A 70,794-nucleotide genomic window follows, 5' to 3' on the forward strand; every position below is an offset into this window, starting at 1 on the left:
TGAATTTAAATCCATTTTAAGGGACGGAGAAACGCGTTCTCTGGACGCATGTAGCCACTCTAACTGAGTTTTAGTTAGTGACGTGTTTGTTTGTGTTGTGGTTTTCTGTGTCGTTTTTGTCTCTCTGTTACATATATATACATATATTTTTAAATAGAAATATGAAAAATAAAATAATTACATTGCAATATAATTGTATTTAATTTCAGCCCTGGTGTGTGTGTGTGTGTGATCCTGTTTGGGTGATCATGACTGGAATCAGTGTGTTGGTCACTCATGTCACAGGTTATAATGGCCTGTCATGGCCCTAGTGTGTGTGTGTGTGTGTGTGTGTGTGTGTGTCCTGAGTTTATTTATTCAGTTACATCACAGTTGTATTTGTGACTTTAAAAGCCGACTGCTGACCTGAGGTCACATGCTGTCGGAAGAGGCTTTGAGCACAAACTCTGCATGCGCTGCTTTCACATGGAAAAAGTCACTTATTTAAATTGTGATCCCCCCCCCCCCGGCTCGGCATTGTTTCCTCTGCTCAAATCAAGGGTGAAATAGCTTCCCTGTTGTTGACGGCACAGTGGGTGAAACAGCAGAGGACAATGAAGGCTGAGGTGTCAGGTACCTGACCGGGTTTTACCAAACACTGAGCGGTCACATGGGGCACAGAGAGAGAACGTACCATCACAGTACCCGCACAACGAAGTGACTCCTCAGAGTCAGTGAACACAAAAACATGTTTTTATTTTATTTAGTTAACTGAATGAAAGAAGGTGACCTTAGGCAGTAGATATTTTTTCACTCACATGACTCAAAACGCGCCAATTTCACGGCTTCCTTTGGTCGCATCCGTCTCAGTTTTGCCGTCATCTAATTCCTTTATGGTTTTTGTTATGTTGTTGTTGTTGTTGTGTACTGCGCTGTTTATGCTGGAGCTGCAGCGAGCGGTCAACTTATCAGTGTGTGGATGGACAGGACAGTCAATAAATAGGCACAAGGTGAACTTTGGCTGTTTAGAAACGCCGTGGTGTTGTTGCCTGTTGTTTTGGAAATCACTTTTTTGCCTTTTCTAAAGGCATTGACAACGAGTAAATAAGTGGCAGAAAGTGTTTAGACGCACGTTTAAATAGTTAAAGGTCCAGTATGTAACATTTTGGTGAAATTGTGAAATTAAAGTGAATTAATTTTTGTTTCTTTTTTCCCCAGAATGAACCTTTTATATTTATATCAGGAGTACAATCAGCTCTACAGATGCCTCCATTTTGGACCTGCATGTTTTTACAATAGCCTTTTGAGTTTTTATGCTACTGTACCTTTAAATAATAATTAAAAAAAATGTTGATGATGATTTTTATTTGATGTGCTCTGTTCTAACCTCCTCCGTCTCTTCTTCCTCACAGATTAGCAATGGCGCCCTCCCTGATCCAGGCCTACAGAAGGCGCTGGTGGATGGCGGTGACGGCGGTGATTGAAAACCTGCTGTGTTCAGCCGTGCTGTTGGGCTGGGGCTCTTTGCTCATCATGCTGAAGAGGGAAGGTTTCTACTCATACCTGTGCTCAGGTAAAAAAAAAATCAAGTGTCATAATAAGTAAACATGAGTGTCAGGTCGTCATATTGGTTAAAAATTAGTACTAGTTAAAGGCGTCATATGTGAGAATGTGGCCAAAAACGGTTACTACACTCAAATTCAAAATGCCGAGGTCTTTTAAGTTTCGTTTTCTCCGCCATTGTAGCTCAGACGTAACTGGCAACCCGTTTTTTGATTTGCGGTCTGCAAAATATTTTTTTAATGCTAATATTTTGGCTGTACTGTTGTTGTTGGTGAGTATCAGTATTTTATATGAATATTATTCCTAAGTCTCTGTGACATATTAGGAGGATTTTATGGCCAGTTGCTTTAGATGTATTACGTAATGCACCTTTAAGGAACAATAAAACATAAATCGCAGTTCATGTATTGATCTTTTGCAAAATGTAGCGTGTGCACTGTACATTTTCAATATTTATATATAGTTCTATACTTTATAAGAGGGATCTATCATCATATTTTATAATCTGAATATAATATGATCCGATCATACTTAAAACATTTTGTGCAGTAGAACTATGTTTTTTCCTCTTCATCATCTCAGATTCAAGCCCAATTTATACTCCTGCGTAAAGTGCTCTATACGGAGACCCCTCTGCGTCGTCTCTGGCTGCACAAAATATTTTTTAAGTGTCCGTCACTCCATCAAGGGACAACGGAGACGGCAAGGGCTGCGATTGGTCCTCAGGACAGGCCGAGATAACGCTGCTCTGTGCCGACCACTGTGCTCACCACGGAGGCAGAGCTGATCACCGCCGACAACGTCGCTGCCAAACTGTAAAAACGTCATATCTTAATACACACAGCACGTGTTTAGACTCTAAATCGCTAATTTCTTACGTGAAATTATTTTGAACCTGTGTTCCGGGACACAGAAAAATATTTATATCAGGTGAGAAACGGCCACTGTTTCAATGTTAATCAGATGTCAACAACAACAACAGTCTTTCGCTCTCAAACGCCATTGCTCACTGTAGCCAGAAGCACAACAAACTTGCGTAGCGACACTTACTGATCGGGCGGGAAATTGCAGTGCATATCCGTCACCACGACGGAGAAGTATGAAGGCTGGAGGGGTCTCCGTGGTTACGCAGTCGGATAACGCTTTGACTCAGTTGTGTGTTTTTGGTGCCTCTGTGTGTCTGTTTGTTTGTCTGTGCTTCCACACTTGCACTTGCCAACATGACCAACAGAGGCCGACAGAGGCTTGTTGCGTGAATGGGGTGAAGTCTACCATCTCTGATTGCCTTGTTTTTGTGTTTTTTTTTGCTTCGATTCCACAGAGAACGACTCAATTGTCATGACTTCGGGGAACTCCTCCACTGGTGAGGTGGAGGAGTGGACCACCTGCGTGGACCAGGAGGAGATGCTGAATCTGGGATTCACCATAGGCTCCTTTTTGCTCAGCGCCACCACCCTCCCCCTCGGCATCCTCATGGACAAATATGGGCCTCGCCCAATTCGTCTGGTGGGCAGGTAAAAACTGGAACATCTCTACAGATGCTATGTAAAAATAATAAAGTATATATTTAATAGTATATTTAATTCCAGGCACATAAGAACTTAAGACGGTCGCATACACAATGTTAGAAAATGTGACCAAGACCACTTAGTCACAGTCTGAATTGGCCTAGTATTGTCAGTCAAACATTCCTTCATCTTAACTGTTGCATTCCAGCGAAAAAAGAGAGAAGAATAAGAAAAGAAAAAAGCTGACTGATAACATTCCTATACAGGGAGGGTTGTGTGTTCTGTGTATGGGTCAATGAATGTAGGCGGGACTCTATACGTGGGTGTGTCTGCACGCTGTCTAAGTGTAGTAAGTAGTGAAATTCTTTGGTTTTGGGGTGTGACGACTACTGTTCTCACAAACTGTGCCACCTATCACACACATGTACACACACACACACACACACATTCACTGTGTGGAAGTCACAGTTTTGGCATCTTTGGTGTCAGTCATGTTGCTTCCTTTGACTAAAAAGACAAATTGATGTTGTTTCGTTACAGTTCGTGCTTTGGGCTGTCCTGTGGTATGATGGCTGTATCTGCCTACAACACAAATGGTGAATACACACACACACACGCATGCACGCACGCATGGAAGATATCAATTATTTTCTTCCCATCTGAAAAGCCATGAGTAAATAAAGATATTTGTACACTGCAACGGATGCAACCAATCCACCCTAAACACACACAATCGCTCCATTTCAGCAAATACACCTTTAACAAGCAGATGACTGTAGTGTACGAGTATGTGTATGTTCTGACATTTGGAAATATAGCACCCGAAGTCATAGTTTAGGCAAATGTTTCGTCTCAATGAGCAACATTCTGTCAACATACGAGGGTGAGACTTTTCTCGTTCTTGTTTTATGTCACACAGGAAAAAGTGCTAAAATTACACACTAAAATTAGCATGTATTGTATGCCTGGGATGAATCTGCTCCAAAAATATATATGCAAAAATGAGTCGATGAGAAGAAGAACGAGATTATCCAATGAAACGAAATAGAATACGTTTTGAAAAGCAAGGATGGCGCTACAAACATCAACCCTAACAGCTACGCTTATGACTGGAGGATGAATGTGAGACGATCAGAGCTGAAGCAGATAAAACGCCAATGTAACTCACTCCCAGTGGTAAAAACCCTTTAAAACCTGGCATTCAATGGGTGTTTTAACCACTGGTAATTGGGCATAAGAGAGTAAAACCTTGGATCTGCTGAGATGACTGAAGTTGCTGCAGACTCAATGAATCACAATCACATTTAACTGACAAATATAAAGTCAAAAAGAAAATGCTTCCAGTGCTGCTTTTCCTCTACTGGCAGAAAATAAATATACCACCAATATGTATGTTAAGTATTTAAGTGTATGCTAGAATAAGCCTTTTATATTTACTTAAGGCAAAGACCGTCCTTATGCAGGCCACCGTACAAACAGAGAGAAGCCACTGCTGTTTCCTGACATGGGTTACAATCTGTTCTCTCACCATTAGACATCATTAACACTCTCATACACACTGAAGCTTTTAAAGCGAGGCCACAGAAATACATGTGTGGTCATACTTCTCCTGGAAACCTTGTAAACATCGCTCTTAACTCCTCCTCTGTGTTGATCTGCAGCTCTGTCTGCGCTCATCTTCTTGGCTCTGTCCCTGAACGGCTTTGGAGGCATCTGCCTGACGTTCACCTCCATCACGGTAAGAAGAAGACACCGCCCATCAGTTATTAGCGCACGGGAAAATCCATTTGGATCTCTTCAATCTTTAAAAGTGTCTGTGACACTTCTTTTTTTTTTATTATGACTGTGACATTTGAAAACGAAACTTCTTCCTCTCTGAGTTACGTGATGGAAACAGTGTCGTGCCAAACACAAAGTGCTGAACCTGAAGTCATCCAAATCAATTCAAGTCACTGAATTCCAAAGTAATTGTCTTCACATTCACACTTTGTACCTTTGTACAAAGGAAAACACCTGCCCCAGTCACTTAACTAAGCACAGAAAACACCTAATACCTAAAACACCATGACAATCCTAGTAGAACAACCGACAACCATGCTCTAAATGCGTGGAGTTGCTGTCATGTGATTGGCTGATCGGGTACTTATGTCAACATGGCACTTGAACAGATGTGACTCATAAAGTGGCCAGTGAGTGTATAGAAGAAAGTAGGTTAAACGGGTATTTTTTTTCACCGTATGGTACCAAGCGTACCAAAAGTCTCAGCTGAAGTGAGAAATACTAATCTGAGGTCCCTGAGAGTCTCAGTGTGTCTGTGTCCACTATTTGTCCCAGCTGGGACAACAGTGAGTGTTGTGACAGGGAGCTGTGTTTGTGTTCAGTCACATCAGGTCACGCATGTGTATAAATTTACTTGTGTGAATTGTCTGCTGGTACAAATATTATGAAGTGTGTTTGTTTTTGCCACTGCCATCTTGTCCGCGGACAGGTATTTGGGTTTATGACGTGTGTCGGCTTGTGTTTGTGTTTGAGCTGCACATGACTTCCACACGATAGAGACTCCCATTTGTGTTTCCACCAATGACAGCGAGGCGTTGATCGCACGCCCTCCCCAAAGTCCAGCCCAGTCACCTCTATTCAAAAATAATCAAGGCCACTGGTTTTCCATCTCCCCCACTTCTTCCCGTCTTCCTCTGTTCTGCCCAGCAGCGGTCAGCAGAAAATCTGTTCTTTTTCAACTCCGCATGACTACGCACATGTGTGTGTGTTCGTGTGTGTGTGCGTTTGTGTGTGTGTGCGTATATACACACAGAGAACATGAAACAGATGTTTGCATAAGGAAACGTTTCATGCTGAGACACATGCTGCTCTCCTTTGTACAAGCGTTAAAAAACGACTAGAAGACACCTGTCCACGTCCCTCTGTGTTTATACTCTTGTGTTGAATCAACATCATAGCTATTATCATGTTATAAACACAAACTTATGATTAAAGCCTGATTAGAGGTCAACTAATATGGGTCTTTCTATGACCACAGCTGACGGCAGAACCTTTTTGTCCGTCCGATAAAACATACACTGCCGTTCAAAAGTTTGGGGTCACTTAGAAATGGCTTTATTTTTGAAGGAGAAGCACTGAATATAACATTAAATGAATCAGAAATACACTCTATATATTGTTAATGTGGTACATGTACATAGGTGTATAGAGGCCCATTCCCAGCAACCATCTCTCCAGTGTTCTAACGGTACATTGTGTTTGCTAGTCGCGTTAGAGGGCAATTGGATGATTTGAAAACCCAAAGTTTGGAGGGCAAAATTATTATTCTGAAGAAAAATCATTTATTTCAATGTCTTGACTATATTTTCTATTCATTTTGCAACTCCTTTGATGAATAAAAGTGTGACTTTTAATGGAAAACACAAACAAATTGTATAGATTACCATACACACACCAACATGATCAGATCATGTGACGTGGACCGGAGCTATAGGAACAGAAATGTTGAAATCATGTAAACATTACACGTGCCCTGCAGCTAAACCTACTTTGACTATATCCTCTTTCTTCCCCTTCAATTATTTAAAGAGGAAAAAAAAATATCGTTTGTCCAGACTGATCTACAGCAGGGTCGTACGGTGGAGTAGTGGTTAACGCTGTTGCCTTGCGGTAAGGATATCCGGGTTTTTTCCGGTCCAAAAAACATGCAAATAATAACTGGACTTCCAAAATGGACCATAGGTGTGAAGGTGAGACTTGTTCGTCTCTGTGTCTGTGACCTGTCCAGGGTGTCCCATAACAGCTTGGATCGTCTCCAGCTTCTAGGATAGAACTGCACACAATGAATTAATGAAGGATTTATAGCTCAATTATAACCTGTGTAAAGTTCAGTCAAGGACGTGGCTGTGACATACGGAGAATGGAATGAGGTTTCTGCCCCTTGCATTGACTGTCACAGGTGCAGGATTGTCCTTCAGCAGCACTGGCTGTGAGCGGGGGCTTGGTTTCAGGAGTTGTCACTCTCCACGTGCAGACGTCGGGTGTCAGGTAGCAGTGAGAGGCTGCTGAGCTGCTTTAAAAAGGAGTTGCTCAGCAAATCGAAGCCTCTATACGTTTAAGGTCACGTACTGAAGAAATCACTAAAGCAAGAGTCACGTGTGTCTGATATCACCTTCTTCACTTTGGACCACTTGTTGTGTCATGTAAGTTCAGCGCTGTGCTGATGATGTGAGGAAAACACACGGTCAACTGACAGTGTTTTAATTTAACTTGACAGAGACACTCTGTCCTGAAATGAAGAACAAGACAAAGCGTGTTATGTCGAGAGTGTTTGTGTTGAGAGTGTTCCTGCGTCAGTGTTTCCATTACAGCAGCAGTGCAGTGTAGTGGGAGGGTGACGATGATGGTAGCATGTCGCCACGCTAAAAACAACATTGGGTCAGGTGTTTTCTTACACAAGCGATATTAGAACCACAACTTTTCCACCATGTTCCACCAAGTGAAAATTTGACAAAACTTAAAATAGATATTAGAGTAAAGGGGACACAGCTTCTGTCCAAAATTGGGACGTGGAAGCAAAATTGAGGGAACAGGGTAGAGGTCATCTTCATTTTGATTCATCATGATTTGACTTGATGACGTTCTCATGGACACGTTTCTGTAGGTGACTCTAAAGCTGAGGTCAAAGTTAAATTCGATGAGAGTACACTTGAGCTTGAGCGTACAGTGTCAATGTCTCAGGCCTCCGAGAGTCTCCTGATCAGATGTGTCTCACACATGTTCCTGACGACTACTCTGTGTAGAAGATCAGCGGGAGCTGCTCTTCTTCCTGTGACGAGCCTTCTTCACAAATGTTGTTTTCGTCCAGGGCCCCACACTGACTTTCTGCCATTTCCTTATCTCCTTCTCCAGCACTTTATCCTCCACATGAGGGTCACAGGGTGTTGGAGACAATCACAGTTGTTGTAGGGTAAACCCTGGACAGGTCGCCAGTCCATCACAGGGTCAACACCTAGAGACAAACCACTATTCACTGACCCTGGGTTGAACCATTTCCTGTTCTCCTAATGAATGTAAATTCCTGTCAATATTGTCAATATTAGTTATGTAAATTATGTAAATAGAATTTGTCAAGAGTTTCAGGCAGCAGAGAGAGGTTGCTTTAACAATACAAAGAATCCTCAAAGGCAATATTTACCTGTCGTTTAACCTACATATTTTGATCACCTTGTTTGTGTAACTTGAGGTCAGCTGGATAAGAGAAAAAGGAAACAGCAGTTTGAGTGTCTCTGTGTTAAGAGAGGCCCAGAAAGTTGGGGTGGAGAGAAGTCACTTCTAATCAGCTGTGGTTTAGTGTGTCCTGCTGGGAGCTCCACAGAGAGGAGCTGCAGCTGTGGCTTTTGGACAAAAGAAGTTCCTCCCTCGTGCTTCGCTCATTCACCATCACTCATCAGTCATTATCGTCATCACTTTCCTTACATCTCTCCCGCGCTCATTAAGCCTTAATTATAAAGTCAGAGCCAGAGTCTGACAGCACACGTGTGAGCGAGCACAGCGCGAGTCAAGACCCAAACTGATCAGCTGTGACAAGTGAGCAGCCAGAGTCTTCCGTCTCTCTGTGTGACTTTCTGACCGTGTGCCTCCTCACAGTCACGTGTTTCCGTCCTCCATCCTCATCCCCCCCTCCCCCACGACAGAGTTAGCATGTTGGAACATGTGAAACTGTTTTATGAGCTTTTCCAAAACGCCGTGTTAGGGAATCTCACCTGCTGCTGCTGCTGCCACACGTGCGTTCACGCTGTCCCCCCCCCCCCCCCCTCCCGGCGCAACCCACATCTCGTGAGACGCACTCAGGTCGCTGCTACTTACAAAAGCAAACATCAGTGATCTGACATTTCACATGGCCGGAATATCTTTGCTTTAACATTAGCAAGAGATGCAAACTCCCCTGTGTGCACAGAGGGCCCATAGCTGCCATGCAACAATACTATCCCAGTCAGAGAGTTCGACCGCTGCAGGTCCCGTTGGCCACAGACGGCCTGTGAAGTCTTTGGATTCTCAGAAGCGCTGAATGAAGATGGGTGTTCTCGTGGCTGTTTTTCGCTCAGACAGTCAGGCTCTCCCCCCGAACATCCTCAGGAAAGCTTTTTTTTTCCTGTTTACCTACCAACCACATTGTTGTGTCAGCACTCCAAGTGACCTCAAACCTCCCGTAGTCCGTAGCGGGTGCAGATATGGTCGCGGTATGGCCGTATATATATATGTCATACGACATATTTAACAGTTTTCACTGAAAACGTCATTATTTCGCAACCGATGCCTGCAACACACTCAATAAACGAAGGGTCAGAGGGAAGTTAACCCCTGGGTCTCGTCATCTTTTCTTCCAGATATGAGCTGCATGCTCAACAGTCTGTGGTCGCCATACATTTTCAGTAGAAGACAGATCTAGACTGCAGACAGAAGTCATGCACAGTCTTTAACTTGTCCTGCTGAAACAGCCGTGGAGTTCCTGGGAAACGACGCTGTCGTTGGTGCCTTCACGTAAACAAATATGTGGATCACCCATGTCATGCTGGTATTTGCGCATTTAGATGATAATAGTCTGGATGATCTGTTTTAGTTTTTCACAGAAAACAAGCTGAAACTTGTTTGACCACAGAACGTGTTACCACCGTTTCTCGGCGCAGAGAAAATGAATGCGTGGCTTCCTCTTTGGCCAAAAAAAAAACGTTTAAGGTTGCATTTCTCGATGCACCGGCGGACTATGTTCATCACAGTCGTATCGAGACAGTTTCTCATCTAAAGACTGTCTGAGGGCGCTGTGTTCACGCACATTCAGCAGCGGTTCTAACCAGACAAAATTGTCCCCCCTCACAAGCAGGATTTTGCAAATCCAGAGTCTGTGTTGAGAGAAAACTGAGCTTGTCATGCAGCACACTTTAAAATCCCATACATGTGATTTTTTTTTTTTAACCATGACTGACCCATTTTTCAAAAACTCTAATCAAACACACAGCACAATAGGTCATTGTTATGTTTAAAGTAAGCTACTTACTACAGTAAATAGGTCGATTTTAATATATGATGTGTTACTGCCTGGTGCTGCCCTCTTGTCCCCCCTTTGCCTCGGTGCTGGGTTCAAAGCGCTCCCTGTGGAGTTTGTCAAAAGCTGCCTATATGTTGGTTTTTATATCTTAATCCTAATTCAAAGAATTTGCACACATTGCAGGGGGAAAAAAAGACCTTGAATGTGTTGTCCACAGACGGCTTAGTGTGTGTTTGAACTATGGGGTCAGGGCCCAAACTGGGTAATGACTTTCTTGTTTCCCATGCTGCTCTGCAAGCAGAAATATGTGTTAGTGAGTGCAAACAGTGTGGGCAGGAAGGGCTCATGTAGTCCTTGACTTAGACCAATTTTCCCAGTCTGGTTCGTTCTGGAGTTGTCTGCCCTCTGCTGGTCTCAATAACACACTACACCTCTACAGAAAAACATGTTTTGGACCTAGGATAGTGTGTCAACAAATGTTTTTTAGCTTTTTCCTGTTACAAGTATAGACTTTGACTAAATATGTTATTTTATATTTAACCTGGGTTTAACTCATTCATTTCTCCGTCCTTGCAGCTGCCCAACATGTTTGGCTCCCTGAGCTCCACCATCATGTCCCTGATGATCGGTTCCTATGCTTCGTCTGCTGTCACCTTCCCTGGAGTCAAGGTAACGGACTCAGAGTGTGGTGGCCTTTATGATGACAGTTTAGCTTCTTTATATTTCCACAAACCGCTGCTCTGTGTCTGGTGACAAGCCTCTCCGTCTCCCTCCTCTTTGTTCCCAGGTGATTTATGATGCAGGTGTCTCCTTCCATGTGATCATGTGGGTGTGGGCCGGCCTGGCAGGGTTTGTCTTTTTCAACTGTTTCTTAAACTGGCCGGCCGAAGGCTTCCCAACTCCAGAGGAGGTGGACTACAGGTCAGTTATCGTCACCTCACTCGTGTGACCATTATGAAGCAAAAGAAATACTGTATCTGGCCTTTCACAAAAACAACCGTCCAACGCTAATCATGTGTCTGTTCATGTTTGTGTTGAACAGCAAGATCCAAGATCTGAAAGACCTGCCTCCATCAGAGGAGAAGAAGAGACTTGGTCATAATAACGGAGATGTGCCTCACTCCACCGAGAAGCTTCCTACTGTTTCTGACGCTGCACCCAGTGAGTCAACAAACACAAACACAATCGCTTTACCAAAAGTCGGACAGACTCATCTTGTGTAGTAAAGTTTACATTATCATAAAGCCAACGTCTCCTTCTCGCCGTAGACGTCGTTCCTTTCCGCCGCTCTGTGTTCTCTCCCATCTTCCTGTGGAGTTTGGTGACCATGGGAATGTCCCAGCTGAGGATTATCTTCTTCATGGGCGCGATGAACAAGATGCTGGAGTTCATGGTCACGCACGGCGAAGCGCATCGTGAGTGCCTCAAGGATTCGTGTGCTTTTAAACATTGTACGTTGTTTAAACTCAGTACTGACAGAGTGCGTCTTCACCTGTATTACAGCAACTGATCAGATGGTGATTCTCGCTGGAGAAAAGGGTGAGTTGTGTTAACGATGTGGCTTCTCATTGCCGTACTTTTGTAATTCATCTTGACTTCATCTGTCAATTGTTTTTAAATTTCTCCTCCTCCTCCTTCCTTTGATTGAACATGTTTTTGCTCCAGTGGGCTTCTACTCCTCCATCTTCGGCACACTGCAGCTGCTGTGTCTGCTCACATGTCCTCTGATTGGATACATCATGGACTGGAAGATGAAGGAGTGTGAAGACGAGAAGCCTTCAGCAACAGAGATCAGGTATAGACAAGTGTGGCTGGACACACACGTATATGTGAGAAAAAAAAAGGTGGAACCCTGACCACAGTCTTGTCCACAATTTGACCACAACCTCTGCTTTTAACCCCAGCGGACAGAGCAACGGGCCCAAGAGAGACCGCAAGATCCAGAAAGTCACCAACGCCATGAGAGCCTTCATCTTAACCAACATGCTGCTTATCGCTTTCGGATGCTGCTGCCTCATCGACAACCTGCCTCTACAGGTAAGCACACAAACACACACTGGCCAAAACTTCTTCGAGTCATAATCATACATTAAATCAACATCTGTTCCCTACTTTTTGAGTCAAACGATTCACAATCGAGCAGTCCCAGCTCTCTTTGTAAACACCTTTCTTTCCTCCTCCAGATTTTGACCTTCATCCTGCACACCATGGTCCGAGGCTTCATCCACTCGTGCTGTGGAGGCCTTTACGCTGCTGTGTAAGTGCTCACAAAAGATCCATTTGAATATATTTTTAACTCATTGGTTTGCTGCCACTGATGTCTGATGAAAGATGAGAGTCTACTCTTTCTTCTGGTAGTTCCGGTGTTTACATGGTCATAGAACACACTGTTTTGTGGGTCTTAGAATATCAGTCAATGCTGTAAAACCCTTGGCAGTATGGGGCTCTCAGCCCAATGAGATGATTAATATTCAAGTTAACACTTCAACTGCTTTTAAAGTCAAAGGCGATCAAAATCGCCAACCTCCAGTGTTGCTTTCATTGCAACAACTTGTTCAGTTGTTCGGAAACTCCCTTTAACTGCCATTTTAAAGTTTGCTGTGAAGTTCTTATCAGACAACGAAACAGACAACTGATAACGCACTGTCATAGGATGGTGCGTGTGGTGGGGAAAGCGCTTGTAGGGTGTGTAAGATGAGTGATTTGTGTTCAAAATGTCACTTTCAGTTCCTCGGTCCAAAACCCCCTGGTAACAACTTAAGTGTCTCTCACCCACAGCTACCCGTCCAACCACTTTGGCACACTGACCGGCCTCCAGTCCATGATCAGCGCAGTGGTCGCTCTGCTGCAGCAGCCGCTCTTCATCACCATGGTGGGACCTCTGCACGGAAACGCATACTGGGTGAGGGCCTGCTCTGCTTTGCACACTATTCACACTGAGACACATGCACACTATTGTGGAGCCAGTCCCATAAAACTCAAGAACTGAAGATGACTTTGTTTCATTAACAATAATCTCCTGCTCAGCTTTACTTGTGTTCTCAATTATCTGCTCCATGAATACTCCATAAACTGATACCAAAACTATGGTAATACCATCTTATATTCTTTAGTTCAGTATGAAATGGTTTCTGTAAAGGTACATTTTGTGACTATTTATCCAACGAAATGATCACGTAACATTACATTTGCTGACAATCTACATCCAACTATCCTTCAGATCAACCTCGGCCTGCTCATCACTTCCCTGTCCGGCTTCCTATTGCCTGGATACCTGTTCTACCACCGCAGATGCCTGCTGAGGGAAAAGGAGGCCAGAGACAAGCAGGCCGGCGGTCCTGAGATGCAGGCGCTCAACCAGGCCAACGGCACCAAGCCCCACAGCAACGGCAACTCTGCCGTGGAGGCTTAAGACAACTCGACATTTTAGCGTCCAACAAACCAGAGCAGACACGTCGTCCACCACAAACTCAGAGCAGGACAGGAAAAGATGTATCATTATCATTTGTTGCTGTTAATTTATTTTAGCTTAGGTCAAGGAGCCAAATTATGAGTGATTTAAAGCCATCGGGTCACTCACGTTAACATGCAGAGTACTTGCACTCATGTCCACCGTGTGTCAGCCTACGGACAACGCGGTACTTGAAACATGACATGTGCGGTCACAGACGTCTGAAACAACAGCACAATCTTAACGCTAACACCAAAGAACGCCTTAAAGGTCCAGTGTGTAAAGAGGAAGTGACGTCTAATGGTGAGAGACTCCTCCCCCTCCCCCTCCCAGGGAACTACGGTGGCCTTTGCGCACCAAAAAGGATGTTGTTGCTTTCCGTTAACGCAGTAAACATCTGCTTCGAAACTTGAAAGGCAAACTTCCAGCTGCTCTGTCCTGTCGGGCTGTTGTAGGGACATATGTGTTTCCGCCCGGGTGGTACGGTTCGGTACGGAAAACATATTTTTTTGCGTTTCGATTAGGAATAGTACGGAAATAACTGGCCCCCGACAGTACTGTACCATTTTACTCTGGTTCCGCTAAGGGAAGGTTACTGAAAACTGGAAAGGTACAGTCCGGGAGGACTGATCGCTAGCTAGCTAGCTAGTCTGTTGTGTCTGTCGTCGCACTGGTACGACTGCACTCACTGACATCCCGACTACCAAGTAAAAGTACTGCTCTCAGTCGAAACGCAAGATTGACCCAGGGCTTAACCATACCAAACTCTACCGTACTGTACCAAACCGAATTGTACCATGACGGGAACGCGGCTATAGTGGCACAAGATGGCCCCCATGAAGCCAGGACCTTTCAGCAAGTACATACAAAAGCATTAACTCTACTAAACCAACATCCTAATAAACATATTCTATTTCTGCCAATAAACCCACCAATCATTTTACACACTGGACCTTACAAGATATTAGTTCAGTATTTTTTTTTTTATAAAGAGAAAATATGTCGTATATTGTGCCGTTTCTGCTGTAACCTATTGGGAAAAAGTTGAAAAATATATACTCAAACACTATTAAAAACACACAATTTAAAGCATCTGAATCGCGAGTAATCGAGCTTTGATATGTAGGAAGAAGGCTTAGGAGCAGTCACACAGACACACACACATGCAGGTAGACTGGTTGTAGAGACACACATATCTACCTCCTCTGTAAAAGATTTTGTACAGTCTCTCTGCAGCCGACTCCGATGTCCTTCCATCTTTTTTTGGTCAAAATAAGGAAGTATTAAGTATTAAATGTCAAACACCCTAAAATCAAAATGATCAGCGCATATTTTTATCCATGTGTATTTATGTCATGTTGATTCCGCCCTTGTGTTTCTGGAATTGTTTTTAGACAATTTAATGTAAAACAAAAAACAAAACAAAAAAAAAGAATGAAAATGAAGTAATTTTTAAAGATCGTTACGTAAACACTTTGTACTGCTTTATGCACAGGAATGAACTAGTGTGTGTATAAAATGTATTTAAGTGTCCTTTTATATTTTATACTCCGACATTAGCATTAAAAAGGGAAGAGTTTGTTTCTGTATTTTATTAGCGTGCTGATTACGTAATCTGCTTATTTTGTTGTTTTTCTTCATGTACTGGAGCAAACCTCCAAATATTTTGTAAATACAGCTAAAATGTGCCTTTTGTATCTCTCTCCATGTGTGTATACACGCATATATATATACACATATATGTATACATAATGCAGTGGCTGTGGCTAAACTTGATTTATAAGGCGATGTCTCAGCTTCAGTGCTGATTCAGCCTTAACCATTGACCCTCTTGTTTGAATCAAGACCAATTTGAACAGAAATGTTCTTGTTTCTTTCAAAAGTGACAACAAAATGTACTTCATCTATTCTGTAGATTCATGTAGATTTGTGAGATCAGTTGTAAATGTTTGATTTTTTTTTTCTTTCGACTCAGTCCATTTCAGAGGAAAGACCCGCTTTTTCATTGCATTTCTCTTTTTGGTTTTATAATTTCACGTTATATTCAACGTGTAGATCGGTCACACTGAGGACAAAGGACTCTTGTTTCAATTCTGTGCCTTTGTCTACGCTGCAAACCTAAGTTGGTATGATGAGATCAATGCCTCTGCCAAATGTAAATCAAAGCCATGACTAGGGTTTGCACAACAAGTCGTCATTTTTCCTCAGGACAACACACAAAGGCAAAAGAACAGAATGCCATACAACATAATGTAGAAGTCCAGCAGTAAACACTAGGTGGGTCATAATGTTTGGTTTTTAGTGACTGGCAGGTGTTGATCAGCTCAAAGGTCACATAAGATATCGTAGGATTTTGCTTTGTTTTGTTTTTTTTTTAATAAAAACTGTTAAGTACATTTCAACCAGTGTTGGAAAGGTTTGAGTAAGTCATTATTTCTTCTTTGGGGAATTTCGTCTTCCCCATTTCTGCCATTGTAACTGGGATTCCCAGTCATTGTTAAAGAGTGTAAAGTTAACCCAAAACCTTGTGAAATGTACACATTTCTATCCTAACTTTAATCGATATATTTGAAAAATAAATGCACAAATGTTATAACATTGTTAAACTGGCATCCATCACTGCAACAAGGTGTCTTTTCTAAAACATACCAAAACATTCCAAAATCCAAAAAAAAGATGTCTTAAAAGGAGACACCAATGTTTATTTGATATTGGCATTACAGTCAAAAGATATTACAACAAAATCAAAAAGGCGACATACACACAGCGCTTGCTCAGTCTTCCATAAAACCACTCGGCTCATCTGTGTCTTTCTGCCATTTACACTGTTCTGTAACATGTCTTCCTGTCGTCACAAATGTCCACCGTGTTGCAGCTCCTTTCACGCTCAATCTCGCACTCTTTAAACATGCTCTCAATAATACAATTATGTGTAAAACACACACACACACACGCACTCACTCACACACCCTTACAAAATGTACACCCACACATTCAAACACAGGCATGCACACAGTGCGCTGCCCTCTATCTGAGGCTGTTGCTGTTGGGTTGTGATCCAGCGAGGCCGGGGTGGTCCGGACTGTGGCGATTCTGGAGGGAGAAAAAGCATCAACAGTTATTGAAGCCTATTCCCGATGGATGGGTGAGGAATTCTCCAGAGTTTAGATGTTTTGGCATGATTAAAGATAAGGAGAAGCATCAGCAGCAGGGTGTACACGAGAAAGTATGACCCAAGCCTAAAAGCTTGTTTATATATATATATATATATATATATATATATATATATATATATATATATATATATATATATATATATATATATATATATATATATATATATATATATATATATACTGATGTCTTGAGGAGATTTATGCCGAAATTAGCAAGGTAAAATGATTAAGAAGTCACATGGAATCAGTATCGAACACTGTAATGGCGCTTCTCCATTATACAGTTTAAGCACTTTTCTCGACTCTACTCGTTTTTCGACTAGGAATATTAGCTGGTACCTGCTCTGGTGAGGTTCTAAACAAGCTCTGCCGATACTAAAACGTGACGTCCACAGACTGCCGGCCACTGAACGAGAGCGTCACTGCGAGCATACATGGCTGCAGTCTGCAGCTAAAATACACCATGGTCTGTCGACGAGGTGCAGAAGTTCCTGTGTTGGGAAGCTGACGAGAGGATCCAGTGCGTTTGTGTCATAATTAAAATGACATCGCAGCAGTTTCACGCAGCCGTGCTACGACGACCCCAGCCACGTTGAGGAGGTACTATGAAGTAATGGAAAACCACGTGCCTGACAAGTAGGGTCGAGTAATGCTCGAACCATTAAAGACAAATAGACTTTAAAAACTTCAATATGTCAATAAAACAAGGTTTACGGTGTTTGGAAAAAAAGTGATTTACTACATCTTTTACAGTTTGCCTTACGATTTGAATCATATTGACATTAAGTGTCACGCACTGACCATAAATGCCTTTTTTCCAGGACTGCACTAGGATCAATAACCACACCCAACTAGCAACTTAACATATGAACACATTTCTTACCTTCTTCTTTTTCTTGTCTTTCTTCTTTTTCTTGCGGTCGGGATCGTCGTCCCTTTTTTTCTTCTTCTTCTTAGGATCAGTGTCTGATGGAGTTTCTGTGAAATAAGGAGGACAACGTTTACATTCCCTTGTGTTATGAATACAGGTGTAATTTGTGTATGGGCATAATTAATGTCATACCTTGTGGTAGTGGGTCCTGTGTTCGATGATGTTTGTGCTTGTGTTTGCTTTTCTTCTTTGGAGGCTGTATGTGCATTAATCTGTACTGTTCTGGGAGCTGGGGAAAAAAATTAACATTCAAAAAGTTAGAGACGCATGTGTAAATACTAATCTGAACAGCTATTTAAGAAGTCAAAGATGTTGTTTCAAGCAGGACACAATATTATAAATAAAAGCAAAAATGGTAATCAAGATCAAATTCAATTCACAGAGCATAAACACTATATCTCTAATATCACAAATGTGCATACGTATGTGTGTGCATTAAATAAGTAGTGAGTACCGGTCCTGTATGTAGTCTGAAGCCTGTGAGTAGAGCGCCGGTCAGTGGGCTGAACGAGTTCCCACACACTGGAGGTTTATCAATCAGAGAGCGCAATGAGCTGCCGTCCTGAGTGCCCGGACAGTCGATCATACCTGCGGCACAATGATGAGACGGAAACAAATAAATATAGCATGTGTTATGAAAAGGCATATGGGCAGCAATGAAAACACAGCATTGAAGAGATTGGACAGCTGTTAAGGAAGAAAGATTGAGTCATGCAATGGTTTGTGGTCTTTGACTGGATCATCAATGTTTTGTTTTCCTCAAGGAGGCTATGAAGATGTACTGTTCTCATTACTGCAAGTTTCACAGGAGTTTTAAAACTTTGCAGTGACAGTTCCATTAGCAGAATGGGCTTATTAAAATGAGGTGCAACAGGAGAATGAACAGCAATCAAAGATATAGGGTAACTTTGAAACTGCTGTGCTGCTCTGAACACAAATCTCTGCATATGTGGTTTAATAAAGTGTGTGCAACATAAACCCACCTGGTAACTCCGGTAGAAAGTTGCTGAGCTTCTCCTTCACCTTCTTCCCACAGAATTTGTTGTAGGCGTGCTCCAGGTTGTAGTGTGTGATGAGGTTGGTGTTGCCCGTTAACTCTGTTCCCACTAATGACAGAAATGTATATCAATAAAGACATTTTTTACAATGAAACACTGTAAGTCAGTCAGTTACTCTCACTGAATTAAACATACATATATATTGCTTCCCAAAGTATAAGCTGCAGCTCACTGGTAGGCTTGAAGTGGGTTATAAAATGTGTCCCTTTTACCGGAATCAATGAAACATACACTCACCAGCATCTTTATTAGGTACATAGGTTGGTAGGTCAGTACTGAACTAGTGCTAGTTAACTTAGCATTTAGTTGAATAAATAGCAAATTAATGTATGTAGTCATGCAAGACGACCTGGTGAGTTTAGTGACAATGAACAACATAGATGATGATGATATGATATGATAACATGCCCTATCACAAAGCTCAAATCATTGCCAAATGGTATCTTGGACATGACAATGAGTTTGCAGTACTCCACATTCAACAGATCTCAATGGTGGTGGAAATGGAGTCTTGCATCGCAAATAGCAAACAAGCAACCGCATAATGCCAATCATGTCAAGTCAGGTCTCCCCTTTGCCACAATTCTTGGTGGAATAGGTCAAATAAGGAGATGGTAACATTCCTCAGAGATTTAATTGCAAAGTTTGATGATCTGGAATTACCATTACAGATATCTGTGATGTCATGTTCACTAGTAAAAAGTTTATTGTAGATATCTTAAAGTGTAGTTTTGACTAGTAAGAATGATGTCACATATCTACAACTACAATACATACTGGTCACAATGAAATTACAACAAGTCAAAATGATGTCAGTTATCTGTAATGGTAATGCGAGATTTTTATTTTTTTTCCAAATTTAATCTGCCACAAAAAAGCATGACATTGTTGAAGGCAAATTGGAGACCTACTCAATTCTAGCAAAGTGAGGAAAAAATAAATGAAAAGATATTAAAATGTGACAAATAAATTGTATTTTTTACAACTGACAATTGGATGATTTGTGATGCGTTTCTTTGTAAACAAAACATGGGCCTTCTTAGTTATATCCAAAACAATATTTATTAATATCCTGTTCAATATTGACACTAAGAGATGTATAATCACTAATAGCTTGTATTCAATGAGTTTACTTTTTGGTAATATAAGCTATAAGTGGAGCGACGGGCCTTGGAAGTTTAGCAATAATATTTAACTTGTGAAGTTTTGGAAGCAAAGCGCTTACTAAATGATCCATTCCAACGAGTGTTTGTTAGTCCAGGGATGCTCATTCCTGATATTACAGCAGGAATATAACGTCTAACCTAAAACACAAGCAAGTCTGAAGACATTTAATGACATGGTGAAAAGAAATACAGTTAACACTGGTAGTTAGCTTCGCAAACTCTTAACGTGTTAGCTAACGTTGCCTAGCATTGTTTACAAACTGCTCTGGAGCTTTTGCAAGGGGGTGAAATGTTTATTTTTTACATTATCTGACAAATAACAGACACATAAGCCAGTAGATATAAGAGTCCTGAAATACCTGGTAGTTCCCGCAGTAAATAGAACGGTTCATTCATGGCTCCAGGCTTCCGCAGGGGAGGGCCTTCATCCCCGAGCTGCGGTGGCATCTGCCCCGCCAAGGACACTTGATTCTGCGGCAGAGGCGGCGGAGGCTTCCCCGGTCCGAAACCCAGTGAGGAGCCGGGCGGTCCCTGAGCTTCATTTTGCCCGAACAAAGTTGAGAACATTTCCGCCATATCTTTCAAGAACAACGCATTGAAATGGAAAGAAAAAGCCGGTTCCTTCAGACTTAGTCCGATAATGGGCTTCGCGATGAATCCATCCGGGTGTCTGTCACGACTCTACACTTCTTTGTGGCATTCTCACAGCTCGCTTACCGTAATTTGACATACAGACACGCACATTACCGTAATTATTGTTGTACAAAATGTTTTTTTTTTTGTCAAACTAGTAATACTTGTAAACCACCTAAATGTAATTGCTACAGTCAACACATTTTATATTCAAAATTGCATGTTTATTTTTGCAGGAAAACAGGTCAGTAAACTAAATCCATATGTACAATTAACTTAGTTGATTTGTAGACAAATTTGAGGATCACACATCAAAGACATCAGTGGGACAGAGAGAGGATGCCAGCCTTTCAAATTCTGTGACTGCAGCCTAAAGGTGAGGGGGCAAAGCAAAAATAATGGTGCTCAGCAATCAGTATTCTTCAAAGTTCTCAGTCTAGAACCAATAAAGCTGCATACTTATTTTCTTAAAAAGGACAAGCAAAACAACTCAAAATAATTTAATAATTATGGGGGAAACTAAAGTTAAGAGTGACTTACAAAAAGGTATGAAACATCTAATCCTGATGATTGAAGGGTTAGGCTAAAGATACATAGTCTTATATAATCTGGCTCTTATAAATGATCTGCTGACTGTTGAATGATCAGTTTTCAGTCAGTGAATCAACTTGCCAAGAAAATGCAGCAGATGAGACATATAATACTGTTACACTTAAACAACTGGTCCATAGTCTAGGACCCTGGTAAAAATCATTTACATGTATTTTGAAATCTTCAGTTTTTAACCCTCTTACCTTCCACTCATCAACAGCTGCAGAAATGCGGTTCTCAGTCTGAGCAATACTCTCCCTCCCAGCCTGAACCTTCTGTGCAAGTGCAGCATTCTCTGCTTGGATCTTTTTCAGCTCAAGTCGCATAAAAGCCTCCTGCTTTTGATAGTATGGCATCAAGAACGTGCAGAAGTCCTGCTCTGGAACCCCACTGGGCCGCCTGATCAAACAAGTGAGATGTACACATTTAAAATGTTTCCTATTTTAATCATATTGCACAACAGAACTGGTTATTGTTAAAAAAATATTAGAACAAGTAAATGGGAGTGGATGAATGTCACAATTCAGCTGTTCAAAGACAGAAAACCATTGATGGAGTGTTTTCTAACGTGAAGAGCGATGATGCAGTTGACTAACCACGCAGGATCCGCATTGTTCTTTGCCGCACGCTCTAGTTTGTCCAGCTCTTTCAGTTTGACCTCTAAATGCCCTTCTTCAATCAATCTGCTGATGTCATCCTTTGAAAACACACAGAGATATACATTCATATAAACAAAGAAACGAGAGCAGTACAGCAGCCATTACAAATTACAAGGCAGTAAACCTTTCCACTCAATATTTTCAGTGTGACTGCAGTGACACTCACTTGTATGGCCCGCCTCATCTCCTCTATGAACTGCTTGTGAATGCTTTCCATCCTCTGAGGGTTCTTCTTATAAAGTGGACGAAAGGTGCTGGCAAATCTGTTAAAACTGACAGCCAAAAGTCATGTTAACCAAAAGTGCAATAAAGCTTTTCCCAGAACACGAGTGTAGTTGTAAAATGAGGCAGCGACAACGTCAAATTAACTGACAAATTAACTTTTATTATTCCATATGGATAATTTGGCTTGCTGCCAGAATAAGAGGGAAAAACACGTCTGATACAGAAAGTCCAATAAAATATTAAAAAGCACCCCATATGTTCTCCATATAACAAAGAAATAATTAAAATGTAATAATTTTGGTTTGCGAACAAAACAAGACATTTGAGAACATGATCATTTCCTGGTTTGACAAACACTGATCAACATTTTCTGAACTTGATGGACCCAATGATTACGCGATTAATCGAGAAAATGATCGACAGATGAATCAATTATGAAAATAATCGTCAGTGGCAGTCATACACAAATCAACACAATGGTTAAAAATAGACTGAAACATTCCAAACTTATTGGGCAAGGTCACAGATACAATATTAAAAAAGCTAACAGTCACAGTCCAAGTGCAAATTAAGCATCATTATTGCACTGCATAATGCACTATAATACTAAAACAATATTAACGTAGCTATAAATATAAAAATATATATAATATAGAAATATAAAAGGTCACATCAGCAAATGTAGCAGGACTGTTGCAGAGGGGACAAATTCGTTTTTATTAAACTATGTAATATGATTAACTGTAAAACTGTCAAACACTGCTATTCCTTTGTCACTTTAAGACATTTCATTTATAGTTAAACAAGGTTGTAGGTGGTGTCTCTCTCGTGTTAGTTGTAATGGACATGGCTCGCTGTTTCTTTTTTTATATTATAAATTAAAAGATGGATTCGTGGAGAACATAATGACAGGATAAACTGTCAACAGTACCTTGCATGCTCGATGAACTTCTCCAGGCTCTTCTGCATCACTTTGTCGAACAGCTTGAGTCGGTTAAACCGACCTCCCGTCTCCTCTGTCGTCTGCTTACAACCCGATTCCGTGTTCGACAACTGCGAGAACATTTCTCCCGTGGCTTCATCACTGTTTTGTTTCTCAGCTGAGTCTCTGACACACTTGTTATCTACAGTCTCTTCGTGAACTGTTGCTTCACTCCCCTCCATTTTCTAACTCTCTTGTGTTTACATTTTACATGACCCGCCAAATAGACTCCGTCTTCTTCTGTACTGGTGAACTGCAACTGATGTCTTTAGTGTCTTATTACTGCCCCCTGCTGGTGTTTTTTTGACTACTACAGTAAAGTCCAATGCATCTAATGGGCCCCATGCAGCCATTTTTACACGGCTTAGCATGAAAAGCACAGGTGTTAGTGAGCACACTGTTCAGTTCATGTACATTAGAAGGACAATAAAGTTAGATGAAAAAGAAAGGGAAAAATAACACATATAGCTATACAACATGAAGAAAGATGGAATGGAGAACAAAAAGACAAAGGCAGTCCTCTATTATGACTTACACATGTCCATCCCTTTATAATGCACAGTCAGTGATTTTTTATTATTATTAATCACACATGCTGAGCCAGTGCTTCCCATCATCTTCTGCCATCTTTGGTTGCTATCTTCTACAGTACATTCAAACATCATATCATTTGTCTGTTCCTTGCTATACTTTCTTTGTTATTATTTTATTACATAAGGGTAAAGTTTCCACCTGGAGCCAATCAGTGTTCTCCTATGAGGACAAGCTGAAGAACCTTATATGGTTCTACTTGGCACTTTTATTTCTAAGAATGTACAGCGTGGTTGATTTAGCTTACTTTGTCAAATAAGAAGCTCCCAGTCTACAACAGTTCAGTGGCAGCTGTGGAGAGATTCTCAGCAGTAACTTGGTATTATTTATTGACACGTTAGTTTAAAATAAGATGTCAAATTCAATAAATTGATGGAATACGATATGACACATGAGATAATATGACAGAAACAAAACAATAAACACTTATGTGACCCAGCTTAAGTAATATGTCTGTGGCTTATGACTGATAATATTACTATTATTGTGTCATACACTGAGAACATACCCACTACAAGACACCACTGTTTACTGTAGACATATAGACCAGCACCAGAACATCAGTTACAAACACTATTCAACAACATAACGAAGGACTTTGTGATGTTTTTTTCCCCAGGCCTTACACACATATGTAGCCAACTCATAAAGTAGCTACCAATAAGGTGTTCTAAATTCATCAGTACAATACAGAAAAAAAGAGAGACTCGGTCTCAACTTCACTTCACCTGATTTCTTCTTTGTTCAGACAATTCCATATTGTAATTTTTGTTTAAAGGTACATTATGCAATACATCTAAATCAACTGGCCATAAAATCCTCCTAATATGTCACAGAGACTCAGGAATAATATTCATATAACAAACTGAACTCACCAACAACAACAGTACAGCCAAGATATTTGCATCAAAAATATATTTTGCAGACTGCAAATCATGTTTATGTTTTGAAATCATGTTTTGGCATGTGGCGCCACCTACCGCCGTCTATCAATCATTGCAGTCAGTAGAGTCTCAGCTGTCTTGCAACCACGGGTTGCCAGTTACATCAGAAAACGAAACACAAAATATCTTGGTATTTTGAATTTGAATGTAGTAACCGTTTTTGGCTACATTCTTACATATGGCACATTTAAGGTAAGTTCAAATAGCTTTTTTTCTCCCTGAAATTCCATCTTTTTACCCCATGTATGTTGTCTATCCTTTTTGGGGGGGCAACATTGGAAGGACAGTCTACTCTTTAAATGGTTCAGTCTCAGTACATAACAAGTAAATCCTATAATTCACGTAGCATTATATTGTATTACTTCATGGGGCCCAAAATGTCTCTGTTTTCTTGTCATTTCCGGTAGGTTGTAATTCTGCCCAAACGACTGCATGTGAACTGTGGGCAAGTTTCTTTTTCCTGTTGCGCATGCGCAGTTCGGCGCGGAGTGTGTGGCTGACTTTCTTCAGCTGTCCTATCATTTCTCCCGAGCGCCTGTCCTCTCTCGGCTAACATGGGTCTCATCACGGGACTCTGCACCTTCTTCTACCACTTACCTCAGATTTACAAATGGCTGCTGAAGCCCTACTACATCACGTCGTTCCTCCTTACCGTCGTCTTTCTGGTGGTGCGAAAGGCTCCCGGTCTGTGCGAGCACCTGGCAACCGAGCGCGAGGACGGAAACTCCTGCGACTTTGACTGGGTGAGCACGCGCCGCTGCTGCTGCTGCTAAATATGGTGGACTGCTGATTCACTCAGAGTTACCTTCACGTTCTGTGTTTTTTGTTTGATAGAGAGAAGTGGAGATTCTCATGTTCCTCAGTGCAATAGTGATGATGAAGAACAGGAGAGCCAGTAAGTTACAACAATATCATGTGGTCCTGGTTCTAGAGAGAGTTACTATCTGACAAAAACACACACTATAAAGAATAAAGTCTAGCATAGAATACACTTGTACATGTACAATAAAAACACCTAAAAGTCCAACATTTGTACTCATCGAGACACATCTATCTATAATACCTAAAAACAGCCAGTTTGGCTAAAGTGCTGTGCTAATAAGAGGTACAATAAAAAAAAAAAAAAAAAAAAAGAAGCCCTCACAGAGCATAAACCTCCACCCAGGCTGCACAACCTTATTTTACAAAGTCAAAACTTCTGACTCTGGATCAGTGTCTGGATCCCCAATCATATCAAAACAATGTCTTTCTTGCACAATGACCAACATATGAAAGCATGCCCTTTACTTTCTCAGTTATATTGCACCCACAAACCAACACGACTGCTTTGCTTGGTGCAGTTAACAAAATAGATAAAAAGTGAGTAAAGGTTCAGCAAAGTTCAAAAGACCAACTTGAGCTATAATCTGAATGTATAATCTGACACTCAAAGGCCACAGAGAACGTCTTAAATTTAGACTAAAATGTCAAAGGTAAACGGTTTCAAAGCAAAGTATGTGATCACCTGTGCTTTTTCCAAAAAAAGAGAGTAAGTTATTACTATTTAATTAAATAACATGCCATCATTATGTCCAAATGCCTGTTCAATAATCAACAAAAAACCCACAGAGTCTAAAAAACATTTAGCAAACTAATTTCCACCAAGAGAATACACTTGTTTATGTTTAAATCAAGTGACGTGATGTCACAAAAGGGTAAGTGTTTGTTTCCACTACAAACAGCGTCATTCACCATCACAGTGGTCTAAACGTTCATATTGAGCCAGTGATGCTCAGCCCAGGGTCAGGTGACCACACACACGTAAGAAGAAATGTTTATGTCGAGATCTTTATCCAGAGTTGTTGTTTGCAGTCAACAACTTGACATTTTTTAACAGAGAGGACACAATAGTGTTTTAGAATTAAACTAATAATGTACCGGTGTCCTTGTCCTTGCACACATTCAGGAAACCTTTTGCGTTGTTGTGTAAACATGCATGGTAATCCAGCCCTCCTGTGACCTTGTGTCAACAGGCTGAAGGTTAATTCTTCTTCCTTTCTTCCTTCCACAGTCACACTGGAGCAGCACATAGGCAACTTGTTTCTGTTCAGTAAAGTGGCCAACACCATCCTCTTCTTCAGACTGGACATTCGGCTAGGCATCCTTTACCTCGTTCTGTGTCTCGGTCGGTGACCTTTGTTGACCTTTGTTAGCACGTTCATGATCAGCGCATTACCACATAGTGTAATAGTTAACTATGAACAAAGAACGTTTTATTTCCTTAAAACTAGGGCTGTAACTCATAAATCAATCTGTCAATTATTTTCTGAACAAATCATTAATGATTCACAGACTAAAAATATTCCATTCTTTTGTCATAGAGAAGCAAAGAAACCATTTAAAGGTCCAATGTGTAACATTTACGCCTGCCCCACACAAGAGGATTTTCAAATCTGACCTGATTTTAAAAAACATTAGAAAACATTTAGAAAACAACTTTGTAAGCTATTTTCAATCTTTTAATCCAGTTATGACACAGGACCACACACTTGGCCTGTAATCAAAGGATTTCAGGGAGGAGATTCCAAGGATTTGAGATCTCACAGAAACTCACGCGATTTAAGTGCCTTCAGAAACATAAACAAACATGGAGGCAGACTGTCGGTGTTGTCAGTTAGTAGCTTATATTGGAAAGATCCTGGTACATCTGATGACGTTAAAATCATGTCTGTTAACCCCGGACGCTACAGGATAATTTGACGCATACGATTGTCAGAAGGACCAGATTGGAACTCAAATCTGGCTAATTATACTAACTTAAATGCAAAATCAATTCAAACTACATTGACCTTTTAAGACAGAGAACTTGATTTTGTACAAAATAAAACAAAACAAAAAAAATTGTGATTACTGATCAATTAACTGTTACAGCCCAGCTCAGTGCAGGAAACCTTCAGATACCACAGGGGAACTTACAATGGTTCTGTGGATTTGTCTGTAGTTTGTTAGAATTTCATGACATGATAAACTCAACAGGTGAAATCTGCAAAATGTGACTGCTGTTGTCACGTCACTGACTTTAACACTCTAATCATAGACAAAACAATCAACGCCTGTGTGGTTTTAGTGTGTAATTATTATGACTCTAATCTCCACAGCTATAATCTCATGAGTCTGTTTTTTTTTTTTGTCACCAGCATTTGTGATGATCTGTAAGCCTCCTCTGTACATGGGCCCCGAGTACATCAAGTACTTCAGTGACAGCACCATAGATGTGAGTGTTAAACCACAAACTTTGTGGAACTGCTGTTGTTTCAATGCTAGTAGATCCTTTATGGAGTGAGATCTTTAGGTTTTGTTTAGGTGTGGGAATTGTTACCTCTTTAATAAGGTATTTAAATAGCTATAAACTCAACGTCTTTTATTCCTTCTGTTATCTAGCTTATAGTCTTTTCATCTTTTTAAATGAATGTAATTGTCAATAGACTTTGCGACAAATGGTTTGTTTTATTGCTGCTTGTGTACTGTTATCTGTTGCCTCTGAACTATAACTTGCTGGTGTATCTGCAACTGAGCAGTCCTTCTTGGGAAGGAAAGTTGTCTCAACATGATTTGAATGACTGTTTGAATTGGTGTGAATGAAGGTGATCTACACCTGTGCAAACTGCTCTAATCTAATTTTGTATTAATGAGTCATTAGGAGGAGCTGCAGCGGGACACTCGCGTCACCTGGATCGTTGAATTCTACGCCAACTGGTCCTCAGATTGCCAGTCTTTTGCTCCGGTTTTCGCCGACCTATCTCTCAAGTGAGATATTTAAAAAAAAAAAAGAATAACCTGTTGAATGTTTGCTGAAGGCTTGAGTTCAAATGTCTTGTGTGTCTTTCAGGTACAACTGTGCTGGACTTAGGTTTGGGAAAGTAGATATTGGACGTTATGGAGAGGTTTCACAGAGGTGAGCTGCAGTCTTTTGTTTCTTCCCACACCTTCCTTACTTTGACAGATTCTCAGAGCACAGGTGTTGACATCACTACTCTTTTCTGAACAGGTACAGGGTTAGTACTTCCCCTCTGTCCAAGCAGCTACCCTCACTCGTGCTTTTTCAAGGAGGCAAGGAGCTTATGAGACGTCCTATGGTGGACAATAAAGGAAGAGCAGTATCTTGGACCTTCAATGAGGTGCATCCATTTGTAACAATCACATGACGTAATGACTATGTATGCGTTGGTAACTGAGTCAAGCTAATGACGCCTTTTCATCCCCAGGAAAACATCATCAGGGAGTTTAACCTCAACGAGCTCTTCAAGAAATCCAAGAAACTGAAAGGTCACGGTTTGAAGGAAGAGGAGCAGACGAGCTCTCAGCCAGAGGAGGGCAGCAACGAGCTACACGACGACGCTCCAGAGCAGCCCATAGAGAGCAAGAAAGACCAGTGAAGGAGTACAAATGCATGAAGTCGTTCCCTTCTCTTCCAACATCACTACGCCTTTCTGTTGCCAACATTTAATGTGTTATGGAATGAAGAGGAAAAAACGGTTCAACCACTGCAAGATGTCATCCGAATGACAACTGTTTACCGAGGCAAATAACAGACCACAATTCATGAGTCTGTTTGGGAGTGTTGTGTGGTTTGAACAGTTATGCCAAAGTGTTACCGACCTTAATTTATTTGAGAATTCATTTTTGTAAAGATCGTTTTGCTACTTTCAATATCACTGGGTGTAAACTCGCTCTGCTTGTGTTTCCAAACAGTGTTGACTGATGTCTCATGTTCACAAAAAGTGAAACAAATACAACAACAAAAAACTGCAGTTAAGATTTGTGATGTGTTTTTTCATCAGATTGACCTTTTATTCTGAGAAGACTTTTAGGAAATTCTTGATAAGGCCATTTTAGAAATGTCTTTAATGTACTCATTACAGATATTTGTGAAACTCCTTCCATCCATCGCAGCCCACAATAGTGATATATACTTACTATTCTCACATGGCTTCAAATTGTTCAGTGGTCACCATACTTGACCAGAGAAGGAAGAAAGTAACACTGTTCTCTTTATCTCTGTACGATGGCTGCTGGTGCCATGACACCACCCACACATGGACCAGGTAGACATTTGACAATATTCTCACAGGTATGCACACAAGTGAAGCATTCAGCACCACAAACCAAAAATCACATGCACGCTGTAGACAAAGCCTTGGGGAGAGAACAGGGGCTGGAAATTAATGAAGGTACAAAGCTAGATTTGGCCTGCTGCAGACTACTGTGGGCCTGGATAGAAAATCATATTAAACACACGTTTGTACCTTTAGGAAAAATCCTAAGCAAGTTCACTCAGAAGATTTAAAAAAAAAAAAAATTGCTTCTCTATTAATGGTCTTAAGGCAAATAAAACAATTGCCAGTCACTCCTTGAAATTTTTCAGTGGCATATTGCATTTACAATTTCATTCATAAAGGTTCTTTCAGAAACAAAAGGCCAAACTGATGGGGACAGGTTTGAAACTATGTCCAGAACTATCAGGTTGTTTTGTCTGGTGAAATAAATAAGCCCTTCCCACGCTGCCTCTATTTGTCTGACCATCTTTTAAAGGTTCTGCTTGCGTCTTTCTACTGACAGACAAGAGGATCACAGAAAAAAACAAACACCAAAGAAACATGAAATGTTCTTAAAGCTACAAACTGATTTTGCATAATGACTCTAGCATCAACATTACAAGTTTACATTCCACAAAGATACTTGTGCTGGAATCATGATTCAGAAATTTCTTTGTGGCCTCCTTTTTTTTTTTTTTATAATCCGCTCAATATTTTCAGAGGGTCATCCATCTCTTTGGATGATGAAGGTTCCAGCAAGAGCTCATGATTGGCTGATGCAGCCATCAAATATAGACAGGCAACTGATCTAAAATCACTTTCATGAATAATTACACAGTACATCTGCCACCGTCGTCAATAGCTGACAATCTGACCCAATAATAATAATCTGTAAGATTTTATACATGTATATAAAACAATATTTTTAAAAAGATTTATAAAACTAAATGATACTGTGTTTATAGGTTGGACTCTTTTCTCCATGACACTCTAATCGACAGGCTGCGTGGTCTGTTCAGACAGTGGAAAAGGCGTTTCACTTGGTCCAATGGTCCTTAATCCTCCCACTTCAGTTTGATATCCACTGGATAAAGGCCATCCTTTCTTTAAGTGGAGGAGACTACTGTCAGTACTTTGTACTGTGCTAATGTACCAAAGTAAAACAGCAAATCAGTGAACAGCTGTGTGACAAATCTGTACCCAGCTGTGATGATGCAGTCACGGTCAGTCTATGGCTCGCAAAAGTGGCTGAAAGGAGAGAAAAAATTTTCTGGTAAAAAGTGTCCACTGTCCATTTCCTCTTTGTTCATATTTGAAAGGTCTGCAAAAGGCGAAGAGCCAGTGGCGTCACAAAGATAACAAACTGAGGATCGGACGCTCCTTTAGTCCTGTTACAGCGGAAAACCGCTGTTTTTAAGAAGCCCACATTTGTGTAGGAAGTCCAGCTCAATGAAGAGGCAAGTGGAAGTAGTCCAGTAACTTGTGATAGGTCATGGAGGAAGCCCGTCACTCAAACCGATATCTCATAAGTGGTCCCTCCGACTCCAGTCACCTTCTTCACCCCGCCCCCTGGTTTGGATGTGGTGTGATTGGCCGAGACTGGGCGAGAGGTGAATCTGATTGGACAGCCATCAGGAAAGGAAGGGAAGGAGTGTGTGGGGGGAGGCAGGTCGGTGTGAGGACAGAGGGGGAAAAGGGGATGTGGAGGTGAGTGGTTCTATTACAAAAAATAATGATAAAAAAAGCAGAAACAACAAAAACATTCGTCTACTTCTGATCTTCTAAGGCATGTGGTAACGGCAACGAGGACAGAAATACGTAGCAGCGTGGTCAGGCATGCGTTCACTGAGCTAAAGACATACGAGCATGCTTTTAACACTGATCCATACGTACAGCACCTGCACCAAAAACCAAAAACACTTTCATTCACAAATTTGACTGTTGAACATTAAACAAGCAAAGACTGGCTGTTAACTGTGGAAGAGGAAAAGGAAAACTCACACAAATCAGGGAGGTAGAGGAGGGCTGACACAAACCAGGAAGGAAGAAGAAAAGGATTAGGAGGAAAAGGAGCAGGAAGAGCAGCCGGCTAAAGGATCTGGTGAAGGATCACTACTCACTGTGGAGCCTGTTGCCCTCCTCCGGCTCCTCCCCCTCCCAGCACAGTGCCTCCTCCTGCAGGTCGAGGTTTGTGCTGATGCCCTGCCTCTACAGTGTAAGCCTGAGACTTGCTCAGGGAGAGGCCACGAGGTGGCGGAGAGACAGGGGATTCTTGTGAACGAGCCCCAGGGGATGAGGATGAGGAGGAAGGGTTACGAAGGCCTCGGGCAGAGGATTCCTGGTTATGCAGGAGCAGGTGCTGGGTCTCAGGAGGCCCAACGGAGGAAGGAGGGGGAGGGCTGATGGCACGCAGGTAGGCCCTGTGAGGGGAGGAGAAAGTGGCAGAGCCCTGGAGTAGCTGCCCCTCCCTCTGCTGGGCGATCTGAGCTGAGAGGAAGGGCGACATGTAGCCCTGCAGCGGGGTACTGGGCAACACCACCTCATGGCGGTCTGTTATAGGTGCAGAGGGAAACGGAGCATACGGCTTCTGCGGTGACAGCTCATGGGCGGCTGACTCAAATTCTGGGCTATCGGAAGGTGTCAGTAGGCTGTCGTAGGACAGGCTGCCATTCCGAGGTGTTTGATTGGCCAGGCTTTTGTAGCTGGTGTCTGTCGTGCCTTCTGAATGGAGCGTGGCCAGAGGGTTATGAGCTGCGTGCGCTGAGCGCAGGCTGGAGGACCGCGAGCCACCAGTGGACAGAACGAGTGAGGATGGGTAGGAGGTGTAGGAGCGGCCAGTCAGGGAGTAACCCGACATGCCCGCCGACACCCCCCCAGCAGGCCCGACAGGGCCCCCGGGGCCCTCACCCCTCTCCCCTCCCACTCTGCGCGCCCCGATACCTCCCCCCACCACCGTGACCCCATCTAGGCTGCTCGGCTCTGAGCGATAGCTAGGCTGTCGGCTGGATTGGAGGATAGAGGGAGATGGAGAGTCAAGACTCTCTCCACGAATCATCTGAGGAGAGAAGAGAGGAGGAGAAACAGACAAAAGGCAGAGAGGGGTAGCGGGTGGGAAGAAAAAGAGTGATGGACGAGGGAAGAGAGGTGAACATCACCAGCTCAGCGAAAGCCCAAAAACATGTTTGGTGACATTTGCTTTTCAGTCTCTGGGAATAGCATTTATAAGCAGTATAAATGTTTAAGCACTGAACACATTACACTTGGTTTTAAGCAGCAATAAGGAGATTTTTGGGAATGTTAATGTATTATTATTATTATTATTCATATGTAAGCACGTTTTTAGAGTGCCCAGTGCCCACTAGATTAGTTACAAATGCAGAATCACACTTAAAACTGATGAAGGTTAAACTGAGCACCACGATGGGAAAGAATGGTGATTTTATTAACTCTGAATGTGGCATGATTGTTGGTATCAAATAGGCTGGTTTGACTATTTCAGAATCTGATGATCGACTGGGATTTTCTCACACAACCATCCCAAAACCAGATAATACAAGAATAGTAGCAGGAGACCACACTAGGAGCCACTCGTGTCACCTTTTTAGGTTTTACAAATAAAGTGACTGTGAGAGCATATTTTTCATTTGTAATAATTATATGCATTTCGACTGACTGCTTACAAATGCTAAATATAGGATATAACTTAAAGTATTACTCACTCCTTCTCACAAGGTCTATCAAGAAAAAAAGGGGGTAGGGTGGGGGTGGGGGGTGTAGGATATGATGCTTGACCAGTGCTCTACTCCATCATCACACTGTTGGATTGTAAACACACTGACTGGCTTGAACAAGCACTGACACTGCATATCAAAGACCGTATCAACAGATAAATGGAAATATGAATACATACAGTACATGAACTAAACATTCCAGTCAATGCAATCTCAGGGGAAAGGAGAGTTCCACTCAAACACAGAGACAAACCAAAGGGATACATACACAGATGACACTAGCTGAGACTTACTGATCGGCTGATGGCCACTGAATGTTCAATTTTAAGTAAAAACAAAAAAACAGGGGCATGGTATTAACCACAAAAGGAAATTAGGGGAGGGCATTTCAGTCACCAGATCATCTGTTGCAGTAATCTATGGAACAGTGTTTGTTCTGTACTTGTGTGCATGCAGTAAGGATTAGCACATCCTCTTTTGTAGATGGAAATTGTGTATATTTAAAAGAATAAACAGAGATTACATATGTTTTTTTTCCATACATGCTTAGCTTCACCATCAGAACCGTTGTTCCTTTTGATTAATAGCCAGTACCTACATAATGTTAATAACTTCAGGACTGTGGAGGTGTATATGAACAAGTACCTTGTTGGGGTGCGTGAGCGCAGTGTGGTTCCTTCCTGGGCTGTTGTAGGCTGGTCGATATTTATACATTGATGGTGTAGGTGGAGCTTCAGTCAACAAACTGCTCTCTAAGAAACCAAAGGTGACAAATGATTAAGGTGTCTGTGAAAAAAACCACAATCCGTTCACACAAGTGGGAAAGACTTCAAGTTCCTGGGCTGTACTTGATATTACAGCACAGATGCTGACATGTCAGGTGAGCTATAACTACTTAATTTACTAAAAGGCATGCTAGTTTGTCTCACCCTCTGTGTCAGCACGAGGCAGGCCAATGTAACGCAGTTCTGGCTTTGGAGGAGGTGGAGGCTCTGCATCAGCTGACTGGCTCTCCATCTGATCTAGACTGCTCTTGGACTGGAAAAGTAATGAAAAGTCATTCCAATCAATAAAACAGAAAGTGCTCGAACAGCAAATACCGCTGACAACACTTAGAACATCTGATCTCGCAATGTTACAGAAAGTGAAAGAAATCCCTGTATCCACCCATTAAAAACATACCAAACTAAATTCCATTGATATCAGGTAGTTTTTAAGTAATTCAGCTAACAGACAAACACATACAAACTGAATGCATAACATCCTTTTCAAAGGTATAAAAACAACTCGAATGATTTTTTTGAATGGATGAAAATCTATATCAACTGTTGTTCCACAGTTAAACTCGCAATTGCTGAATAAGAGGATCGAATGTTTGCTGTCATAAATATGGGTTTTAAAAACTTGATTCACTCAAACTCTTTTCAGTTCCAATATCAGTCAACATGCTGCTGTGAAATGAATACGTACACAACGAATGCATAGCTCTATTATCCATTCATCAGCACAGACACTATACTGCATGTTTCTTGTTTCTGTGGGGATTGAATTCTACTCACCCTGGCACTGTGTCGGTCATTCTGGATGCCATTGTCCAGGATCTTGGCTTCAAGCTGGGCCTCAGTGAGAGGCGGTCTAAGAAATGGTGTCTGTATTTCCACTGATTGAGGGCTCCGCCACCTGCCCACGTATCTGAGGAAGGCACACACATGCATAAATGTGTTTTATTCTACTTTTATTTATTTTTTTCTACTTCTATTTATGAACCCACAATATGGCCGATGATAACGAAAGCTTTTACTGATTAACTCCATTAATGTGGGAGAGAGCAGAGGAAAGAAAAAGCCCTGAAATTGTGTAAACGGGATAATTGTTGAGACTGACCTTGGGGCCTGGGAGCTGCAGAGCACATGAGAAATATTCCTCAGGCAACCGTTGGTGAAAGGGTTAACGCCACCCCGAAACTTTCCCGTCACCTACAGTGAGAGGGAAAGAAAATGGTCACATGACAAGAGCAGAAATCATAATAAACCATCTGACAGGCATCAGTGCTACAGGATACAATAAAAGCAACCAGCTCTAGAACACATACCTGTTCATTTGTGGTCCTGCCTCGAGCGACAAGCACCATGTGGAACCCAGTCAGGCCAGCGACTGGGACAAAAAACAGACCAGCCACACACATGACAGCCATACTGAACACAGAGTCAAGGAGATTACAACAAATCAGAGTTCCATGAAGTGTTTTTATGGCAGCAGAGAGTGCCAAGTGAAGGATACGTAACCGCAGCATGTGGCGTATCCAGCTGCTGACGGTGGTGCAGAACAAATACCAAACCAAATCCAAATACGTCCACGATGTGGGTGGTAAGCGATAATAGGAAAAGGAAGAAATATCGATAATTCCTCCGACCGATGCAGTTGTTCACCCAAGGACAGTGGTGGTCAAAATCCTGAGAAAACATAGGGCCAAATAACACAAGGGTGGAAGCTCCACTAAATATGTAACAGAGAGCAAACAAAAATATAACAAACAAAATATAATCCCTTTAACCTTTACCTCCACCCTACAATGTGTATACATTAAGAAGTCATTCCCACACTGACAAATCAGACTCTTATTTACATGCAATTGTGAAATACATTATATGCGCAAGTACCTCCACACAGTTGTCACAGACTGAGCAGTGAGAGCACCGTGGCGGGCGATAGAAGCGGCAGGTCGAACACCACTTCATGCGCACCTGGATGCCTTTGATCTCCACTGTCTTATAGAGCGGAGCACGGAAATCATCCTCTTTATCCTCATCCTCTTCCGCTACACAAAACAGACATACACAGTGAGCCCATACCCACACGACCGTGTTCCCACACCACGTTCCTACGTTAATGCTAGTGTATTATGACCAACATTTTGCCTATTTGAATGACTCTTCATTGACAAAGATGTCCGTGTGTGTTTACCTCTGGGAAATACTCCAGGGTCCATGAAAGTAGCCATGTAGAAGTTGGCGAGGGTGAAGAGGAAGATCACAGCATTGTAGATGGGAATGACAGAGGAGAAGTACTCAGACAACCATGGACACCTGGATGACAAGAAAAGAGACAGAAACACAAAAATGTTTGATACAAACATTGATGACACATTATTGCCTCAGTCTATGTGTATGGCAGTGAGTCCAGAGTGTAAACTCACACTCAAATCAAGACACAGATGATAAAAAAAGAGTAACCCTTTATGCTTCATCAACGCAAGTGTTAATAAGGCTAAACTGCAAACAGCTCCAGTGCAGACAGAAATAGTGCAAATAGTGTAAAAGAACTATGCGCAATAGTTGTAGTTCAGAGGGTGTATCTGCTCAGTCAACATTCCTTATTTGAATAAAGATTAAGCAAACAACAAAAATCAACATAACACCATCAGAAGAAACAGGTATACGGGGATATTCATTGACACCTTTAGCAAATACAAATATTTATAAACATTTATAAATAACACAACTGTGTGTAAAGCCAAAGTATCACATATGTGATAATCTGGTGCCCTGTATGCTTCACGTGTGTTCGCATATAAGAGAAAAGAGACAAAGACACTCACGTGAAGCAGAAGAACAGCGTGGTGGATCCAACAAGGAAAGTTGTGGCTGCAGACACCGGGACATATCGGCTTGGTCGTATTGAACGGGGAGGAGCAGAAGCGGGACCACCCACTCCTCCCCCAATCCCCCCACCGCTGAAGCCCGGCATCGGACACAGAGACGGAGGGAAGGAAGAGAGAGAGAGAGGTAGATATCTACCGTCTACCTCCTTTTAAGTGTGCTTTACAAGTCACAGTGGCAAATATGGCGTTTGTTTGGGAGGAAGGGCCATGACCACACACTGGATGAGAAAACTAACACTATGCAAAGCAGCAATTCACGAGATACTAATCTCCTAGCTCCCTCACAAAATATCTCCTAGCCCTAATATAATCACTCAAAAACGACTCTTTCTTTAATATACTCCTCTATTTGCATGTGTGTAGCTTTTTGTAAATTTGTGTGCATGATATCATAAGAAGCATAAAAAAGTAAAACTATATAAAGCGATGTGATACAAAAATATGTGTAGATTACTTATAAATATTGTTTCGTATGGCTTTGACGTAACTGTATTTGGTGCAAAAATATAAATAAGTCTATTCTTAAGATGCTCTGTGGCACCAGTGCAACCAGAACACTGTTGTGCATATACAATTGCAACTAAAATTGGCGCAATCTAGGTTTCTCTCCAATCCAACTTTGTGTGCTTACATTAATGCTCATCACTATGCTAGTGTTTTAATAATGCACACAGAAAATAAGGAACATGAAAAGAAAACACCCAATCAAAGAGGTAGTGGGTGGATAGCCAGCAGGCTGAGAGAGCAGAAGCACGTGGAGGAACACAGGCAGAGACTAGAGCTGAGCAGCTGTTGATGACTTCTGTGATTGTCCCGAGGGTTGGGGGGGCTTATTCAGGCACTGGGTAGGTGGAAGAAACTGACGATTACAGCAGGAGGAACAACGCCAGCATTTTAAACTCAAACAGATGGGGGGAAAACACTAAAACAAATTATTGTTCAAACCAGTTGAGGAAAGTGGCTTGATAGCAACCAAAAGTCCAGCTGGAATTTATTTTAAAAAAAGGCCGCTATAAACAAACACAAGTTTTCATTATGTCTAGCCTTGCCTTTAAAAGAAAAATAAACCAAAGCAGAGTCCCCTGGATCTCTTGACACCCCCTGCCTTCAGTCTTTGTGTCAGTATGGGGACAAAATCAACTCATTCCAAAAAGATGCTCTGTGTACATCACAGAGGAGTCACTGCACTTGGGAGAGGCTGCATGTAGAGACCTTTGAAGTCTCCAAATTCTCTGCAGACAGACTTCCTTTCCCATTTTGCATCCCTTAAATAAAGCCATGTGCAGGAATGATGTTATGTTGTCAGATCCATTTAGTCCTTTGCTTTGTCCACCTGCCTTCTCTCATTCATGGGCTCTGTGAGCTGTTGGGTGTCCCTTTAAAAAGAAAAAAAAAAGAATATGTCAGTTGTGGCTAAAACACAAGTGGATAGCAAATAATAACAGCTGAAATTACTACTTCACTGGACTAAATGGCAGCTACTTTAATGGGTTAGTTCAGGTATTTGGAGGTAGGGTGCATACGATACGTTGTACAGTGCCAAGTCAGAGCGTTGCATAGAGTCGACAGCGTTCGGCACACTGCCTGTTTGGAGAGGGAGACCATAGAGCTGCAACACAATTTCCACATTGTTAAGACTCATGGTTCGCAAGCTTTCTTTGGTGGTATCCATCTCTGGTGTGGGATATGAGAAATGTTGTTCTACTGTATATACCAGGGTATGAGATTGGAGTGGAACTGAGGATTTTTTTATACCAGAAAATGAAACAAATAACAATAATACATGTATTATTATTATTGTTATTATTGTTATTATTATTATTATTAATAATAATAAGAATGATAACAATAATAATTTGAGTCACTGTATCTCTCGCTCCATCGTAATCTATTTTCGCTATACCAGTGTCTGAAGTATACGTGAGGAAGAGGAGGATGATGAGAGAGCAATATTTTTCTCAGATGGTACTTGATATATAAAGAGTTTGAGAACCACTGACTTGGATGTAAATGAGGAAAGCAGAGAAAATGTGTTGTCGGCCTGTATAAGAGGGCCCGAATTATGCACTTGTGCGCATAGGAATATTATACCTGTATGAAAGCATGTCAGAAAGTATTACAAGTATTAATCAGCACAAATATTATTGATTTTCTAAAACAACATTCTTCTTTCTGTGGTCCCTGTTTACACCAAAACAATGCATAAATCGTGTTGCAGTTCTCTCATCTCTAAACAGGCAGTGTAATGAACTCATTAAAAAAATAATTGAAATATGCCAATGTAATCTGCTAGTATAGAACGCCTGTACATACAATAATAATGTGTTTAAAATGTCAATCTTGTACTTTGCCAGCTTCAACTATAAAGCAGAGGTCGTGGGTTTTAATACACAACACTAGGTCACACAAAGCAACATGTTCCTCTGTCAAATGAGTTGTGTAATTCTGTGTGACAGCGCATTAATCCCCATTACTCATCAAGAAAGTTGTTCAATAGCCTGCTGTTGTCATATACACACACACACAACTGTCACCTTAATGGCCCCACCCAGGTGGTCAAATGAAACACGATGACAACGATCAGGGATTGACGCGTCCATAAACGCACAAGCACTAACTTTCCATCTTTCCATATGAAAAACTAGTCCGTGCAGTGTGAGGACGAAGGACTGAAAACGGAGTGACAGTGTAATCTGATAGTCCGGACACACCCCTCTATTCAGCCACCATCAGTATTAACAAATACTGAGCTGTGTCCGAACGCCAGTGTCAGTATATCTGTTGTTAATCATCTCATCTGCCACACAACAAATCCCCTCGACTGAAATGGATGTTAATCCTAAAATCTCCGTATCGTGTCCTGTCTCTGTGACAGTCTGCAGCTCGCCAACTACATCGATAAGTGGCCAGTCGAGCAAATGTGAGCGTTTCAGTGTGAATGATAACTCACTGACACTTTTCCAGCTGGTTACTCGGGTTAAATCTTCAACATATGTCTTGAATATCACTTCATCTTTGAGCCATGGGATGGAACTGACCGGGCGTTAAATAGGCCAGAGCTGAGCTGGGAATCAGTGAATACAATAACATTATAACGCGAAACCTTTACAATAACACCCAACTTCTTCTAAACTAATGAACACAATATACACTTATTCAATTCAAGTTAACAATGTCGCCATCTTCTTGCATACTTCACATACTTGATAATCAGTTAGCTCTTACCAAGCCTCGAAAGTTTTTTTGCGACACCGTTCAGTCCTTAACCACAGCTAAACGAGTTAGCTTGCAATACTTGTCTACCGTGCTAGCTTTACACTCGCTTCTTCGGATAGCTCTCACTCACGAGATAATTAGCGTTACTTTAAACTAAACCGTCACCACGAACAGCAGGTAACGCCGACGACTAATGTCAAACATGCGAGCCGTCTTGCCTGTGAGGTGTGGGTCGTTAGGTCCTCCTTGAGTTAGCCGCTAGCTAGCAACCCCAGTTAGCTCGCTGGCTAGGCCGACATCGGAATCCCGGAACTGGTTCGCCGTTCCTCAACTGGAATGAGCAGCCAATCAGATGGTTAAGGGGTGTGGTCTGAACACCACGGATGGTGATTGGCTCTTAAAAAAGTAAACGTTGTGACGAACACTGTACATACTGTATATAAACTGTATAAGTAACATACTACACAAGCTTTGTAACCAAAATAATCAATCTATGTACACAGTATATAAACAATAACTTTACATCTAGATATACAATGTATATTTTTTTACATACAATATACTGTATGTGTATATGCCAAGGATATACAGGTCAGGGTTTTTTATTTCAACATAAATAACCTAAATCGTAGACAGATGTCAGTAATACTTGCAGCGAACGCTGACCAAAAGACAGTATTTAATTTCATATTTGTTCAGCAAGTACAATACTTGAGCAAATATGGTTTGTTACGTCCCACCTCTGTTTATCAATGGTAGCAGTCAGTGTGGCCATGTCTAAAGGTTATTAACATGCTGGCTGAACTGGTTGACTCCTCAGCACAGCATCTGCTTTTTGTTAGGATATTTTTAGGGCCTGCAGTGTATATGTTGAATCAAATACCTGCTATATACTATTAAAAAAAAGAAGTAATTATTAACTTCACACTTTTAAATGCGCAAGTATGCAAATGAATCATTTAAATTCAATTCCTTAAAATAATGTGTTCTAGTCACGGTGACACTGGCGTGCGAAATAATACTGTATGGTCATTATAAAATTGCTATACAGTATTGTATATCAGTGTGATATTTTTACATGTGCAATCCCTCACATTGCATCAATGTTGTAAATATTCCAGTTAAATACTGTAATACGATTCTTTATTTTTTAGTTCTGAAATGTTCCTGGTGTTGATAATAGTAAATGGTCTGTATTTATATAGCACTTTTCTAGTCTTGATGATCACTCAAAGCTGCTTTTGCAACTCATCCATTCAGTGGATATGCAGCTTCCTATCTTTTCACACACTGCTGACACATCCGTCAGAAGTGTGGGATCAAGTGTCTTGCTCTAGGACACCTCAGCATGTAGACGAACTGAACCGGGAATTGAACCCACAACCACTGAGCTACTGTGGCATGCTCACAATTGAACATCTATCTGTATGTTTTACTGTTTTTGCTGTTGTAACACTGCAATTATGCACATGGTGGGATGAATAAAAGAATATCTCATCTTATATAGAATAAGTGAACACCGGTATATATATTTTTTTTAAATAAAAGATTTATTGCTCATGAAAACAAAAATGTTTACAAAATAGATCAAGAATACTTACTCCAAAGATAAAACATTATTTCTCACAAATTGTCTCTGTACTGTTGTTTATAAAACAAGGCTTAATTACAAAAGTGACCAGTTCTATTTTTAAATAGCCATGATTCCTTTACAATGAATCGTCTTTCTAGTAAGAGTTTTCCTTTTATTTCATGTCCATGAAACGGATGTCCATGATAAGCAGAGTGTGTCTGGGCAGTGGTCTGGGTGCTGGGGACAGCACTTTCATGACCTGTGCTTGTGTGTCCACATTAGTCACTACAATAAAGCCACACACAGGACTCTCCACGATGCCCTTCCTAGCCCCTTCCTCTCCGTCCTCAGCACTGCTCACACTTAGCACATGGTACGTGAGGTCTCTTCCTGGTGTCACAGGCACCAGCTTTAGTTGTGTGTCATCCTGAGACATTCCTAGTGGCAAGCATGAGTCTGGAATGGACGGTGCACCAATCTTATAGATGCGAACATCCGAGAAACGAACCTCATAGGAAAACGGGTAGAAGGACAGTCCTCGGAAGCCATAGAAATACTCCCGGATCTTCTCATCCCGGGTGTCCCGTCGGCACTCCTTGGACCGTTCCACTACCCCCCCGGACTTGGGTAGGAGCACAACCCGCACAAAATGAGGGAGGTCACGTTTGAGTTCATTGTACAGCCTCTCGTGATCCAGCACAAGCACCACATCCACCTGAAAGGCAGAGGCACAATGGACCAGAGCCTGATATCCAGAGCCTTTCACCCAGCCACAGGTGTTAATGATACATCCTCCCACACTGGCCTTCCTGTTCACCTCACAGCGCTGGGAAAACACCTCGGCCAAGCATGACGTCAGCTTAAAATCATGAGAAAATAAGAGATTAGGGTGAGCAGTGTTAAAACAATAAGCTGATGACAATGCAGAGATTTTCTGACATCATACTCGCATATGTTACAAGATAAGATCTTTCTTTTCACCTTGTTGTAAAGTTTGATGTTGGTTCCTGGTGTAGTAGAGCCAAAGTGGTAGACCAAAGGAGCCTGGACTGAGAAACCCTCCTCCACATCTGCTGGACGCTCGATGCACAGTGCAGACACTGTCCCAGGTACAGACACCTGAAGGAGCACAATGTTCCTTATGGATTACATCACCACAATCTGAATATCAGATATCCACTTCATGAAGCAACTTGACCAAGAGGAGGAATATCATGAAACACATTTTGCATGAATTCTGCACAACATAATGCCAGATAAAGCCAAATCATCTTACCCCACTCTGTCCCACATCCAGTTCCACTAGTGTTGGCCTCCTGCCCACCCTTACAGAATAATTTAACAGCAATCGACACACTGTTGACTTCCCCACGTCTGTGGGTCCCACCACCATCACCTAATGGACAATGCAACAATTATTTACTGGAAATTACAATTCTTGCATAAATGTTCCTGAATATATTATATTCAGTAACCTTTTGAATAAATCATATTGTGAATTTTTTTTTTTTCTTTTCTCCAAACATACCCTCGGCCCCCGCTCATTCTCCCGCTCTGCTTGTTTCCTCATCTGTTCCAGGGCAGCATGAGTGTTCAGATAAAGCAGCATGGGAGTATCTTTTGACACATAAGCCACCTGTGAAGATGAGAGAGCAAAGCTGGTCATTCACACAGTAAGTTACACAGGAGCCATCGGTAAATAAAAAATTAAGGAGTCAAATTAGGATCTTTGGTCTCTCCTGATGCTCACCTCTGGTTTTCCATAAAGGTTGACACTGCAGCCTTGCCAGGTGAAAACGGCAATCTTTGAGCCCGCTCCAAATACATACTTTTTGTTGCGGTTCAGCTCTGACCCAAACACCTCAGCCATTCCTGTGAGGAGCTCCAGGTCAACTTGCTCTACTGCTTCTCCTGCCTCCACCTCAAACCGAAGTTCAGTCTCTTTCTCCAGGTCAAATCTGGTGCTGACCTTTCCAGTTGCTGGAGCATCTTCAGTCACTTTTTCCACACTCTCTGTTGCCATGACTTATGAGAGAAAGTATAGAAAGAAAAATTAAATCAAGAAAAAATGTAAACAGTTGCATTAAAAACTACAACATTTCTGTTATTGCAAATCCTTTCTTCTGTTGTCATGATATTTCCAATGTCTCTTTGGGTTGTGGGAAATTGGAATAAGCAAGTTCACCATTTACATTTTTAAACGGACACAATGCAATAATTTAATTATAATATAAGTGGATTTCTAGCACTAAATCTGCTCTGGAAAGTGCAGTGAGTTGTACATGTATTCAGCTACCAGTGATTCCCAGCCCCACTGTCTTTCATCACATATATCTTGAAGGGTTAGGGTTACCTGCAACTAGACAGGGTTGAGTTAAACCTTAAGGTCATTTTAAACATTTACTAGGTAACTTATTTAAGACATAGTTCATGTTTAGTTATTTTTTAGACGATTTTGACGCACAATTTTTGACGCACAATTTTCAGTTTTTGGTTCAAACCCATTGCTAGCACGGTGTAACTTATAAAGTGGCTTTTGGGTTTACATTACAAATAAACTACCTTTATGTTAGATCACTAGTCACTGCCAGCGAACACACCAGCACGCTAGCAGTTCGCATGCTAACTTAGCCATATTCATTTTTAGCGGCAAATGAGGATTTGCGGTCTACAAACGCCCTCGTTGTCAGTGTGAACTGCTCGTGTATTGTCAAGTGAGTCTCTATGAAATTATTATTTGAATGAATTGTACTTACGGACTTATATCACGTCTAATTGTAGAAAGAATAATCCGTTAGCAACTGAAACAAACGCTGCTGTGGATGACCACGTGACGATAACGTCACGTCCTGCAACCTACCCTTTATTTGAATAACTTTATTGAACCGAAGTCTGATTCATTCATATAGACATTTGGAAGATTTTCCTTAGGCTTCGTTGGTGGTGTTACACAACAGGTGTGTATTTTAAAATGCTTAATTTCCATGTGGTCAATTTTGACAGGAATCATCACTTTGCCAACAAGGCAATTTGACATTTCTTCATGCATCTGGTCCATATTGACAAAGAAGAGCAACACAATCTTTTTATTTTATTTATTTTTAAAAAGATGAGGAGGAACTTTGAAGTGTTGAAGAATTACATAACACACAAGATCTGCAAGATTTACAACTTTGAAGAGCGCTTTGAGAGTGAAGAAAACTGTGATCAAGGACTTTGAACAGTGGAGGGCAGCATTGTACCTCTCAATGAACAGCCTGCTGGAAATGGATAGAAGGAAAAACTCGACAGGATCGACCAACTGCTCCTTGAATTAATAGAGATGCTATGAAATGAATTGTATCCACTGACTGCTCCCGTTCCTGGGACCCACTGAAATCGAGTTCAGTCATGAAACCATATAATATAGAAATTGAATAATTGAATAAAAACACACAGACATTACTCAACTTTATTTATCAAAAACAGACATAAAACACATCAACCATCATAAAATAGAGTGAATCAAACAAACAAAAAAACAGCAGCATGTCTGTTGAACTGTGAATAGTGTTGTGTCAGAGAGGCTCCACTAGGTGTCACTGTGTGTCAAGATGATGTGAGCTGTTGGAGCTTGGATCATCAGAGGAGGGACTGAGAACTTCTCCTTGGTCGCTCCTCATCATTCTGCTTCCATGAGCCACATATAATTAAATCCTGCATGCAAGACAAGAATATTTGTAGCTTAACATTCCAAACATGCCATTTTAAAATATCAAATGCAAAACACAGAGAGGATTCAGGGATTTTCAATGTTGTGTGTTTTTCCAATTAGTAATTATCTCAGAAATATTTATCTCACACACCTGCCACTGGACATCTACTCGGACTTCAGAGCCTCCTGAAGAGCAGCGACAACGTCATCAGGTTGAGGAAACTTGAGCTTACGAGGCGGACCCTTCTTTATCCCAGTCCACAGAGAGGTTTCTTGAAACATCAGAGAAATAGGTCATTTGTAGGATCAGCATCTAAGAGATGCTTCCTTTGTTACAAGCACTTTGAGAGTATAACACTTAAATAAACATGGTTAAATAAAAGCAACTGGTGTTTAACTAACTCAAACAAAATAACCTAATCAAACTTTTTTTTAAATCTAGGACTTTTCAATGTTTTTTAACTTATGATGGTAACTTAAAAAGCAAGTCCAACATTGTTTAAGCCCAAAAGGTGGATTTCAAAATGCACCTGCCACAGTGGCTGGTGGTCAAAGAAAGTTAACTTCAGGCCCTGTGTCTAATTATAACAAGATGTATACTTCGTGAGAATGTTAAGTCTCTGGCTGCTGCTCTACTCTCCTTGTAAACAACTGCCTCCTGTTGACTGTTTAAGCAGGATTTAATGAGCAAGCAAGAAATAATGACTCTGGCCAAGTATAAGCTTTTCCATTTATCTGCTTCACTTCCATAGCTAACACCTCCCAGATTTACAGCAGACGTGAAAAGTTAAAAAATGAAACATTACTTTTTGTTGTGGCTTAAATTCATGGTTGAAAACGTGTTCACTGGCTAATTCTTATGTATGACAAATGCCTGTATTGTTCCAACTCCATCCTTTTATCAGCCACTAAAAAGAGGAAAAAAAATCCAAGTGTGGAACTAGAGGCACTTTGCCAACTATGATTGTCTTACCCCAGAGACGCCATATGGCTGCTATATTTTTGGATTTGCCCTTTTCTCATCCTCCTCACCTTTGCCTCCATCCGAAAGAGTGATCTCGAAGCTGTTCCTGCGAGGTTTCTCGGGGTTGAGGATAACAGACAGTCCAGGGTGGGCAGCCAGGAGGGCAGATTTCACCTCCGCGGCATTACGCCCATACACTCGTCAGCTCTTGCTGTCAGAAATAAACCATCAGCAATTAGGCGGAGAACTTGCAAGGGTTACTACAGCTACACCGAAAGTGTGTAGATGCAATATATCAACATCAGCCAACGTGGGTTTTTCTAGGCCTCATTTGTAAGCATCCTGCTGTTGTCCTCTCAATACATTGAAATTGAAATTTCAGCCAGGTTGGTTAAGTGACCAGTAACATGAATCATGATTGTGTAATGCCCGTCCCACACTAGAGGATAACTGGCCAGATTCCGTCACAATTCATGTGTGTTTCTGTGAGATCCCAAATCCCCAGAATCATGATTAAACGCCAAGCACGCGGTCCTGTATCTCGACTAGATCTAATCTGTACTTTCTCAGGATTAAAAAGGGCGACAAAGTTTGTTGTGTGTGTGGTCTCCCACGTTTTAAAAGTCAAGTCAGATTTGAAAATCTTCTATAACTTAACTCGCATAATTACAAGTGTGTGACTGGTTACACCTAACCAGGATCTGTGTGGGACTCATTTTTGCCATACATAATATATGCATTATTTTAAAATGTATTATGACAGTGTGAAATATGCAGTTCAGTATGGTTTGTTTAATGTCAGGTTGATAACCTCTAAATGAATAGATGGTTTCAGTATTAGTAAGTAGTACATTCAGTAAACACAGAGGATGAGGGGGAAATAAGTACAACTTCCACCTATAACAAAGATCAAATACTTATTTAACTTAAGAGTAAATATTGATTACACACCAGTGTTCTATGACCACCCTTTGAGCATCATGTGCTTCCTCTCCATGTCCTCCCTCCTCCTCCTTCTTTTCCTTCACACATGGCTTCTCTTCCTCCTCAACTTCCGCTTTGCGTTTCCTCCCTCGTCGGCCTAAACACAACGAGATACTCTTCATCACAATGTAGTTACACACTCAACATACTAGACCAATTACCTGTGGTGTTACGGGAGATGACAAATACATTAATTCAGGCGACCAACCAACACCGCGAAACTTTCACGGTGAAAGGCTAAAATGTAAAAATGTCTTTAAAAGCTAGTTTGGAACAAAGCTAACGCTGAGTCCCGGGATTAAGAAGCAGTCAGACATAAAACACGAGTTGTAAACTGACTGCAGGGAACATTTTTACTGTGTAATGAAAATAAATTATTGTAGTTGTCGACCAGTAAACACATACAAATCACACCCACCTAGTAGCGACGCCATTACTGATACAAAAGTTCCGCGCGACAGGGGACTGTACCATAGGAGAGGGGGGCTGGCAGCGCGTCACGACGGACGAGACCAATATTAAAAAAACTTTCTTTCTAACTAATTTTAATCCACCACTTTGTTTTTTTTTTACTTTGCATATGTGGAGGCACTTTTTAAAGATTGCAAACCATCGCGACACATGCAAAATGGTTTAAAACACTTGTTTTCAAAAAGACATTAGACAGCACTTTTTTCTAAATCCAATGCCACATTAAAAAAAATAAACAAAAAACCTGGCTCATGGTTACAGGGACAAATATGACAGATAGCATGCATTTCCCTCACATATTTTCACGTGTGATATAACATAATGCATTTCCTCTGTGTCGTCACATTCATATAAACTTAAATTAAAAAAAATTAATTTGTAATGTTATTTGTGAGCTTCAGCTGAGAGTAAGCAGCTAAGACAAACAAAAAGAAAGTGAGAGAAATGCCTCGAGAGCAACAGATGGATCTATTTGCATCCTCCAAAGTCATTGTGGACAGGATTAGCAATACCAAATCCTCATGTGTCTCATGGGGAGGGTGGCAGTCACATGTTTGGGCACTTCATTTGCACAAAGGACGTCACAAATTGCGTCAGTGCCAACAGACGTGGATTATATCTCATCCCAGAGCGAGGTGGTGCTCTGTTCATCCTTTGTTCCTCTCCAGCAAACTCTCAAAGTCCACGTTTCATCTCGGCTGTGAGGTCACTTCAACTCCTCCTGATTAAATCTTTCGTTTTCTTTGTCTTTCGGAAATAGGCCGCACGCACACCACATCTCCATTGTGTCTCTTAATCAAAATCTGCGTGTGCCGTCTGCTGCGGTGTATTTTTAGCCATGTGTGCATGAACCTTCAGAGGAGTGAACAGACCAACGGACACACATGTGCCCTCTTCTCACCACACGTCTGATTGACTCAGGCTGACGATCACATGTACACATTTCTGTGTGTGTGGGCACAAGCAAACAACAGCAGAAGGCAGATTTTCATTCACAAATGCAGATCTATTTCTATACTGTTTGCGACAGTCGGGTGGTTCTTTGGGACTCTCCATCTGATAAGTGAATTCTGGTTTCTATAATGTCTGCTAACCCTGTTTCCTGAGCACTTTGTGGCCTTAATGGTTCTGTGTGTAACTTTGGCCCAGTCCCAATTCTCTCACTTGCTCTGAGAACACTTGCAAGGGAAGATTTTCCCCTAAGAAATGGGACACCACTAGTATGCAAATTAGCGTATAGCGAACGTGTTCCCTATGTCACGCGCATCATCGACGTGTCTGATTTCCACCCCAGTCCAGTAGATGGCGGTGATACACATTGCCTGTGAACTGCAATACCACCATACAGAAGAAGTACTCATTTCCGGTTCCAACGGAGCTCCTGCCTGTAGTACTGTGGGCTATGTTGATTTATCTTCGTTTGATAAATCAACGGAGAAGAAATATGCGAAACAGAAGAAGCGTTTGCCGCATGCTCGCAACAGTCGGGATGTTTCTGGATAAGCACGACACGTCCGCATGTATACAGGGGCAGGGGTATCATGGGCAGAGTCTTGCGAAGCACTCGGCATATTACAAATAACGATTTTCAAACTATAACATAACAGTCCATTGCATATACATCTAACTAACACTATTTTTGTATTTTATTTATATTTGTGAATAGTTGTTTGCACTGGTAGCCGCCATATTGTTCCAGAAATTCGCCGATCTGAGTGTGCAAGGCATCATGGGATAATCCCTTGCCCACAAGCCTGGTCCAGAGCTGACTTGGTGGCGAGGGACATTTTTAGGCACCTCCCCTTGCCCCTAAAGTATTGGGGCACCCTGCCCCCTCGCGGGAACGCACAAAATCTAGGGCAAGGGCTCAAATCTAGGGCTAGGGTTTGAATTGGGACAGGCCCTTTCCTTACTCTAATGTTTCTTCAGCAGCCCAAATGGACAAACCAGCCAGAGCATGGACTTGGGTTCAATGAAGAGCGACATCCTTTGTGTTATGTGAAAGTCATCATATGGCGCTTTTCCACTATACAGTTCGAGCACAACTCGACTCAAATTTTTTATATGTACCAAAAACCAGTATGCATTAAAGTGTTCTCATTGTTCCTATTAGGACTTCATCCAGTCACTGACACTGACATTAGGGGGCCGCTGAATGAGAATCACCGCAGTGTTTCCACTCAGATTCATCTGGTCCGATGATACCTCTGCGATGCCGTGCTCATTTTCCTTCCTCTTCTGTTTGCTGTGCCGTCAGGAGCAGAGGTTCACTGCGTCCGAGGCTCATGTTTCCACGCACCGGACAAAAGGAGCTGGTCAGTGCAACCATGCTGCAAATGAGTGTTCATCAATAATGGATGCTGTGGGTCAGCTGTCATATTGACGGCAGCTACTGCATTGTCACACTGATGTTATGGACGTTGTGCCGTGTTCTTTCTCAAGATGAACTCTCAGTGGACTGTGGCAGTGAAGGAGTGAATTTCATACATCTAAAAAGGCTCTTTCAGCCTCTTCGTTCCCCTCCCCGAACCCTCTGACGTCAGGGTGTGAGTCTCCTGTGTGTCCTCTGCAAACAAGACACGTGCGAAGGTGAACGTCAGCAAACGCGCCGCCAATGGCACGCAAACAATTACGTAGGAGCCAAAACTCAGACTTGGCCAAGAAAGGCATAACCATGTGGGGGAGAGACTGTGACAGGGAGAGAGAGGAGCTGGAAATGATTGGCGTTTAGACAAAGAGTGACAGAGGATGAAAAGCAGGCAAACAAAAAAGAGAGGCAAGAAAAAATAACTGAGGGAGAATGAGTGGGTACAGTGTTTGATGAGTGCACATCATCAAAAGTCTGACAACTACAGAGGAATTCTCTCTACTAATGACTTCTGCACCGGAAAAACAGTCACTGATCTGAACTTGAAAAGAGAATTTAAATCAGCCATTATTTAAGGTATTTAAGTGCAATCCAACATTAAGCTACTACTACATACAAAGCAGTTTTACTTATTTATAGATTGATATTTATCATGAATTAAATAAACCAAAATGTAGAGGCTACTGGTGTGTTTACCACTGTTTGGAGTAGGGAGTGGTAGAAAGGTCAGCATGTGTGATTATGAGGGTACAGAAGCTGAGACTGAGGCTAGCTTTACACGACAACGATCTGAACACATCTGCAAAAGTGGCGTTGCGTTCCCACTTTTTATTTCGGGTTTAGACGAGCGTCTTTGGGTGGAAATCTGAATGCACACGGTGACGCAAAAGTGTGTGAAATTTGATGTAGTATGCATGCCAGGTGGCTAGGTGGCACTGTGAAGCACTGCCATACAACAACACCAGGAGCGCGCGCATGCGCTGAAACGTCCTTCTACTTCTCTCTAGTGACGCTGAGGAAGCCCACAGTGGAAAACCAAAACATTCAACTTGGAAATGACTCCTGGATAGGTATCAGAGCAGCTAAGGCAACTTGAATGTCCGACTGATGGATATGCACACTTTTGCGTTTTCAACCCTTTAGACGGGAATGCGACGGTGGAGCGTTTTTAAGATTTCTACTCTGGAGGGTGGGTTCATTTCTTTTGCGTTTTTAAGCCCCAAAAACACCGTCGCCGTCTAAACGAAAGGCACATCTGAAAAAAATATTTTGTCGGTTTCACCCGGGAGTGTTGTCGTGTAAAGCCAGCCTAAATGTTCAAAATGTGCTTTTCATTCATCATTGAGTTATAGCTGCCTGCAAAACAGCAACAAAATCCAAAAGACAAAAACTAGCTTCATAGGAAAATGACTCCAAACCTCTGTGACACAGGTTGATAATATGTTCACTGAGGACAAGATCCCATTTAGGACAAGAGTAAATGTGGCCTTGATGGTGTTTTCATCACAAACTTCTCTGAATGTAACCATTTGAATGTGTGTATATGTACATGAGGACGTGCATCATCATCATCGTCATCGTCGTCACTGTGATTATGATGGTGTGAGTTATCCTGTCAGTCTGTTGAGGAGGTGTGCGGATTGATTCTGGGACACACTGTCACATTTCCATCCTTGCATGTTCCCCATTTCGACCCCAGCACCACCACCCACCCATGTTGCCCAATATAGCCGTGTTCTGCACATTGTGTGAAAACAGAATGGGGTGAGGAGTGATCACATAATGAGATTGTTCACCTTCAACACACACTCATACACTCATACTATCACACTTCACACACAACACGCAAGTTTCCACCACTACTCTTCTTAGAACACTGCAGTAATTTCCATTCACTTGGACAACCAAAAATAAGTGTTTACTCAAATGAACTATATGTCAAATCCTAAACTTAACTAGTTTGTTAGAAATGAGGTGCTGCCTCATTAGGAACAGGTTTTGGTATCCATGAGGACTACAGGTCCTGACAAGATGAAAATGTCCTAAAGAGGCAACAGATACAAGTAGTGAGGACACTCATATACATTATACATTCCCTAATCCCTTACCTTAACCTTAGCCATCACAACTAGATGCTTAACCCTAACCTAAACCCAATTCTAGCCCATAATCCTAGGTCTTAATCTGGAAAAAGCCCACTTACCCAAAATTTCCTCATGCCCTTAGGTTTATAAGTTTTTTGGTCTTCACAAAGATACCCACACAGGTACACACACACACATTCTTGTACTTGCCGCATACTGAGGACCAGCATTTCCGCTTTATAAATCAACATAATTACAAATATCTACTTCATGAATGACATCTATATAGAACTACTGGGTGCAGTACCATCAAATTTCCGCAGGTGGAACCGGGTTTTGTACCAAATTGAGGACCTTAGTTAAAAACAGACTATTGCATGTTTACGACCTACGGAATTGATTTCAGTGAAAACAAAGTGAGGACCAGCCAAAATGTCGTCACTTCGTAAAAGTGACCTCACTTAAAAACCCTCACTGGTCCTCAGTATGCCACAAGAACACACACACACACACACACACACACATTTGCGCTTCATTCATAGTGAGGACCCTCATAGAGATAATGCATTCCCTAACCCTTTACCTCAACCTTAACCATCACAACAAGATGCCTAACCCTAACCATAAAAAAAACAGGTCTTAACACCTGAAAAAGCCCTTCAAAGATGTGAGGACCAGCCAAAATGTCCTCACTTTGCCAACAATGTCCCCACTCTATATGATTTATATGATTAGTGGTTCTCACAAAACGACAAATACAAGAATCATGTGCCCTCCTTATCTAAAGAATTGAGGCTCTATGACAAAAGAACTCATCTATTTCATCTTGAGGCTGACATTCATCCTCAATACTCTTGATGTATGTTACGTTTTCCCCACACAAACCTTTATTTTGTTGCTTAGTAAATGTTACTTCCATCTCCTCCTGTCTGTGTACATGTCAGTTGCTGGCCATTTTCATAGCAGGCACATATGTCAGTGAAACAACAAAGAAACTCCCACTCACTTCTGTTCAATTATTATTTCTTTATTTTTTTAATAAAGCAGAAAAAACACTGTCCTAACACACGTCTCTATGTTGAAAAATACAGAATCTAACAATGTCACAGTATCTTTCATGGTATGTCCGGCGAGGATTCACAGTTATGTATCATGAGGCGAACATATGGCGTAAATGAATAATTCAGATCACACTCAGGGCTGTTGAACACGAGCTCGGTAAACACTCCAAAAACACAAATTGAGGTGTAATCAAATGCATCTTGTGATCAGTTTATTGTCTGCATGAGAACAAATACAAGTCACTAGAATCAGATCAAACCCTTGGGTTTATTAAATGTCACCTGCAAAAAAGGCAGATTCACCCACTCACATTATCCTGAACATGTTTAAAGAGGGTTCTAATGTATTAAAGTGGACATGTAGTGCATAAAGGACTGAGATTTAGTCTGGAAAATCAGAGACGAGATGATTTCTTAATCTGAGAGAGAAACAGTGTAGAAAACATGAGGGGAGAAAATGAGATTACAGGTTAAGGGTTAGATGGTTCTTTGTGTTCCTTTTAAAATCCACCTCTCTATCATCACATGCTGCCCTTTTTTCTAAGTACTGAAAAGAGAGTGCAGCTGAAATCCAGAGCAGTGGGTGATGAGTGTATGTACAGTGATGGTGAGTGGCTGGTGTATGTACACGAGTGGGTGGTGGTTTGCTGGCATCTTCACACGAGATTCTCTTACAATCTGAAGGAGAGTCAGATAATCATCTCATTCTTCTCTGCCTTAACACGTGTTTTGAAATTCTCACGTTTGTTTCTCACTCCTCTCTTTTGATGCCTCCTTTGTCTTATTTCTCTCTTTCCCTTTACTCTGGTGCCACACCACTTTTATTCTTGATGAAAGAAATTAGTGAATGACAGTGTGTGAGTTGTAGAAATGAGCTGTTACCGTTACTGTTCACAGCTGTGATATAAAAAAAACCCCCAGCTGTCCGTTTTGTATCTGCCTGTCGAGTCATCTCACGATACTAAAGGTATTTGCCTTTTTTGGACAGTTTTCAGCCTTGATTTCTAACACGCTGGTGAGCAGCAGCTACTTCGGCGCTGAAGTCCTGTCCTGCTCTTCCGTGCGCTTCACCTGATCCCTGCTCTTTCACGAACAACAGAGTCAAGATCCAGGTTTTTGTTAGAGTAGAAAGGAGCAGGTAGGGAGTTCAAAGGAGGAAAAAAGGGTGTGAAGGAGAGAGGAGTTCAGCCAAAGAGTAAATGGAGGGAGAATGTGATGATGGAAAAGGTTAGGAGGTGCAGAAGAGATGTGGTGATGGCTGAGGCGGAGGATGTGGAGAATGCTGCGTTGTCATCGGGACATTCCAGGTCCAAGCAGCGGATGGAGGAGTCTTCGTTGCCATAGTTGGCCCAGTATTCTTCTGGTTCCAGCTTGGGCAGTGCTACTTCATCCGCGGACAGTTCGTACTTGGAGGAGAGGGTTTCTACAGCAGTTTTGGGGAGATACTGAGTCTTGCCGTTAGAGAAGGGGAAGGCTTTCCCCGTCTCTGAGTTCTTCTGGTGCAACGCCTTGGACGAAGACACGGGCTTGTTCTTGGAGAACCACCAGCGGGTCTTGGTGCTGAAAGTGGTCGTAGTGGTTCCCGCCATAGAGCCGGGGTCAGGCAGAGGGCAGAGGGCGAAGTCCAACTCCCGGAGGAATCTGAGGTCCTGGCCACGTCGTTGGGATGGGGAGGAACACATCAGGTCAGAGGAGGAGATCCGGGCCTTGCGGAACCACTCCCACAGGGGACGAGCTTCGCAGCCGCAGGACCAAGGGTTACCATTCAGGCGGAGGAACTGAATGCCCTGGGTATCTGTCATTGCCTGGCCTGGCAGCTCAGCCAGAGAGTTGTTGAACAGGTAAAGGATGGTCAGGCGGCCCAGGTCGCGGAAAGCCCGGCGGTTGACCTGCCTGATGCGGTTGTCATGGAGGAGGAGGCGGTCCAGGTTGACCAGGCCCCTGAATGCGTTTTCAGAAACGGCACGGATGCGATTTCCGTGGAGGAAGAGATGGCTGAGGTTGACCAGGTCTGAGAACAGGTCGTCCTGCAGGAAGTGGAGCTGATTTTCCTGAAGCAGAGTCCAAATACAAGAAGATTTAGTGGAAAGTGGAAAAACAGGGTTGAGATGATTTCTTTCTTAAAAGCACAGTATGTCATTTCTGCCATTAGGCGTCTCTCAACTAAAACAATGATAAAAAAAACTTTGGGAATCAGTGTGGCATCATGGGAAAGTACAAGCAGCAATTGGCAAAAATGGATCAATTAGTAATAAATACACATAATAAAATTCACTCTATAAAGATGATAAAGCAGATGACATCATTAAAAAGATGAATTACATTGAATATAGATATAGATTGCAATGGATTTAAAGGGAGAAACATTTTGGCTAAAGTAATAATAATTTTAAAAAAAAGTATCTCACTTCCTCTGAAGTTACAATATATCATGTGTACACTTAAAGAAGTGGTGACACTGTAATTGGTGGTGACCTGGAGCTGTAATGAATGTGAGAAGACTTCCTTTCTTTCACTTGGCAGGGACTGAGATCGTATGGTCAGCTGCCAAAGATTCTCAGTAACCCAAATTGTCACAGAGTACCAAACTCTTGGTAATCCTAACCCCCACCCACACTGTTTTTATGGTATTCACCGTGCAGGAAGTATTACTAAGTGTTATTTAAGTGAAATCATTGGGTTTTATGTCCATATACTGTATGTGTGTGTTTTCCTGTGTGTGCTCTGGCTTTACCTGCAGGTAGAGAAACTGCAGACTGTACAACTTGCGGAAGAGGTCATGGGGGAGAGCGGCCAGCTTGCAGCGGTGCATGTGCAGGCTCTGCAGCTTCTCCAGGCCCCTGAAAGCTCCACCTTCAAGACGTCGTAGCAAAGGGTTATCACCGAGATCGAGCTCCTCCAGCACCCTGAGGTTACTGAACGCTCCGGCCTCAATCCATGTGATATTGTTGCCATATAGCCACAGCACCTGAGGAAACAAAGGAAGAACAGTGTGTTCAAATATGTTTAAACACTACCCCCATATAAAACGTACTAGATTGTGAGTTTTTTTTTTTTTTTTTACCTGTGTTTCAAATCCAAAAGAGTCTGCTCGAAGCTCTGTGATGCGGTTGTTCTGCAGGAACACACGCTGAGAATCATAGGGCACACCAGTGGGAACTATGGTGAGGTTCTGGGACTGGCAGCTGACCGTCATGGGCGTAGGGTAACACACACATAGCCTGGGGCATGCGGTCACCCCGCTCGGCTTCACCACCACCAGCCACAGAATCAGCCATAGAGACAGTCCACCTAGAGAGAGAGAGAGAGAGAGAGAGTTAGGGTGGATGTGTTATTTCTAATGAGAAATAAATGAAAACACATAAAGCTCTCATGTTAGCAGACATTGAAAGACTTTGTGTCAGATTTTTGGCCCAAGCCGTTCCTGGATGTCTTCAGTGATTCATGTGAACCCTTGCTGTGCTCTCACCTGTGACCTGTTGATGACCCCCATAACTATGGAGCTCATCAATAATTCACATCATAGGAATCATTCATTCAACAATGTCCACCTGATCCTTTTACAAAACAAAGGTCTCAGTTTCTGTTGTGGCAAGATTACACAACTGTGGAGCTCAGGAATTCAGGAAAAAAACCTCACAAAATAATAAGAATAATTATAGAAAAAAACAGATTTATGAGGCAAAATCGATGAATAATACGTGACGTGCCTCACTGCATCCAACTGACCCTGTTTTCTAGTTCTCAGGCTTTTTTTTTCCTTTCCGGAAGGATTTCCGTTGAGCTGCAGGTAACAGGAGCGACGGCACGCGTAAAACACGCAAAACGGGTAAACGGAACCGGATCAGTTTCGGTTCTTCTAAATAATGCAGCGGCTTCTTGGCAGAGCTCAGATAACTGCACACAAAAGTATTCACCGCGGGAAAAGTACATGCATTCATTAATGATGAGCTTCCCATTCATCTGGTGGTGCGCAAGATTTTCCAACGGGTGACCTCTGTACACAACTCGGACCATGAACTGAAGAAGCTATGTGAGACACTGTCAGACGGACAACTGCGTGATAGCGCGCATGTGAAGTGTCCAAAGTAAATGAGTGAGGTGAGAAAAGTTCAAGAGTGTGCGTAAATCAAGCCTGTTTCTCCGTGCGTAAAAGAGGCGGAGACGTGGATCAATTGAGGATGGTTTGTTAAACATTAACCTTTGCAAGAAAGCCAATGCAGATTAAGTCACTGCTTTATTAATAATGGATTTGTTCTTCTTCTTTTTTTAATTAAAGGATACATTTGATTCCTTAAATAATTTGCGCCCCGATAATTAAAAAAGTGTGCACAACTGTGCGTAAACAATAAATACAGAACTTCAGTTTTCTACTAAACTAAAGAATACACATAATACAATAAATTACAAAACATTTAATGACTTAAACGTGCTGTATGGATTTAAAGTGCATCTCAAGCTGCAGGTGCAGGATGGAGGGAAAGACTCACTCTTAAAGTTGTGGGCGCTGGAGCTCCTCATCCTCATGTTCCTCCGAATCCCCATCTCGAACCAAAGCCGAAAGCGAGTTAGCCTGCGCGGCGTGGAAGTGCCTGCTTGCTGCTATCTCTGCTGAGGTTCAGCTCTGGTGAACGAGTGTGGCTGCGGCTTGAGGCAGTGACGGTGGAGGAGTCCCGGTACGACGTTTATACCCGCGGCTGCTCTGCGCCCCCAGCCGTGGGCGGCGGAGGTTCCTCTCTACGTCAGGCCGGGAGGAGGAGTGAGAGTGACGGCAGGAAGCGACTGGAAAGGCAGTGGCGGGGCAGGATTGTTTGATACAGTGGTGAGGCGCCAGTGTGTGTCAAAAGACTTGTTTTTATTCGAAAATTATATAAAATCCTAACAATGACGGTACCAGTGATTGAAGAAAATAGTTATTTATAAGTTATTTTGAAGTATATGAGATTGACACACTGACACGTGATAACTTGGCTGCCAGCAAGGACAGAAGGGAAAACTTTCAACTGGAGCTGCAACTAATTATTATTTTTGTAATAGATTAATCTGTCGATTATATTATCGATTAATCTTATGGTCAATAAAATGCCAGAAAATGTACAAAAAAAAAAAAAGTTGATCAGTGTTTGTCAAACCTGGAAATGACGATGTTCTCGAATGTCTTGTTTTGTCCACAAACCAAAATGATTCAGTTGTATGTGGAGCAAAGAAACGAAGAAAATATTCACATTTAAGAAGCTGAAACAATCAGGAATCTTGTTTTAATCATGAAAAAAGCTTCAACCTGATTAATCGATTATCAAAATAGTTGACGATGAATTGTTTCAGCTCTACTTTCAACTGGAAGGTTGAGGGTTTGATTCCCAGCTCACTAGTCTGCATGCCAATGTGTCCTTGGTCAAAACACTTGACCCCACATTGCTTGCTCCTGATGTGTGAATGGTTATGAAAGATCAATTCATTGATCTTCTACAACTTTATCCTCCACATGAGGGTTGTGGTGCATGATGCCAATCCCGTGGAGCTGGTGCCAATCCCAGCTGATATAAGGTGAAATGTGAGGTCACATCCTGGACAGATCGCCAGTCCATCACAGGGCCGTTACCGTTACCTTGACCGGGTGGTCGTGTGGGCACTTTGTGACTGAGCATACTATTCCTTCCATCCCTTGCTGTCATGTGCTACCGCCTGGGCTTTGGCAAGGGTCAGGTGGGTCCATTTCGGGGATATTGTAATCCCACTTCTTCTTCTGTCTTCCTCTTCTTCTCTTCCCTTCCACCATGCCCTGTAGTACTACTTTTGATAGACCCCTGTTTCTAGTTGTGTGGCCGTACCATTTCAGCTTCCTTCTTTTGACGATGCTATATATATATATAGGTTCTCAAGGTGGTTAAAACCTGTAGCTAGCTTAATGGTGCTTCGGACTTCTTCATTTGTGATATGATCACGGTTTGTTACATTTAGCAATATCCGGTTGTAATATCTGGTTATTTCAAGTCTTGCAAGCGTAAAGAAAGATGGAAATAATAGTCCTCAGTAGCCTGACCTTTGATTTTCACAGGGCCACATAGACACAAACAACTATCCAGTCTCATCTATTGTCATTGTCATTTAGAGTGTCCAAGCTGCCTCATCCCCAAATCTGCATGTTTTTGGACTGTGGGAGCAAACCGGAGAACCCGGAGAAAACCCACACACAGGGAGAACATGCAAACTCTGTGCAGAAAGATCCTTGTTCCAACCACATCAAGAACCCTGGTCTTCTTGCTGCATACATTTGTGAATAAATGAGAGTGAATGGCAAAAGTTTAAAGCACCTTTTAGCACCAGATCATTTAACAAAAGGCTCATCTAATAAAATCTACAGAATAAGAAATAAAGAATAAGTCTATGTCACCATAAGAATATTCATCCTGCTGTTCGTTCTCACTGTAAGAGCCTTTCCTGGTTTGGACCCTCCCACACCAAAGCCCATATAGAGAAAATCAGCCTTTTCAGCTTGCAGGGACACGAGAGCTGCAGATCTGCTGCTGCCTTGTTTGGTGATGTTGTGTCGCATATGCAACACATTTGAACTTGAACAATTGGAGACAGTGGTGGATTATCAACACCATGTGTTCCATAATGTGACCTTGCGGATTTTCTTTATATGGGCTTTGGTGTGCGAGAGTGTCCACCACAAAAGACATAGACTTATAAGTCTACCTTGATAATGACAATACCTCATGCAACCAGTATGGATGTGCAAAGAGACAATCACAACAGTCTCCTGGAAAAAGTCATGCAGAATATTCCCTGTATCATGGCTGCAGCTTATGGAGACTGAGCTTTGCGTCCACTGTAGCACGTGCACTCATGGGGGTGTTGTGGGAAGGAGAGTGGGAGGGAAAAACTCATTTGGCATTAAATCCAAAAATCATCTGTCTCATTTGGCGTAGGCCAGATTGGAAATGAGCCAAGAGCCACCTACTATTCACAACAGACGAACACGAGCGGGAGACCCAGCGGTGGGGCAAAACGATCTTTGCACGACATATGGACTGGTTCAATTCAAACCCTGGTGAAGCCCGTGTTTGTCCACATGGTAAATGGCCTGTATTTATATCACACTTTTCTACTTCTACCAAAGCTGCTTTACACTTTACAGTTTTGCCATTCACCCAATCAATCACACTCATCTGTCATATCCATTCACATGCTGCCAATTAAGAAAAACTTGAAATTTGAACACTATAAAGCATATTTAAAATAGTATTTGTTTTAGTTTTTGTCTAAATGTCCAGTGAAATTACCATAATAACTACATGTTGGCTTTAACGTGCAGCTTCTTAGCTTTCAGAAACCATTTTTTTCCCGATAGCAAAATACGCTTGCGCAATCGTGACGTCTGCGATACGTGTTAAAGGGTTAAGTCTACCACTGAGCTATCGTTGCTGCTACTATATATATATATATATATATATATACACACACACACAAACACACACGTATATATACTGTATATATATATATATACATGGACAAGACCTAGAGATCTTGTGAGTTTTACAGTGTTATGTCAGGGTGTGAAGGAGAGGTGGGTCATCTTTACTTATGAGTCCTCTCTTCACGACACGTGTGGAGGCCTGGCGCACCATGATGCTCATCATCTGTTCCCATGTGAACGTGCACTCACTGAAAAACCTGCTCCACTGAAGGTCATCTGCAGCTCCAAGCTGTGAGCAGGGGAGGAGCAGGGCACAACTTGCACGTCTAAGATCACGCTGTTTCTTGGCTGCGGTGAAGTAACTGAGGGGGCTGACGACGGCTAAGAGACCAGGCTTCTGTGTGAAGGGGAGGGAGGTTGTTGTTTCCAGCACATGTGTGGATCATGTAAGCATCGTGTGTGTGTGTGTATATTTGTTACCTCTTAAGACCTTGTCAAGACCATTAGTTCTTATGGAGACCAAAACCTAGTCCTTATGATGCAGAACCTCGTTTTTTTTTTTTTTTAAATCGCCTTCGGGAAATTCTTTCTCTGCATTTAACTCATCCTCAACTTAGGAGAAGACACTGAGCAGCGCCCAGGGATGGAGTTTAGGTACCTTGCTCAAGGGTACCCCAGCCCTTTGACCTGGTGACCTGGGTTCCCTTTCCACTTGGCCATGGGTTGCCTCTGATTAAAGTCAGGATTAAGATGGGATTTGTAAGGATAAGCTTAAGGTTACCCCATTTTTGAGGGCAGCCCATGGCCAAGTGGAAAGAAAACTTGGCTTGTATCCAGACGGTTGCTGGTTTGAGTCCCACACCAGGTCAAAGAGCTGGGGTACCCCTGAGCAACATATCTAACCCCCATTACTGCCCTTTTACCTCTTGTTTACCTGGTTATGATCAAGGTATTCAGTCTGTATGTGCAGCTGCCAAGAGGAACGGAATTGAGTTCTTAATTGGAAGGTTGCTGGTTCAATCGTGGGATGGGCCAAGGGATGGGGTACCGCTGAGCAAGGCACCCAATCCCCCATTTCTCCCCAGGAACAAATAAGTGCTGCCTACTCCCCCTGCACCCGGTGTGTGTACAGAAATGACTAATTCTAATTCTTTGGTCACCACACAGTCATCAGGACAGAAGGTCTAGTGACCTGTCCAAGGTGCTGAATCTATGAGTATCCAAACTGCCACAGTAGACACACGTTCCTTTCCAATTAGACTCTTGGGTAATGTTAAGTGTATGTTTTGAGGTGACCCATCCTAACAGTAACAGAAGTCATAAAAATTCTGCATGTTACAAGACGTTTGACTGTTGGGACTTCCAGATCTCCCCCGCGTACATACTCTAATTAGCTTGCTGTGTCAAAGTGAATCACGGCCACGCTGGCATTTGAACTGGTGTAAACACAGCATGTCCTAAGGATCTGTCTTGAGTCTTGAAAAAAAACAAAAAACGTGTTGCTGCCTCGGTTCATAACCATAACCCCCCCCCCCCCCTTGCTTATGTAGAGAAGTCTGAAACATTTCCATAAAGCTAACTTTGTGTTGAGAGGGTTTTTGGGGATTCAAACACATCAGTCAGTGTATTCATCCAAATTGGGAAGGCTATTATTCAGTAAGTGAGAGAGTTCAATATTCAGTATTTGACTAAAAATGTAAGATAACTAAAACATTTTGGATAGCATTAAGACCTTCAATTTTTTTCCTGGTGTAAAGCTGAAAACATGTCGAAACAAATGAATCAGAACATGTGGGTGTCGTCAAAGGTCTCACAAGTCTTAATTAACAAGACAATGAATCATTTGATATTTAGTCGCTGTGCCAGAAGAGACGCTTCAGTGTCTAAAGTTCTTCACTTTTAAAACCTGAAGAGCCAACGACCTTTAGATGTGTAATATTTCACCACAGCTCAAACACACAGAAAAAGGAACGTAGATACATATTATAAAGTGAAAAGAATACATTACATTACTTATTGGCTATTTGTTATTCAAAGTCTGGAGAGTCATTCTTCTAATCCTTAGAGCATTTAGGCTGCTTTTTTCCCCATCACTATGTTTAAACATACAGAGGCTATAAGAATGTGCAATATAGAGCGTAATATATAACCTTTTTTTTAGCAAACCCTATAGGCAATCTGATGAAAAAACAATGTAATTTTCACCAACTATATCGACACACCTTTGTAAAAAAGTACTCATAATGTTTAAAATTGGACTGAATTTGTGAAACTTGGAAATATGTCACAGTTCAAAAGAAAAATGGACTTCTGCAAAATTATCGCTACATTATATCACAACTAAAACATGAAGACAAATCAAATGAACACAAAAGACCAATTAAAAAAAACACTTTAAAGCCTGAATATGTGACCTATAAACACACCCCAAACAGGATGTCCATATAAGGAGTTGTGTATTATTCCCACGGCACAGTCCCTTTGCGTGTTGGACCATTCATTGTTTCAGCTTTAGAGACAGAGTGAAAACAGCACATTCAAGTCAATGATAACAGACGTTGGCACATTCAGTGTGAGCTAGGACCAAATCTGTGTGCTAATAAAGACATCATTCGTCCTCGGCACTAAAAACAGGTCACTGTCACTTTATGTCTGTCACATACATACATACAAGCCTGTATTGCCAAGATACTGATGACGCAGATGAGAAGGGAACAACAATCTGCCGCACATGTTCCCAGCACACACACACACACACACACACACACCCCATTTAAACAGCCTAACCAAAGCATTGTCCCTAACTGTAACCTAACCACAATACAAATCTGAGCCCCAACCTTAACCAGTTTCTCACAAATCCCTCATTAGGATCAGGTTTTGGTCTCCAGTTGGACAAGTGGGTAATAAATGAGGTAATAATCACACACACGTTGGACATAAACAGACGCTGTGGAGCTGAACCCAGTTTTTATGTAGCACAGCAGGTGAGAATCAGAGCGAGGCTGTTGTGGAGGAGTGTCCCTTCAGGGTTAAACTCTGCCACAGATTTTCCCCTACACAAGTATGCCCTCTGTGAAAGTTCTCACAACATGAAAACTCCTACCCACGTTGCTGCCAACAGCCTCATGGTCACAATCTGTGGTTCAGTTTTCTCACTGGGGCTGCAGTGAACCCAGCAGATTTGAAATAGAGAAGTGTATCATTGGTATTTGGATTGGATTGAAGACAAACACAGGTTTTAATTATTAATTTTTATTAATTTTAATAATGCAGCACGGGTACGTGAAAATGCTCATTTCATTTGGTGCACAATGATGACCTACAGATTCTCCACTGAGCCACACAGTTAACATAAAAAAAAGAAGTTTCACTAAAGATCCATCAGAGGGCAGGCCTGTGCCACCTTGTTATTCCCCTCACGGAGCAGTGACGCTGGCCTGTGTTGAATGAACTTTAAAGATTAATGTAATTAAAGATTTAAAATAAGGAAAACGTGGAGAAAACGGCTGTTTACTTTCAAAGGGCTGTTCTGTTTCATCTCAGAGCGAGCAGGGAACACTGGATAGTGCGTGGGTTCTCTCAGGTTAAGCAGATTCCTCCCACAGTTTAACAAATTGCATACATTTTAATATATACTCTTTATTTTGAATGTGTTTTCGGACAGATGCAATAAGCATTTCATATTCAGCTAATCATATTCTGTTAGCTGTTTGTTGTCTCTGTCATGCTGTGTTTGCTCAGCATGATTATTAAAGCTCCAGCATAAAACATTAAGGAGGGTTTATTAGCAGAAATAGAGAATACCCATAGTGTAAAATGTGTATAATTGTTTTGATATAAAAAAAAATAGTCTTGCTTTACATCTTGACTCACCAAATGCGTTTTTGCATGCTATAGCAGACAGCTATTATGCAAACGAAGTCAAACCAAATGAGTTCACACAATACTGATTAAGCCGTCGCGCTTCTTATGTCTCTCTGCGTCCGTGGCAACAGTCGTGCTTTTTAAACAACTGAGCAGCTGAGCGAAAAGAAAAGCCAGACAGCTTCAAAGTTACACTATGGCTTCAGAAGTGGATTCTACCTCTAAAATGAAATGAATGAAAACGATAGGAAACTCACAATCACCAAACATCAACAGAACACAAAGTAAATCAAGCCTTCCCTAAAACCACTGCGTGTATGTCCCAATCCGAGCTGCTGACACCTAATTCAATGGGTATGAGTCCAGGCCATCACAAACATCACCCCCTCACGTGTCTCATGTGTCATGCGTTACATGCATCATGTGTAAATTCCTCCTCATTATTTTGTGCCGTGGGAGGTCCACACAGACTGCCATGTTTGCCTTGTCTTGTTGTGTGAGAAATGCAAGTAAGATGGTGAAATGGATGATATTCCTCAGCAACACATATGGTAAATTGACAGCACTCTCGTCCCACCTTTCATCTTATTTTACCAGGATAATCCCATTGAGATTGCAAATCTTTTTTCCAACGGCTTCCTGATACTGACAGATTTTGGAGAGCCCAACGACAGACATCTAAAAGCAGTGACAGACCAATGATCCTTGACAGACCAATGATCCTTGACAGACCAATGATCCTTGATAGTCTTTCAGAATTATTGGAGCGCAATGAGCACGTCGTTGTCCCAAACTTGCTAAAAATCATGCACATCTGTGCCTCACACTTCAGTGTTTTACAAATAGTTTTTCTTAGGGTTTCATTTGACTGCTGGGTATTTTCCTGCACCGCTGTGTTATCTGGCTGTGATTCATCCCATTACCTACTGTACCTGGGGCTGAGACAGTCAGGGGGCGACAGGATCAGGATTATTACCATTGCATGTGTGGCTGCTTATATTGCTGCTGTTAATCTTACTGTAATACTGTACAAATAACTATATGAATAGCACTTTGCAGATTAATGCTACAAAAATTAAACATTTTGAAGGGTGAAGCAGAAAAAAGAATATAATTAAATAAAATTGGCCAGATAAAATTAAAAAGTAAATGTAATATATTTCATTCAAAGACATATTTAAGATGACAAGTCTCATGTGTAGCAGCATCTTTTTATACATGAGCCATATTATACCATTGGTGGAAGTAGCTGAAGGTAAGGAAGTTGTGAGCTGCATCACAATACATGATATTCACTGTAGCATTCCCTGCTTTAGAGTCCAATGTATTATATTCTCTTTAAAATCTTGAGATGTTATTTGTTTGACTAAATGGTTACATTAGATATACCTATCTGATATGAGATGTTAAATATGTGTAGAAGATAGCACAGCAGTCTAGTACTATGGTCCTCATTAATCTGGGGTGTGACCCATTTTTATTCTTCTGCGTTCAACTCACCATGAGACTCTGCTCTTGTTTTAGTGTTTTATTGTTTTCATTGTTTAAACATTTTTATTGTTTTATAGTTTTATTATTTTTTATTGTTTAAACATTGTCATTTATATATATATATATATATATATATATATATATCTTTATTTTGTCTCCTATGATTTATGTGCCATGTTTTATTTATTGTATTGTTAAGCACTTTGTACCAGCTATAGCTGCCTAAAGCGCTCTATAAATAAAGTTGAGTTGAGCTGAGTTGAGTAAAATACAGACCCAACATACACCCACCAGATAGGCTTCCTCTTTGTTGGTTGCTACTTTTATCAAAGTTACTCGGGGTTGTTATGGACCATACACTTGACCTCGTGAGGCTGATGACCGGACTGCCGGACATTCACGAAGGAGCTAGTGAGTGGATGAGAGCATATGAGTAAAATACAGAAAGAAAATCTTCACACTTGAAGAAAATAAAGCTATGTGGACTTGTGGTCTTGGAACAGCAGCACTACTACCTACTGCACTCCACCTACCTCTGACTCCAACTAACCTTTTTGTTTTTCAGGTTTTGCAAGGGAGAGGTTCTGATAACGAATCTTGCTTTCTCTGCTTTTGCTTCCTCAATACCATCAAACAGACACACCCATTACTGGGATGTGCAGCTGCAGTGAGCACTCTAGCCACTAACAAGGGGTTTTGTAGTCTGGCGCACACCAGACAACTACGCACTAACTACTGATGTTACTTCAGCTGAAACTGAAGGCAAACCCTGGCTAGGGTACCCACTCAGCACTGAATGCGGTGGAGAGGGGATAGTGATCATCAAGAGAAGATGTCAGGAAGTAGTGACGTTGTCAAGACAACCCCAGTATAAACAAGAAAATATAATATTTTAATATGGCTATGTGTGGCTAAAGTTTGGCTATCATGGATGAAATTACGAAGTGCAAGACGTTAAGGTAAAATTTCTGGGCAAAATTTATGACCGTGCCAGAGAAAGAGAAAGCGGAGAAAGGAAAAGCAGAGAAAAGATCAGCGAGGACTGGCTGACCTCAGAATGAACTGCGCGGCGAGCACACGATAAGATCACGATAAGGACACGATAAGCACACGATAAGCACACGACAATCACGCGTTAGCCTCATGCTCGCATGCGCACAGAAGTAAACAACGCGTGATCACCTTGAGGTACATGGATTTTTGCACGTACACATGATTACCTCACGCACCCGGAAAAGACCAACGATATCTAAAAGAAAGATGGCCCACAATCTATTCAGCAATCAAGGCATTAAGGTGGAGTTGTTAACATTAAAAAAAGGAAAGAACAACCAATCAGACATGGTTAACAGATGGGTCAAGAGGGAGTTTTACCCCTTCTTTGTGGATCTACAAATAAATGCCTTTGGATTGAAAACGGACGCAACTTTGTCATTTTTTTTATTTGTGAAAAAGGTCGTTCCACGAATCATTGTGATAGCATCAGACAAACAAATTACATTGCGCATTCCTAATTTGGCAGGTGCAGAGGCAGAGGTGTGTAAGTGTTGGTTTAAATGTCAATATACCTGCATATGCCTGAACATGCATTTGTGGATCTGTGAGTGTGCTGGACCATGGCCGGGTGTGGGAAAGGCTTGGCGGTGAGGCGCTACCTCACCTTTTTCTCGGGTCTTTTTGAATGCCTGTGCTTCACCGGTGTTATTTTCGGATGGGCTTCGCTTGTGTTTGTGCTGAAGAACGACGACTACTTTGTCTCTCTGTGCGTCAACGCCACAGGAGTCAATGGAACACAGGAGCTGGGTCAGTTTGATGCTCTCTCACCTCCACAGCTCTATCTTCTGAATGTGTAGGAATATGAATCTTAAGCCCAATTTATACTTCTGCGTAAAGTGCTCTGCGTAGGTTACGCAGAGTCCTCTGCGTCGACGCAGAGCCTGTCGAAGAGCCTCTGCGTCATCTCCGACTGCACGAAATATTTTTTACCGCGGTGAAATCAGTTTCATATTGGACATTCAACAGACATTCGCCTCCTCCTCCTCTCCCCAGAGATAGGTGCACGATCACGGCTTGTTCAAAGTCCGTCCCATCTCTCTTGACTTCCGAGGTCTCATTTAGGGACCGTCAACAAATTACTGTTTAAATGACAATATTTACATAAAAATATTCCCACAAATATGGGAGGTGAAAATGTCATAAAAAGAGGTGTTTCTTGACTAGGCAGTCTAGTACTATGGTCCTTTACTGATTTGAAGTATTTAGGTCACATGTTCAGGAAGCTATTGAGCTGAAATGCTAATATTTACATTAATAAAATTAAAAAAAATATGGGAGGTATTAAAATGGAATAAAAAAGGTGTGTCCAGACTACGCAGTCTAGTACTATGTGCTGCACTGATTTGGAGTATTTAGGCCCCATGGCCTGGAAGCTATTGAGCTAAAATGCTAATATTTACATTAAAAAAATTATAAAAAGTCTGGGAAGTATTTAAATGGAATAAAAAGAGGTGTGTCCTGACTAGGCAGTCTAGCACTATGATTATGCACTGATTTGAAGTCTTTAGGTCACATGGCCTGGAAGCTATTGAGCTAAAATGCTAATATTTACATTAAAAAAATTATAAAAAATATGGGAGGTGTTAAAATGGAATAAAAAAGGTGTGTCCCGACTAGGCAGCCTAGTACTATGTGTCTGCAGTGATTTGGAGTCTTTAGGCCCCATTCCTGGAAGCTATTGAGCTAAAATGCTAGTATTTACATTAAAAAAATTATAAAAAATATGGGAAGTATTTAAATGGAATACAAATAGGTGTGTCCTGACTCGGCAGTCCAGCACTATGTTTTTGCACTAATTTGGAGTCTTTAGGCCCCATGGCCTGGAAGCTATTACGCTAAAATGCTAATATTTACATAAAAAAAATTATAAAAAATATGGGAGGTATTTAAATGGAATACAAAAAGGTGTGTCCAGACTAGGCAGTCTAGTACTATGTGTCTGCACTGATTTGGAGTATTTAGGTCACATGGCCTGGAAGCTATTGAGCTAAAATGCTAATATTTACATAAAAAAATTATAAAAAATCTGGGAAGTATTTAAATGGAATAAAAAGAGGTGTGCCCTGACTCGGCAGTCCAGCACTGTTTTTGCACTGATTTGGAGTCTTTAGGCCCCATGGCCTGGAAGCTATTGAGCTAAAATGCTAATATTTACATTAAAAAAATTGTAAAAAATATGGGAGGTATTTAAATGGAATAAAAAGAGGTGTGTCCTGACTAGGCAGTCTAGCACTATGATTATGCACTTAATAATACACTTAACCCCAAGTGTCCGTCACTCCGTCAAGGGACAACGGAGACGGCAAGAGCTGCGATTGGTCCTCAGGACAGGCCGAGCGAAGCTGCTCTGTGCCGGCTCACAGTGCGCACCCGAGCGTCCACAGACGCGGAGCTGATCCCCGTCGACGCCGCTGCCAAACTATAAATACGTCATATCTTAACACACACAGCACATGTTTAGACTCTAAATGGCCAATTTCTCGCCTCAAATGATCTTAAAACTGCGTTCCGTCACACAGAAAAGTGAGAAACGGCAACTGTTTCAACAACAAGTCTTTCGCTCCCTTTCTTTCTCGGACGCCATTGCTCACTGTAGCCTGAAGCACAACAACCTTGCGCAGCGACCCCTACTGATCGGGCGGGAAATTGCAGCGCGTATCCGTCACCACGACGCAGAAGTATAAAGGCTCGAGGCGTCTACGTGGTTACGCAGTCGGAGAAGTATAATGTGGCCTTTAGACAGTAAAAGGATTAATAATTGAAGCCCAACTTGCCTTTGTTTCACACACTGCTTCAAATATTTTAAAGAAATATATGTTTAATCATCATAGTCTATTTCATCTGTGTGTGTGTGTGTGTTTGCAGACTGCAGTGGACAGGATGAAAAGTTCTCCCTCGTCTTCACCATCGCTTCCTTCATGAACAATTTCATTACGTTGCCCAATGGTTTCCTCTTTGACTATTTTGGCACCACAGTGGCCCGGATCTATGGAATGTGAGTTGAAAAGAGCTCATGTGTCTGATTCCAGAATCCATAGATTATGTCATCTGAAAACAGTTGGGTTGTAGGTAGAATATCAGTGTCATTATCATTATTGATTACTGTGAAGCGACGTGATAGTGCAGTTACACGTCCCAGTGCTGTTGTATAAAAGAGTTGTGTGAGGACACTCTTTTTGGTCCTCACTCTTGTGAGCTGTGGAATGGTAAATTCAATTTCTCTGGCTCAGAGCTAGAACTGCCCATCACCCAATACCTGCCCAGTAGTGATGGGATCAGCAGTTCATTTGAGTGTACTGAATCCCTAGAATCCGTTCATTAAAATGATTTGTTCAAAAGATTTGTTCACCTAATTATTCAGTGCTTAGCAGGAGCCCAGTGCCCTGCTACGTGACTCGCGTCCTCCCTGAGTGCAGTACGTTAGCAGGTCAGTGAGTGAGAGACAGCGCGAACGGGATTCACGTCCTCAGCCACAGTTCTGCGTGTCAGTATGTCCGTGAATGAGATTCACGTCCTCAGCCACAGTTCTCCAGTTCTCTGTGTGTCAGTACGTTCGCGGGTCAGTGAGTG

At 41.8% G+C, this 70,794-nt stretch overlaps 9 protein-coding genes across 9 annotated transcripts in view; 3 read left to right on the forward strand and 6 right to left on the reverse strand.

The window, feature by feature from the left end:
* Positions 1 to 1,398: 1,398 nt before the first annotated feature.
* On the forward strand, positions 1,399 to 15,911 carry slc43a1a (solute carrier family 43 member 1a; the record flags this gene model as incomplete). Its single annotated transcript, XM_083891451.1, has 14 exons — positions 1,399 to 1,552; positions 2,864 to 3,056; positions 3,591 to 3,646; positions 4,712 to 4,788; positions 10,675 to 10,767; positions 10,886 to 11,019; positions 11,141 to 11,259; positions 11,367 to 11,513; positions 11,602 to 11,637; positions 11,764 to 11,903; positions 12,010 to 12,135; positions 12,282 to 12,355; positions 12,877 to 13,000; positions 13,319 to 15,911. 14 exons carry the CDS (start codon positions 1,399 to 1,401, stop codon positions 13,508 to 13,510), a joined length of 1,665 nt encoding a protein of 554 aa, XP_083747577.1. The 3' UTR covers positions 13,511 to 15,911.
* Positions 15,912 to 16,225: 314 nt separating this feature from the next.
* med19a (mediator complex subunit 19a) lies at positions 16,226 to 20,559 on the reverse strand. Its single transcript, XM_083891282.1, has 6 exons — positions 20,240 to 20,559; positions 18,640 to 18,762; positions 18,111 to 18,244; positions 17,789 to 17,885; positions 17,609 to 17,703; positions 16,226 to 16,642 (listed from the first exon to the last, which is right to left on the reverse strand). The coding sequence occupies exons 1-6, from the start codon at positions 20,454 to 20,456 to the stop codon at positions 16,577 to 16,579; spliced, it is 732 nt and encodes a 243-aa protein (XP_083747408.1). The 5' UTR covers positions 20,457 to 20,559; the 3' UTR covers positions 16,226 to 16,576.
* Positions 20,560 to 20,817: 258 nt separating this feature from the next.
* pmf1 (polyamine modulated factor 1) lies at positions 20,818 to 23,152 on the reverse strand (the record flags this gene model as incomplete). The annotated part of the gene is made up of 5 exons (XM_083891452.1): positions 20,818 to 20,883; positions 21,308 to 21,503; positions 21,701 to 21,801; positions 21,930 to 22,035; positions 22,920 to 23,152. The coding sequence occupies 5 exons, from the start codon at positions 23,150 to 23,152 to the stop codon at positions 20,818 to 20,820; spliced, it is 702 nt and encodes a 233-aa protein (XP_083747578.1).
* A 1,853-nt stretch (positions 23,153 to 25,005) lies between these two features.
* Positions 25,006 to 29,992, forward strand: tmx2a (thioredoxin-related transmembrane protein 2a). Its single transcript, XM_083891028.1, has 8 exons — positions 25,006 to 25,248; positions 25,340 to 25,400; positions 26,556 to 26,669; positions 27,682 to 27,758; positions 28,185 to 28,291; positions 28,374 to 28,439; positions 28,533 to 28,662; positions 28,750 to 29,992. Exons 1-8 carry the CDS (start codon positions 25,060 to 25,062, stop codon positions 28,918 to 28,920), a joined length of 915 nt encoding a protein of 304 aa, XP_083747154.1. The 5' UTR covers positions 25,006 to 25,059; the 3' UTR covers positions 28,921 to 29,992.
* Positions 29,993 to 30,246: 254 nt separating this feature from the next.
* On the reverse strand, positions 30,247 to 37,058 carry LOC310928478 (palmitoyltransferase ZDHHC5-B-like; the record flags this gene model as incomplete). The annotated part of the gene is made up of 11 exons (XM_083891027.1): positions 30,247 to 31,196; positions 31,701 to 32,635; positions 33,957 to 34,063; positions 34,241 to 34,349; positions 34,871 to 35,003; positions 35,196 to 35,287; positions 35,404 to 35,506; positions 35,592 to 35,764; positions 35,972 to 36,129; positions 36,276 to 36,397; positions 36,910 to 37,058. The coding sequence occupies 11 exons, from the start codon at positions 37,056 to 37,058 to the stop codon at positions 31,091 to 31,093; spliced, it is 2,187 nt and encodes a 728-aa protein (XP_083747153.1). The 3' UTR covers positions 30,247 to 31,090.
* Positions 37,059 to 41,933: 4,875 nt separating this feature from the next.
* clp1 (cleavage factor polyribonucleotide kinase subunit 1) lies at positions 41,934 to 43,784 on the reverse strand (the record flags this gene model as incomplete). Its single annotated transcript, XM_083890619.1, has 5 exons — positions 41,934 to 42,620; positions 42,743 to 42,880; positions 43,038 to 43,157; positions 43,290 to 43,397; positions 43,512 to 43,784. The coding sequence occupies 5 exons, from the start codon at positions 43,782 to 43,784 to the stop codon at positions 41,934 to 41,936; spliced, it is 1,326 nt and encodes a 441-aa protein (XP_083746745.1).
* A 1,836-nt stretch (positions 43,785 to 45,620) lies between these two features.
* On the reverse strand, positions 45,621 to 47,837 carry selenoh (selenoprotein H; the record flags this gene model as incomplete). The annotated part of the gene is made up of 4 exons (XM_083891453.1): positions 45,621 to 45,727; positions 46,488 to 46,630; positions 47,371 to 47,500; positions 47,822 to 47,837. The coding sequence occupies 4 exons, from the start codon at positions 47,835 to 47,837 to the stop codon at positions 45,621 to 45,623; spliced, it is 396 nt and encodes a 131-aa protein (XP_083747579.1).
* Positions 47,838 to 54,571: 6,734 nt separating this feature from the next.
* Positions 54,572 to 57,908, reverse strand: rtn4rl2b (reticulon 4 receptor-like 2b; the record flags this gene model as incomplete). Its single annotated transcript, XM_083890605.1, has 4 exons — positions 54,572 to 55,438; positions 56,122 to 56,355; positions 56,452 to 56,678; positions 57,878 to 57,908. 4 exons carry the CDS (start codon positions 57,906 to 57,908, stop codon positions 54,572 to 54,574), a joined length of 1,359 nt encoding a protein of 452 aa, XP_083746731.1.
* A 9,876-nt stretch (positions 57,909 to 67,784) lies between these two features.
* LOC310928803 (equilibrative nucleobase transporter 1-like) overlaps positions 67,785 to 70,794 on the forward strand; it is a gene marked incomplete at both ends in the record, with an annotated part of 8,446 nt that continues 5,436 nt past the window's right edge. The window contains 2 exons of the mRNA XM_083891454.1: positions 67,785 to 67,971; positions 70,090 to 70,219. Of these exons, the coding sequence (XP_083747580.1) occupies positions 67,785 to 67,971; positions 70,090 to 70,219 (317 nt within the window). The remainder of the gene's footprint in view (positions 67,972 to 70,089; positions 70,220 to 70,794) is intronic.

Source organism: Microchirus variegatus (genome assembly GCF_963457635.1).
Source record: "Microchirus variegatus genome assembly, chromosome: 6".
NCBI lineage: Eukaryota > Metazoa > Chordata > Actinopteri > Pleuronectiformes > Soleidae > Microchirus > Microchirus variegatus.

Bases quoted from the DNA above. Each gene is read 5' to 3' on its own strand.
- med19a (XM_083891282.1), bottom strand. From the start codon at position 20,456: ATGGCGGAAATGTTCTCAACTTTGTTCGGGCAAAATGAAGCTCAGGGA. The intron at 17,886-18,110 runs GTACTCACTACT...TTTTTTCCCCAG, and splicing joins TCAGACTACATACAGGACCG to CTCCCAGAACAGTACAGATT. The intron at 17,704-17,788 runs GTATGACATTAA...CTTATTTCACAG, and splicing joins ACAGGACCCACTACCACAAG to AAACTCCATCAGACACTGAT.
- tmx2a (XM_083891028.1), top strand. From the start codon at position 25,060: ATGGGTCTCATCACGGGACTCTGCACCTTCTTCTACCACTTACCTCAG. The intron at 25,401-26,555 runs GTAAGTTACAAC...TTCCTTCCACAG, and splicing joins GATGAAGAACAGGAGAGCCA to TCACACTGGAGCAGCACATA. The intron at 28,440-28,532 runs GTGAGCTGCAGT...TTTTCTGAACAG, and splicing joins TATGGAGAGGTTTCACAGAG to GTACAGGGTTAGTACTTCCC.